Here is a 72,089-nt window from a genome sequence, read left to right on the forward strand (position 1 = left end):
ATCGCACAGAGTTGGATAGCGTGATTTCAGTCTGTTACGACTGAAGTACAGGGCGTCGCCAGCGCTGGCCGCTGCCCTCAGCACTGGCGCCACCCGCGTCCCGCCCCTCACACAGAGGAGCAGCGGCAGCCCTGAGGCAGCTGGCGCCGCGCAGTTGAGAACCAGTACAGGCCGCACAGTTGGCTGCGGCCGCCTTCAGAACCGAACCCCCGTGTGCAAAACAGCTTCAAACGTCCATTACTGTACAAATTAGTTGGTGTGTTAAATGTCTGACATTGAAAATGTAAGCGAGAAAAACTGTTGGAAATACCTGAAACTATACTTAAAGTTTCTTGGAAGTGATTAAGTGCTCTCATTATCTAACACTGCCGCAGTATAAGCTGGCTAACTCGCGCTCCCTATCGAAGAAGAGCCATGTTTTGACGCAACTCAATGTTTCTGTTTGTGAAGTCACATTTTGTGAATTATGTATCGTACAAAGATAAGATTTTGTATGTCCATTCAGTGGAACATGTCGATACTGTCTGGAAAATATGTTGCAAATGCAGGTAGCAGTAAAGAAGTAACGAATTAAAAACGTTCAAGTTTTACTGCATCAACAGTGAAAATCTAGAATGCAGTATCAGTTTTTGCTTTCATCATTTTATGGAAGGTGTCGAAGAGGAAAAACTTGGTAAAGCTTCTGAATTACATGTAAAGGTTGTTAGAAGCATCTAAGTGGTCACATTGTCAAATATTAGATGCACAATTGCGGTATTTCCATTGCTGCCTGATGACTTATACATAGTTTCTAACCCTAATAATTGCGTTGCTGTGCTAAACTTTTAACATACCATATTTCTTAAAGTGTAGATTATGACAGAACTAAATTTTTAAATATGGCCAATATTTACATGAAATATTGGTTCAAAAAGGTTCAAATGGCTCTGAGCACTATGGGACTTAACTGCTGAGGTCATCAGTCGCCTAGAACTTAGACCTACTTAAACCTAACTAACCTAAGGACACCACACACATCCATGCCTGAGGCAGGATTCGAACCTGCGACAGTAGCGGTCGCGCGGTTCCAGACTGGAGCGCCTAGAACCGTTCGACCACTCCGGCCGGCTGAAATACTGAAGATCAAATTTTGTTGCCCTCGGAAGACATAATATAGGCAGCTAGCAGCGGGTACCGTGCATAGTTGGCCGGTTAGCCGTACAGTGAAACACGTGAAAGGCGCCCGCAGAGACGCACAGCGTAAGAGGACATAACGTAACGCTGCTGCCCGGGTCCCAACCTGTCCATTGCCTCACTCCCGTCCAGCAGACGCACGCAAGTCCGTGATGCATGCCTCTCGTGATGCACCGCTCTGTTGCTTTACGGTAGTAAAAGCAAAATCGCCGACAGAAAAAAAGATAACACGCCGCTTCTCCCCCGCCTCCCCCCACCTGTTGGGGTTCCAGTGTGTGCGGCGTCGGCGTCGGCGTCGGCGTCAGAGCGAGTAGGCGGAAATTCCGACACTTGCCGCGACATGCCCATGGACTGGTGACTGATTGGTTGACTGACCGATTAAACACCGTGAAAGGGGCAGACTCGCAGCGCAGGCACCGCGCCTTTGTTAACCCACAGCAGGGAGCCAGTGCTCGGGGTGATCCGTAGTTGCCGACTAAAAACCACTCAAGCACAAACAGAAAGACTCATTACAACTTAGTGTCGGGAACGCTTAGATAGGAGCGAACACAGTCCTGAAAGTTACTCTATCCTTCGTACTGGCTGATTACATTTTACATTTCAGGATCTTCAGATCCTCCTCCACTATTACTCTCCCAGGCGTTGAAAAATTGGGGCGTTCCACAGATCTCAGTTGGAGTGCAGAAGTTCTCAGATGTAGCCAGAAGATCAAAAGTGACAGGATGTAAGACTGGGAGACAGTGCTGGCCGGACAAGAAGTCTGTGACGTCCGGTTCACCTCCCAGGGCGACGGTCACTCAACCAGCGACCCTGAAGAGGCCGACAGTGTGGAAGGGGCTCCGTCACCAACCAGCCACGTGGAACATCAAGTGGAGTGATTGTAACGACCTAAAGCAGCTGCAGCTGCTCACGGGTCAAGCGCTGATGGGAAGTGACGCTGGTGGTGGGCGTGTGGATCTTCGTTAGTCCCAAGGTGGTAACTGTGTAGACGGAAAATGTCGTCCATTATCAGTACCCTACAGAGGACTTGTTGATCCTTGGGCGACTCGGTTCAGCAGCCCTGCAGAGATTCCACATGCAGCTGTTTGTGTACCCTTCCCCACACACACTGCTGCGACAGATGGCGGCGTGCAGCTGGTCACGGAGTACTGGTGTTCCCTGAGTGTTACACAGTTTGGAGAACCTCCTCCTCTCCAACCGTCCACACAATAAATCCAGTCCAGTACAGAGTCTGAAGCTACAGAGAAATCACATCACATCGCCATGCGGTGACAATATGTTGAACCCATTGACGAGCTTCTTTCTAGCCGAAGCGCGGTGATTCGATTATTCCCCGTTTGTAAGATGAATCACGGCTGATGCCACGTGAAATTCTGTCGAGTGTTTCCCACTCGCCGCGAGACAGTTCCATTCATGGTTGCGCTGAAGTGGAGTCGATAGTGGGTAGAGCGTGACCTGATTTCATTGCCTCCCAACGTTCTCTCCACATGGCGTTAATTTCGAAACTGTCCGTTGATGGTAGTGATGTGTAGGGAGAGGGGGGGGGGGGGCGATCTTGACTTAAGCCTCTGCAGAGCATCTTCAGTCAGGACACTGCGCAGTGGAAGGTGCGGATTGGCTACAGATTTGTTGTACACCCTGACTGCGGACATAGGGAGGCGCGACATGTGGCTCAAAACAGTAGCTGAGGGAGGGGAGAGCTTCTCATTCAGCCACAAATCACTCTCTTCGTTTCATTCAGTTTGCTGTCAGTCTTCTTTACCTGGAGGCTGTTTGACCAGAATGGAGCGTAGCGTTTCGGACCCAAGTGCCTAAGAGTTAGTGCTGATGTCGTGATGGTAGTTTCGCCCCCCCCCCCCCTTTCGCTTGTTTTAACGCATAATTTGTCGATTACATTTTTCCTGCTACTGAGTTTTGTTTCAGTGTTTTCTAAATGACTTTTAAAAGACACTTTTCGACCCATTGGTATCTCCGAATATTTTGAGAAACAATTGTATCGAACTGTGTTCTCGTTAAAATATACTTGGAGCTATAGACGTACTTGTTTATCATGGACGTGAAAACACGACATATCAGTTTTGATCTTGTCTGGAAGCAGTCTCCAGTTGGCAAAGTATCTGCCTAGCTCTGTAAGGTCTTCCAGGGAGATATTGGTGCCTTCCTCTACGAACTTGCTGCGGGAGGCAAGAGCAAAGTCTTCAGCACATATAAATTTCGTAGATCTCGTATTTTGTGTATCCGAAATATATAGGTTAAACGGGACGGGGGCAGCCTTAAGGCAGCCCTTTATTTCGATGTCTGACTTTACTCTTTTACCTGTTGTTAATTGGAAAGGTGGGTCGCAGAGAATATATTATTTAATAAAGATCTTATTCGACCGCATGGTACCGCGTTGAGAATTTTGTAAATAAACCTTGCCTCCAAACCGTCTCGTGAGCAGAAGTCAATACACTGTACTCTTGTTTTGAACCGTTTCTGAGATCCGGCCTCAGTGTGTGTCGTTAGGCTGAGTACCTGATCAACACAACTGCGACGGGGTCTCAATCCATCCCTTTCAACCGGAAAGCTTTCTGCTACCAGTGGACCTATTCCCTCTACAACCGTCCTTTCTAGTAATTTGTCATATGAACTGAGCAGGCCACTGACTTTCACGTAGCTTCTTCGGTTTGTTCAGATTTACTACTGCGATGGCTTTAGATTTCTTGAGTTTCTTAGGGATATATCTTGTCTGCAGGACGTCATAGAAAAATTTGCTTAGCCACGTTTTGTATGTTTTCCAGAGTTTTTGAGGAATTCGGGATAGATTTCGAATCTCACAAACAAAGTGCTTCCGGCGATAAGTGGTAACGACACTTTTTAGTTTATTTTGTAGTGAAAATACACCAGTCAGGGACTGCGCGTCACCCATCGGACTGCGGGCTGCGCTCTCACACAGACGTGGACGCCGCACGCGACCAGTAGCCGCTTACAAGGCGATGACGTTGAAATGTCTTCATTAGCTTTCGCAGACTACCGAACAGTGAAATCTTAGCCAAGAAGCACATCAAGTCGTCGAAAGAGGAGCTCAAAAAGCACGAAAAAATAATAGTTCTTCTGCAGTAAAGTGAAAATCCAGAAATTAAACACCATGCATGGGCAAGTGAAGTAGAGGCAGAGACTTCATCGTGGAACTAACATAGCTACAAGAGGAAACACAGAGGGCTCAATTAAAAAGGCTTAAGAGAACGCACGATACCTACAACAAAAGGTGCCTGTGCGCACGTGCAAAGACTGGCCGGGCGCGAGGGGAATTCGCGCCCTGAGGGTTAGGTGTGCAGCCAGGCAGGGACTCGACAGTTTCCACTGTTCCTGCCTTTTATCGACACTGTAACTGGAAAGATATCGGTCTCAGGAATTCCAAGAGTATCAGGAATCTTTTAGTTTCAAGTTGACAGTCAGATAACGATAAAAAGAATGTTCGTGTGATGTAGCTGCCATTTAACAGTTTCCGGATTTTTTCCTGTACTTTCACTGTGAAACCTTGCTTCCTACGAAATTTCGTGATTCTAGCTGGAGAGGACGTGCACTAGAGGTGCTCGTGAGTGAGTTTGCAAGTACCCAAATATGTGACCTAAATAGGCGTGTCTTTTGACAGTATTGTCTTAGAAGCTTACATTTATCACGACGTCAGGGTAGCGCAGACATTAATATGTGACAAAAACCGTTCCCGAGAAAAAGGGTTGTTGGCAATCAGACACAAACAACAAAGTGATTCTATAAAGGCTTCGTTTATACCGACTAATTTACTGTGCCATAAAAAGACGCAGTCTTAAGCTTAGTTGCTTGAGTAGCAGTGAAAAACATGTTCATTAACGTTGTATTTACACCAATTTGCCTTTTAGGAACTCCTGTAAATGGCCATGCCATGTGGCCATACACTGAAACTATTCGTCTATACATATCCTGTAAACTGCCTTTCTCCACATCATTTCGATAAAAACTTGTTCAAATGATTGAGGGAATATGTAACTAACTAATACAATGGTGATCAAACATGGAGCTCTCTACACGACAGAAAGTTTAATTCTCAACAGGAAAGGCGTTTTGGAACACATCCCGAAGGAACGGTCACGAAGCGAATTGTTGCCCCAGAAAATGCGGAGTGCGGATACAGGCTGAAATCTCACATCTGGAGGCATACTTTAGTAAGGAACATTTAAATTTCACGGACCTTTCTCAAAGACTGCCAACATCGGTGCCTACGTACAATGTAATAACAAACATCCGAAAAGCACCGAACATTCTATGTAACCAAATATTTTAAAAGGACCTCGAGAAAGTCATGAGATAAGCAATGAAAATATCAGACAGAAATGTGTTCCGTCAAAAGGTAACTATCCAGAGAGTGAGGTTCAAAAGGGTAGGAAGAAGGTGGGCTGGAGAAAGTTCAATAGTCCACGGCGAGAGAGTGACAGGCATGTGGATTATCCCAAAATAGAGTATAAAAGCACTACGGAATTCAACGGAGTCCAGAGACATATGACACAGTGAAGTGATACGGGGTGAGTCGCACAAGACCGTAGCAACGTTTTTACGTCGAAAACGAAATTTGTGGCAAAGGATAGTAGGCTACGTAGGAAGCTTGCACAGATAATACTACCAAGCCAGACAAATGTCAGCTGAGGTATTGAACAAGTATTGTTTTTTAAACGCAACATTACACAGCGTCATTATAATTAAAGTAAAACTTTCAAAACGCCGTAGCCAACACCACTGATCAGAATGACGTCAAATTGCAACGGAATATTATCGCAGAAGGGGGAAAACGTATGGCAGAAGAAAAAAATAGTGTGAAAATTGATCAGTAGATGGTGCCGTATGTGTCAGAATACATAAATGAAAACACCTGTCATGGGCACGCCCCATTGAAATTGGCATAAACACGCCTTCCCTCCTTTCACGTCTGCGACGTTCGCCGTGCCTGTGTCAATGCACGATCGCATTGGACACTGAAGGATTTGAAAAGGCGTTGGTCCGATGACTGCCGTGGGTCTGGAGAAAATGATTCGGAAATTCGAAAAGACGGGTTCTTTTCGTGTGCAACCTGGTAGAGGGAGGAAACGAATCGATCCGACGTCAGTGGAAGCAGCGGCCACAGCAATGCAGGAGCAGATTAGTGGTGGCGGGCAGAGGTGCGGCGCACGGAGGACTGCACGAACGTTGGACGTACCTGTGAGCACGGTGCGAGAAATCCTACCAAACGTCCTTCTCTGCTATCCATTCAGAATTGCCCATGTGCACGAGTTGCTTCCTGTAGACCTGCCAGCAAGAGAGACGTTTGCTTTAGAATTTCTTGCTCGCATAAAAGTGGACAATGACTGGCCGTGGAAGATTTTGTGGACAGACCAAGTCCACTTCCATCTGACAGGATATGTCAATACACAGAACTGTCGAATATGGCCAACGAAACATCCACACGAACATCAACCAGTACCACTTCGTCCTGAAAAGGTTACTGTGTGGTGCAGGTTTACTGCATCATTTATCATAGGACCGTATTTTCTCGAAGAGACAGGTGCTTCCGGTACTGTTACCTATACCGTGCCTGGTAAGCGCTAAGAGTGTCGTTTGCGCAACCAAGTCATTCCAGCTCTCCAACAGCGTGTATATGTGGACAGGATCACTTTTATGCAAGATGGCTCTCCTCCGCACATTGCAAAATCAGTTAAGCAGCTGCTGAAGCGCCATTTCGGAAATGCTAATATTATCAGCCGGCCTTTCCCTACAGCCTGGCCGTCCCAATCACCTGATCTTAATTCGTGTAACTTCTGGCTGTGGGCCTATCTGAAAGATGTCGTGTTCAGTGTTCCGACTGCATTCTGAAAATGACCATGGAAACACTTCGATCAGCTGATCAGCTGTATAACGGCCGGCCGCTGTGGCGATGCGGTTCTAGGCGCTGTACGGGCATGGATGTGTGTGATGTCCTTAGGTTAGTTAGGTTTAAGTAGTTCTAAGTTATAGGGGACTGATGACCTCAGATGTTAAGTCCCATAGTGCTCAGAGCCATTTGAACCATTTTTAGTTGTGTAACGTGCTCTTTCTCGATTTGAACTTGTTACAGGAAACGATGGACAGCATATTGAATACGTTGTTCGCCAGTCACACGGAAATTAATAATCCGATTTGATTCTGATTGATGCTTTTTATGCGGTTTTTGGCCTCAAAACAATTAAAAACGGATTTTTACATCCGATGTCATACTGCCGTGGTGGGTGGAATACACAACTAACAGTATCACGCCTCTACATCCGCGCACACTGAGTAGTGCAGTTTGTTTGACGTCAAGCATGCACATTAGGCATTGTTGTATGATTCATTTGTCATTTTTAGTCGACCTTTATTAAATTATGATGCTTACTGCGCCATCTATTGCTACATTTTGTAACTATTTATTTTTCTTCTGCCATACGTTTCCCCCCTTCGTCGATAATATTCCCTTGCAATTTGACGTCATTCTGACTACAGGCGTTATTTCTACAGCTGCTTGAAAGTTTAACTTTCGCTATGATCACCCTGTACTGCAATCGGCTGTTGCAACGTAAGCACCGCCATGAGGATTGCTAATTAAAAATCAGGCGAGATCCCACGGACCGCATGCAAACCAGTCGACTCTCGACAGGTTCAGTGATGTTACCCATGGTGATGTCTGTCTTGAAGCCTTTCTTGGAAGTATGCGATAAATGAAATAAAGCTTACATTCGCAGCCGCTGTAATCGGCTGTTGCAACGTACCACCGCCATGAGGATCGCTAATTAAAAATCAGGTGTACTCCCACGGACCATCGTGTACGAAAAAACTCTTTTGATCATCTTCAACCATATACGAAATAAATAGTGATGTTACGCCTTATCATAATTAATTCTTCAGTAACAGTCGTGAATACAGGATGTAGGCGAAAACTGTTCACAACGCACCACAGTGGTGGAGGGGAAGTGGAGACCAAGAGTCTGCTACAGGACACCCGCTGTCTACAAATCCTGGAAGCAGCCGCTTAAGCTGCTGCTGTTATGGTCTTCAGTCCTGAAACTGGTTTGATTCAGCTCTCCATGCTACTCTATCTTGTACAAGCTGCTTCATCTCCCAGTACCTACTGCAACCTACATCCTTCTGAATCTGTTTCGTGTATTCATCTCTTCGTCTCCCTCTACGCTTTTTACCCTCCACGCTGCCCTCCAGTACCAAACTGGTGATCCCTCGATGCCTCAGAACATGTCCTACCAACCGATCAATTCTTCTACACAAGTTGTGCCACAAATTCCTCTTCTCCCCAATTCTATTCAGTACCTCCTTATTAGTTACGTAATCTGCCCCCATATAATCTTGCCATTGCCAATCTACATTTTATATCCTCTCCACTTCGACCATCATCAGTTATTTTGCTCCCCAAATAGCTAAACACACCTACTACTTAAAGTGTCCCATTTCCTAATCTAATTCCCTCAGCATCACCTGATTTAATTCGAGTACATTCCATTATCCTCGTTTTACCTTTGTTGATGTTGACCTTATATCCTCCTTTCAAGACACTGTCCATTCCGTTCAACTGCTCTTCCAGTTCCATTGCTGTCTCTGACAGATTTACAATCTCATCGTCAAACCTCAAAGTTTTTATTTCTTCTCCATGGATTTTAATTCCTACTCCAAACTTTTCTTTTGTTTCCTTTACGGCTTGCTCAATATACACATTGAATAACATCGGGGAGAGGTTACAACCCTATCTCATTCCCTTCCTAACCACTGCTTCCCTTTCATGTCCCTCGACTCTTATAACTGCGAACTGGTTTCTGCACAAATTGTAAATAGCCTTTCGCTCCCTGTATTTTACCCCTGTCACCATCAGAATAAGAAAGAGTGTATTCCAGCCAACATTGTCAAAAGCTTTCTCTAAGTCTACAAATGCTATAAACGTAGGTTTAAATTTCCTTAATCTATCTTCTAAGATAAGTCGTAAGGTCAGTATTGCCTCACGTGTTCCAACATTTCTACGGAATCCAAAGTGATCTTCACCGAGGTCGGCGTCTACCAGTTTTCTCATTCGTCTGTAAAGAATTCGCGTTAGTATTTTGCAGCTGTGACTTATTAAACTGATAGTTCGGTAATTTTCACATCTGTCAACACCTGCTTTCTTTGGGATGGAATTATTATGTTCTTCTTGAAGTCTGAGGGTATTTCGCCTGTTTCATACATCTTGTTCACCAGATGGTAGAGTTTTGTCAGGACTGGCTCTCCCAACGCCGTCAGTAGTTCTAATGGAATGTTATCTACTCCCGGGGCATTGTTTCCACTCAGGTCTTACAGTGATCTGTCAGACTCTTCACGCAGTATCATATCTCTCATTTCATCTTCATCTACATCCTCTCTTCGATTTCCATAATATTGTCCACAAGTACCTCGCCCTTGTATAGACACTTCATATTCTCCTTCCACCTTTCTGCTTTCCCGTCTAGAACTGGGTTTCCATCTGAGCTCTTGATATTCATACAAGTCGTTCTCTTTTCTCCAAAGGTTTCTTTAATTTTCCTATACGCAGTATCTATTTTACCCCTAGTGAGATAAGCCTCTTCATCCTTACATTTGTCCTCTAGCCGCCCCTGCTTAGTCATTTTGCACTTACTGTTGATCTCATTTTTGAGACGTTTGTATTCCTTTTTGCCTGATTCATTTACTGCATTTTATATTTTCTAATTCCATCAATTAAATTCAATATCTCTTCTGTTGCCCAAGGATTTCTACTAGCCCTCGTCTTTTTACCTAGTTGATCCTCTGCTGCCTTCACTATTTCATCTCTCAAAGCTACCCATTCCACTTCTACTGTATTTCTTTCGCCCGCTCTTGTCAATCGTTCCCTAAAACTTTCTCTGAAACTTACGATAACCTGTGGTTCTTTCAGTTCATTCAGGTCTCATCCCCTTAAATTCCTTCCTCTATGCAGGTTATTCAGTTTTAGTCTACAGTTTACAGCCAATAAATTGGGGCCAGAGTCCACATCTGCTCCTGGAAATGTCCTACAATTTAAAACCTGGTTCCCAAATCTCTGTCTTACCATTATATAATCGATCTGAAGCTTTCCAGTGTCTCCAGCACTCTTCCACGTCTACAGCCTTCTTTCGTGATTCTTAAGCGAAGTGCAACGCTAGATTTCCGGTATCCACTTGCGCACCGTCTTAATTGCAAATTATGAAACTGTGTAGATTGTCGCTTATTGTTTGCTGTAGTCTAACAGCGCTAAATTAACAAATAGAACACTTTGAATACTTGTCGGGCATTCGGCGGGGTGCGGTATTTCGGCAGCCAGACTTGTCGCCTTGTGCGGCTGTCTGCTTCTGGGCGCCCTCTTGTAGCCTCTGGGCGGCCGCAACTGGCGCAGGGGTCGTCTGGCCATCAGCTGCCACGACGCGAGAGAGCTGCCGTGCTCGAGGCCGGCGCTCAGCGGGAAGCCGCCGTTTTCACGAATTAGTGCGTCGTGCAGTAGGGTGCCTAGAGCCTCCTTCTCACTGCAATCCCGGAAGGTGTTGGATTGGCGCAGCCGTAACTGATGCACGACTGTGCGAGATGCAACGCTGTGCCAAAGCGGGCTTCGTCGAACGTAGGTCAGCTCTGTGACGTTCATGTTCGGTGCACCTCTCTGGTACCGCACAGGCAGTCCGGCCTTCGCACGTTTTCCCTGCACTGGCAGGGGACTGCATTCTAAAAGAGCCCGAGACTGTCATCCTTACAGCAGAAGAATGCAATTCTACACTCCTGCTGCCACGTAGAGTGTACAGACAAACGCGTACAGCCTGTTACTGGATGACACCTGCAGAGAACAGCAGAGTGAAGAGGGCGGCCGCGTCGCTCAGACAGCACGGACGAACTCGTGCCCGCGAGGCAGGCGCGTCCCACTGCTAGCGACGCACAAATTCAACGACGAGCAGAGATCAGCAGGCGACGCCGGCTGCAGCCTCGGTGGCGGTAGGCGGGTGTGGCGGGCCCGGCCTCACACCTCCGCACTGCACCTGGGCTCCAGATCCGGAGTGCAACATCGGCTCTGCTGCCTGCTTCTCGTTCCGGGCTTAAAACTGCACTGCCCATGCTTCGGCACTGGCTGGGGAAAAGTTCAGAAATATTTACATCCACCCCCGTACGTCTTTCTGTGGTGCAACCCTACTATCGATCTCTGAAAGGTGAAACTCTTTTGAAACAGTCTGTTTTAGAACTTCGATTCATTTGTTGTTTGATATTTTTAATTACATGATCACAAATTTTCAGATGGCGATTTTTTAAAAATAATCGCATTTCTTTCGGATTATGTCTTCCATATTCTGTATTCTATAACTCCTTATTTCTCACACAGTTTTAGATTCTGTGCTTTACTACAGCATTCCCCATATGAGAAACGGAATAAAAAGCAGCTGCCGTGGACATAATGATGGTCAACAAACAAGTGAATTACGCCAAGTGAACAAGTGTGAGGAGCGTAAGTAAAGTTATGTATAAAGCGTGTGGTCGCTGTCGAACAACTCTGTGACAGTAAAATTCTCTATTGTCGTGCCTCGCTTCCTGTGTGTTACATGTGCTGTGTAGTAGCCATGACGTGCACACGACTGCTTTCACTAACGCTTGTTTTTCTCTGTTTCAGAATCTGAAGAACCAGATAATGACGACGAACCTCTTGGTGGAGCAGGTAAGTCTTTTCCGCCGCCTCAGTGCATTTTTTACATCAACAGCTCACTGCTCACCTTTCCTCTTCCTAGTTATTGTCTTCAGTAGACACTTAGAGCACACAAGCAGAAGAACAGCATCTGCAAAGTATACCAACATCTGTACACCACTGTACAGCGCATGGCGGAGGGTATTTTCTAGCAGCGTTATGCATTTTGTGTCCTCTTCCATATGTGGTGTTGGCACGGAGTGTGTGTCCGTTAATTTATTTAGTTCGTTCGTACACTACACACACACACACACACACACACACACACACACATACACATTGTGTTCAGTAAATTCGATTTTGCCATTTTGAAGGAGAGACTTTAGGGATGGAGAAACAGCTACGTTTCAGCCACTGACAGGTACTTCTGTAAAGTATAGCGACAACAAAGTAGGACGGGCGCTAGTCTACTCAAATCGATAATTACGGGAATAACCCCTATATTACCATGTACGTCTATTTTCGGAAAAAGAAAACAGCTATACTGGAAAGAACGACTGCCCCTCCCCTTACCCTGCTCGTTCTTCAAACACAGTGTTTACGTAATACACAAAACTATCAGCACTCTGTATGCATTAAAGTCAAGATCTGCATAGAGCCCCTAGGAATTACATTTGAACAAGCACCTATCAGTGGACTGTAGACGTCATATCGTTGCCAGCATTGGCGAGCTCCCGTCCCAATGGCGAGAAAGCACCGTCGTTCCAGTAGTGAAACCGTAAGCAGCCGCTAGAGATGGACAGTAATCCCCTAATTAGTCTCAATGTAGTTCACTGTAAGTTTCTTGAACACTCAGGCACCCGGTAGCTGCGTTGGCTCTTGAGCTTGGGGACCTCTAGCTTTGTCCCATGGTGGTTTTTGCCTAGACCATTCCACTAGTGATAACCTGGTTTACCTAGAGTCTGCCATCTGAACAGCTCGTGCTCGAAGTCAACACCTTACAGCCATCTTCCTCGACCTGCAAAAGACTTATGACAACACATGGCGACAGCACATCCTTGCTACCTTACACAAGTGGGGCCCCTGGGGTCTGCTCCCTGTTTTAATCCACAACTTCCTGTCGCAGTATACATTCCACGTACAAGTTTGTGCTTCCCACAGTACCCCCATATCCAAGAATGAGATGCCACAGGGCTCTGTACTGTGTGTCTCACTCTTTCTGGTAGCCATTAAATGTCTAGCAGCAGCTGTGGGGTCTTCAGTATGACCCTCCTTCTATGTTAACGAATTTTGCCTCTACTGTAGCTCCCCTAGTACGTGTATCGCTGAATGCCGACTGCAAGGCGCCATACAAAAAGCACAAGCATGAATCCTCATCCATGGCTTTCCATTTTCAGCCGCCAATACGCACGTCATGCACTTCTGTCAACGTTGTACCATTTGCCCACAACCAGAACGTTACCTCGACAGCTAGATACTCACTGTGGTGGAGACTTGCCGGTCTTTAGGACTGGTCTTTGATTCTCCGTTGATGTGGAGACCCCAGGTTAAGCGAAAGTACTGACTGCACCTTAATACACCTTACTGCCTGAGTAACACCAGCTGGGATGCGTATCACACTATCCTTCTATAGCTTTACAAAGCCCTGACACAATTCAGTTTTGATTGTGGGAGTCTGGCACACGATTCAGCAGCGCACTGGATCCAATGCACCACTGTGGGGTTAGACTTGCGACAGGAACCTATCGGACTAGTCCTGTGAATATTTTACTCATGGAGGCCTGGTTTCCTACATTGACAGGCGCTTGTCAGTTATGTTGCCCACACTTGCAGCTTTCCTAAGCAACTGAACTACCATCACCTCTTTCCAAACACATAAATCCATCTCCTGCAACGGTGTCCAAATGCAGTGATTACAATCACAATCCGTGTATGGTCCCTCCTTTCTGAACCCTCATTGTTTACTCTCCCTCCACCACAGCTTCATCTTCACCTATAACATAATTCAAAATTGTCTGTTCCTCCTGAGGCCTCCTGCCACCAATTTTTCACCATCCTTGGCACATCCAGGAATTCAGAAGTAGTGCACACTGATGGCTCTATGGTTGCTGGATACGTGAGCTTTGCTTATATCCACATGGGACATTCTGAACTGCTCTCCTTTCCAGAAGACTGTGGCGTTTTCACTGTGGAGTTGGTAGCTATCTCTCGTACTCTTGAGCATATCTGTTCCTGTACCTGTGGGATCCTTCCTCATCTGTAGTGACTCAAGCAGTTTTGAAGCTCTCGACTAATGTTACTTTGGATCATTGCCATTCAGGATTCCCTGTGTGCCCTAGAGCAATGTGGATACTCTGTGACCTTCATCTGGACTCTGGGCCATGCTGGGATCCTGGGGAATGAACACTCATTGATAGCTTGGCCAAACTGGCTAACTATAAACCAGCTCTGGATATTGGTTTTCCAGAAACAGACCTCTGATCTGTATGATACTACCAAGTTTTGAAATCTGCAATATGGAATTTCTCAATCTGACTTCACTAAACAAACTACTGGTGGTAAAGGAGACTACAAATCTGTGGATGTCCTCCTTGCAGGCTTCTCACAAGGATTCTACTGCCTTTTGGAGGCTCCGCATCGGCCATACTTGGCTGTCTCGTGGTCATCTCCTCCACAACGAGGACATGCCCCATTGTCAGTGTGGATCCTGTTTTATGGTGGTCCACATTTTGCTGGACTGTCCCAACCTAGCAGCCCTGCAGGGGACTCATCATCCTGACTCACAACCGCTGGTGTAAGAGATAGTGCCCCAGCGGCTGATGTAGTTTACATTTTATTGGTGAAGGGGGCTTTTATCACTCTCTTTAATGGAGGGCCACTTAATCTCAACGGCCCATTGAGGGGTCGGTAGCATACTCTGATGCCTCCTCTGCATAGAATCGTCTAAAGCTGTCTGGTCTTGGTGGAACAACCCAGTGCTCACCCCCCCCCCCCTCCTGGTCTTTTTCTCTCCCCCATCCCTTTTCGCATCGTCTGTTGGACTTGTTTGTGGTTTGTCTCTCTGCTTTTCTCTTGCGCTGTGTGTGTCACTACTCTCCAAGGCAGAGTAGAGTACCTCTTGTAAGTGGTGGGGGCTGGGGGATGTATGTCCCTCATTGCACTCTGCTTTCAGGGGCTTCTGGCTGCTCCCTACATTGGGTACCTTGCTTGCCTTTCTTCCTCTGTCTCTCTTTTCTCTTTTTGTCCCTTACTTCAACTTCACTGACAGACCTTGGGGTTTTCGTTCCCGGGGTTTGGCACGTTAGGCTATATCTGATCTACAGCCACGTAGAGCTGTCTGCTCGAGGAAAAAGGGACTGATGACCTTGTAGTTTAGCCCCTTTAATCATCCAACCAACCGACCGATCCACACACTGCGGGTAAAACGCCTCACTGAGCCGTCTGCGCAATCGTCACCGCGTATCTTTGACTCGTCGGATTCCACTATAGTCGCCAGTCAGCCGTGTACAGCTTGTGGGTGTTCCTCCCATTCGAGACGCGGAGCCTCACGTGGCGCTGTGACATACGTGGCTCCCTTCGCACGCAGCTGCAGTTCTCGTGGGGTTTGAAACCAGCTGTCGTCGTCGAGGCGTCACCCTCTTCCCTGGTCCCTGTCCGTTTGTATCTTTCCGCGACGACTGCGTTACAGGGCGGCGCGTGCTGCACCATTCCTCGAAGACACGCTGGGCTGCCCTCGTCTGTACACCTGTGTATGGGGCGGGTTCCTCCAGGTTCTGTTGACGGACACGTCCAGAACAGGACAGCTCCGCGTCTCGCCTTCTCACTCCACTACCCGTCATCAGCAGTGGAGAGGTAGGTAACCACGTACCTGGAGCAGATTTTCGGCAGCCTATAGCTCTAAAAAACTAAGTAGTCTGCTCTGTTAATGGGGGAGGCTAAACAGCAGTTTGGAAGGTGAGCTTTTTTGCATCAAGTCAACACCAAACTCACGCAGCCGCGGTGGCATTTATCCATAACAATCTTCCTGTCTCAGCACAGGTACAGTGGCGGCAAAAAATAGCAACACCAAAACATAATTAATGTAGAGTAATGACATTTCGGAAATACATTGATCTAGGCAACATATGTAACTTATTAACATTCCAACATCACAGTGTGAGGCGGCGGGTTCATAATAAAAATAAATCATAAGTAATAGGAAATAATAGAATATTGTTCGCCGTCTTTTACAAGAGCCTGGAAACCATTTTTGTGGTCTGCCAGAAAGCGATGGAGAACATACTGACCATAGTTTCCAGTCTGCAAGTCAACATTCTTTTCCAGCCCACTGAAAGAAATGTTTCTACTCTGTATTTACTCGGCGGGCTCAGGAACTATGTTTATAAACGAAGATGTTGAGTTCTAATTGATAGATATATCTGATAAATTTTCACACGCACAACATTATTTTAATACTAATAATAAATCTCTCTAATCTAAACAGCACTATGAGCCGTTCAAAGGCGACCTTTACCTTAAGTTCCCAATAAATCATCATGCGCCCTGACTCCTGATAATCAAAATAATTGCTCGTCACAAAAGTGGAAAATAATTGTCACCACTTGCCACGCGGATTTGTTAACATTACGCGCGGCACGCTAACAGTTACTTCCGCGAAATCTAACCAATCCCGGACAGGGTACAGTCCTCGCGATTTCACTTCCTATTTCTACGGAACACGTGATTTTAATTGCGGTCTTGCTGTGACGTCATCGGAGGCATCGCGTACTCCGGCGTTTGACTGCTGTGGGCCGTAGGGTAGCTAGGTGCAAACTGAAGTCTTGCGTGTCGGGCCGTATACAGGCTGTTACAAAAAGGTACGGCCGAACTTTCAGGAAACATTCCTCACACACAAACAAAGAAAAGATGTTATGTGGACATGTGTCCGGAAACGCTTAATTTCCATGTTAGAGCTCATTTTAGTTTCGTCAGTATATACTATACTTCCTCGATTCATCGCCAGTTGGCCCAATTGAGGGGAGGTAATGTTGACTTCGGTGCTTGTGTTGACGTGCGACTCATTGCTCTACAGTACTAGCATCAGGCACATCAGTACGTAGCATCAACAGGTTAGTGTTCATTACGAACGTGGTTTTGCAGTCAGTGCAATGTTTACAAATGCGCAGTTGGCAGATGCCCATTTGATGTACGGATTAGCACGGGGCAATAGCCGTGGAGCGGTACGTTTGTATCGAGACAGATTTCCAGAACGAAGGTGTCCCGACACGAAGACGTTCGAAGCAATCGATCGGCGTCTTACGGAGCACGGAACATTCCAGCCTATGACTGGCGACTGGGAAGACCTAGAACGACGAGGAGACCTACAACGGACGAGGCAGTTCTTCGTGCAGTTGACGATAACCCTAATGTCAGCGTCAGAGAAGTTGCTGCTGTACAAGGTGACGTTGACCACGTCGCTGTATGGAGAGTGCTACGGGAGAACCAGTTGTTTCCGTACCATTTACAGCGTGTGCAGGCACTATCAGCAGCTGATTGGTCTCCACGGGTACACTTTGACCAATGGTTCATCCAACAATGTGTCAATCCTCATTTCAGTGCAAATGTTCTCTTTACGGATGAGGCTTCATTCCAACGTGATCAAATTGTAAATTTTCACAATCAACGTGTGAGGGCTGACGATAGGAGGAATGTTTCCTGAAAGTCTGGCCGTACCTTTTTGTAACACTCTATATAATACAGGCGCAGCGGACAGCTGCTGTTACCCGTTCTATGCCCGCAGCAGCAGCCTTTAAACGGCCACTTTCTCGGGCACGCAATATTTTATAACAGTGTCAAGAATCAATTTCGAATCTTCGTAATTTATGTATGAATATAGTTAAGTTGGATATAATCACAGAAAAAGACTTTGCTCGCCTACATATAAAATTTGCCGTCTTTAAGAGATCTTCGATTTGTTATTATTTACCTCAAGGCACTTAATCTTGTTATAGCTCTATTATTTGATAGGTTTCATCAAATGCTGTAATCAGTACTTTCTAGCATTGATATAACAGATACTTAATCTACTACGTATAAGGACATCTTCGTTCCAAATTTAGTTTTCAGTAAATTACTCGAAAACTATTAGAGGTAGCTTAATGGGATCACGTAGTTTTTATGTTGAACTGAAGCTTCACACAAATTTTTGGCTTTCTAGCTTTATTATTTAGTGCGACTTATTCTTCGTAAAAATGTGGGTTCTGACTAAAATTTTGTTCAGAGCAAGTTCAAACTTGTACCAGGTAATTTTGACATACATTTGCACCTTATGACCAGTTTTTGGCTTCCTAGCGTTATTATTTAGCGCCACTTATTTTTTTTCTTAAAACGATGTATTTAGGGTAGCAGGTGGGATGACCAGACTGACGTGCAGAAATGTAGTCAAGATGAGATAACCACGCGACTGATCTCGCTGCCACACGAAATCGCGCCCCAGGAGTGGGTGCAGTGCGACCACACGGGTCTTTCGACGAGCCCCCTTCTAACCAACACAGCCGTACGTGCACCAGAAAACACGGCAGGCCTGCACTCTGTCCTCTAGCGAGCGCTCATTTGACGTGGCGTGTTTTGGGGTCTGTGTAGTGCACGCCACAGGACTCTCTCGGAGGTGCCAGTCCGTTGACTTAGTGTGGTGCCAGCTGCTGCTGCAGGTGCGCCAGAGTCGTACGCCGAACACGATGGCCGTCCGGAGTCCGGTCATCGCTGCCAGCAGTAATGTACAGTGGCTGCTCTCCTGCCAAGTCTTTTTACAGTGTCGCAGAAGGAAGATCCAGATTCTCCTAGCGCTATTATACGACCTCGTTCAACTCAGAGATGTGTTGATAATGGCGTCTTTGTCGTCTTGAACGTCGACTCACCACGTTCAATGTCAAAGGTAATTAGCGCTCGAGATCGTTACAGCGTGTACTCGAGGCAAACCTGATGTGCATCCTCATAATGGTTCTGCCAGCACCACTCTCCTGTGACTGGCTTGAAATTTCAGTGGATATCGTCTTTCAGACAAACTGTCGTTTGTCACACAGCTCTATCTTGATGTTGCAATTTTTTTCTGTCAGTGTATTTTTAACTGCATATTTTATCCTCGTTCGTTTCGACTACTTCCGAAACACTGCTGTTAGTGTGGTTTACGTACGTAATTGTTCCTGACTCTTTACTGTTTCTGTGGTTGTGGAGTCATTTGAAGGTAGGAAGTGGCCGGAGGGTAAGTTTTTCAATAAAGAAAATTTGTGGACAAGAGAGGGCACACACGATAAATAACAATTGTCCCCTGCCTCATTTGGGTGTGCAACAGCAAAGGGAGGCTTGCTTACAGGGTGTTGCATATAGATACTCACATCTGCACCCCATCAAAATTATACCAGTTTTAATGACAGAATATGATCAACACCGGTTGGTGCCTTTCCTGGGTACAAAAGGCATAATTATAACATCAGCATATTGCAGCGATGGAGGTAGCAGTGCTATGTGTAAGGTTGAAACACTTAGCCTAGGTGCAGACATGAGTTAGCCCACTGTTTATTAGGATACCTGACAGGACGGTTTTCTATTCCATTTAAACTTTAATACGCGAGGCAGATAACTGTACAGTCTCCTCACTGCAGTCCAGAGTCACAGAAAAGCCCAAGACCAGATAAGACAACACAAGGCCTCTGCTAATCACGCATTTGCACTTTCTCAACAGTCAATTCATAATCTCTAAAAGTCTCAACATTCAGTTATATTAACTTGTAGTAATTTTCGAATAATCTATCTATCTACATCCATACTCCGCAAGCCACCTGACGGTGCGTGGCGGAGGGTACCCTGAGTACCTCTATCGGTTCTCCCTTCTATTCCAGTCTCGTATTGTACGTGGAAAGAAGGATTGTCGGTATGCTTCTGTGTGGGCTCTAATCTCTCTGATTTTATCCTCATGGTCTCTTCGCGAGATATACGTAGGAGGGAGCAATATACTGCTTGACTCTTCGATGAAGGTATGTTCTCGAAACTTTAACAAAAGCCTGTACCGAGCTACTGAGCGTCTCTCCTGCAGAGTCTTCCACTGGAGTTTATCTATCATCTCCGTAACGCTTTCGCAATTACTAAATGATCCTGTAACGAAGCGCGCTGCTCTCCGTTGGATCTTCTCTATCTCTTCTATCAACCCTACCTGGTACTATAATATATAGTTTTACATTTCCTTTCGTCGGTTGTCCAAGGATAAAAGCCATCTACACTCTGAAAATTCTGTTGTTAATCCAAATTTCAAATTTATACTTCCGTTTTTATCATTAATTTCGTATTTACTGATATAGGACAAATTTTTAGCTTCCACACTCACCTACATGAAATACATGATTTAAAATGTAACTACGTTCGAAGCAAATTCCATTTTTTATAAAAGCCCCCAACTTAATCTGAGATACGTGGAGTTACACTGCGCGAACAATGAAGTACGCCACACATGTGTATTTTCCTGAGACATAATAACTTTCGGTAATTACGAAGCCTAATTAAAAAGTAGCGAATATCTCTAATTTGCAATTTAAAGTATCAGTTATCGACTGAGAATGATATGACACTGCATATGACACATTTTGTACGCCGTCCGAGACCAACTGATTTCTCCACCCGAGAGGTCACGGTCAATGTTTTAAGGTATTTGCACCAATTGGAAAAAAAGAAGGATCTGACACTCCACGGAAAGTAAATCATCCTGGCCTCTCGAGGGACCATTCTCTCCACAATGAGCTGCGAGAGTGGAGCTCCAGGCTGGCCAACCCTCGGGCGCCAAAATTATTACCCGTTTTGCGAAAGAAAAAGGGAGACGTTTGAGGAAGCCGAGGACGGTGAGCCGCGAAGCAGACCGGGTGAGCAGCCAGGTCAGCAAACGCAGCGACAGACACACAGTAGCGGTGAGTGGCGGAGGGTGAAGTCACCCGTGGTTCTGCTGCGTCTGAGTCGGCAGCAAAGTCGACGTCGGCGTACATTATTAATATTTATCTGCGGTGCTAAGTTTCCGGGAAGCGTCAATAATAGAAGCGGTTCATGCACCGAAGCCAACTTGAAAACTAAGCTTTTTCACATCGCGCGACGCTAACTGCTCGGGAGGTTTCCTCTTTTGTTTTAGACTTTTCCCCTTCTTCCGAGACGGTAGGGCCGTGAGTTAGTGCACGCTGCGACGTAGCGCGGCCAGTGCTGCGCACGACTCACCCTCCGCCTGCGTTTCGTTTTCTTTTGTCTCGGGTTCTGGTCCGTAACGCACGGAATAATGGGTTGCAGTAGTAAGAGCGCGACACCGGTACTGGAGTGCGTCTGAAGGAACAACGACGTTATTCAAGTCGTACATCTGTTCCATAACAGTGACGGGTTGGTGTCGTCAGTCCGAAGATCGGTTTGATGCTGCTCTCCCCGTACAACCCCCCTCATATGAACCTGCTTACTGTATTTTAAGCCTCGCTCTCCCTCTACACTTTTGACCTGCCACACGTCCCACTATTCCTTTACACCTCGGAATATATCTTATCAACCGATCCCTTCGTCTAGTCTAGTTGTGCCACAATTTTTTCCTCCTCATTACTTACTCGGTCTTCCCATCTGTCCTTTAGCATTCTTCTGTGTTACATATTTCCGAAACTTGTGTGCTCTTCCTCTCTGACCTACCTATCAACTACGTTTCACTTATGTACAAAGCTACACTCCAAATACTTTCAGAAAATACCCTTAAATTTATAGTCGATCATAACAAATTTCTCTTTCAAAGGAAAGCTCTTCTTGTTATTGCATGCCATCATTTTATATGCTCTTTACTTCGGTCGCCCAAATGCCAAAACTCAATTTCTACTTCCAGTTTCTTATGTCCTAACCTGATTTAATTCGTCTAGATTCCGTAATCCTCCTTTTACTTTTATTGATGTTCAAGTCATAACTTTTTTCGAAGCTCTATCGAACTGTTCATCTTGTGTCCCAAGTGCTATGCCGTCTGTGATAGAATTAGAGTCCCATTAGCAAACCTCAGAGTCTTTTTTTCTTCATCCCGAGTTGCATTTCCCTGTACAAAGATCTCCTCGGTTTGGATAAGGAGTGACATGATCACTAGGAAGATGACGGTTATGAAATTATGTAAGAACCACAACAGTCTCTAATAGCGAATATTCGTTTATTCAATTAGCACTTTCAGTCACAATGATCATCTTCACATTGATGTGCCTTCAGGAAGACCGCTGACTGAATGAAGACATATTCGCGGTCAGCGACTACTGTGGTTGCGGTTCTTCCACCCAGCTTGCGCAGCGTACGGCCTGAAGTACATGGAGCGTTACTCGTTCCCTTCTCAAATACCTCTCCCCTTTCATGACCTTCGACTCTCATAACTGCAGCCTCACTGTTTTATGAATTGCGAATAACGTTTCGCTCCCTGTATTTTATCACTACTTTCAGAATTTGAAAGAGAATACTCCGTTCAATTTTGTGACAAGCGCTCTTTAAAGCTACAGACGCTATAAACGTTGGTATCCCTTCCTTCAGTCGCTAATCTGAGATACGTCGTAGGTTGAAAATCGCCTCTGAAAGCCAAACTGGTCGCCCACGAGGTTGGCTTCTACTAGCTTTCCCATTATTCTATAAGTAATCCGTATCAGTATTATCTGCGTCAGCATGTGCCTTTTGTGGATTTGGAATTACTGCGTTGTTCATTATTCTTGAATTCTTCGGATACTTCGCTTGCTTCATCTATCTTCTATACTAACTTTAATAGTTTTTTCTCACTTAGTTTTGGCAAGAATTTCTATAACTCTCAGAATTCTCATCTACTCCAGCGGCCTTGTTTCGATTTAGGTCCTTCAGTGCTACGTCAAATCGTTCTCGAACTATCATATCTCGCATCTCATTTTCGTCTACGTTCTCTTCTCCTTCCAAAATATTATCATCAAGTTCGTTTACTTTCTGCAGGAGTGGAAGCTGTACTCCAATAGCTTCCTACGAAGTTAAAAATTAACAAATAAAACAGATGTAGTAAGGATCTGGAAAAACGAAATGACTGAAGCTATGGAAGAGGATAAATTTATGTGAAAGCTATTTACAGACCCGTGAAGAGGCATGTAATAATATATGCAATGGATCAGTGTTTTAATCAGTGAATATTTATTAGAGCATTCTCTTTTGGATGAAATAAATTAGCTGTATCCTGGTAGTTCGATCTTGCACTTTGACTCTGTTACTTCAGTTGCTTCGAAATGCTTTTCATAGAAAGTGCAGACTGATTAGTGCTGTCGTATCAGGCTATTAGTTGATGGAAGCTATTCCCAGAAAACCTGTTATGCCAGCTGCAGATAACAGCTGCCCTCGCTTTCTGGACAAGTGGATGGCGCTAGAGAGTAATTTCTGAGGGAGAAACCAGGCACGCGCTAGCGTAAACAGCTCAGTCCTATTGTTTGCTTCGTCACCCTCAAGACGGAGACGTTCTCAGTTTCTCTGTGGGCCCTCTACGACCTGTGCGTGCCGACAATAGGACTGGTCTTCTCCTGGATGGAGGTTGTAACTAACCTGTTGCTACGGGTTGTTACGTTATTATTGGGAGTGGAAATACTTATTGCTTATGTAAGATTAGGCTCGCCACCGACTCTAACCATACAACTAATCAAAGATTTGGTCGAGTCGGAAAATAAATTAATTTGATCACAGACCAAAAACTCACAAAAATGCATACGTTGTGATGTCGCTCATAGGGGATTCGATGTAATTAATAGTGTTCCCCGTGCACTGTTCATGACAATCAAACTTTTAAAATAAAATAGCACGTGCAAGAACACCGTGCAGAAGATCAGCTCCCAGCAACACACCTGAAAATAAGACTTAATCTAAAGCATTTGTTATAAAATACAAGGGGAGACTAACCACTGGACCTGTGCATAAAGAAACGCATTGGATGTGCTAACGGGAAAGCTACGAGATGAGTGGCTTAGGTACAAAAACGTAATCTCGGAACACAAGAGAAAATTGTAGATAAAATCATTTATTCCGAAGATAAGGATGTGAGGCATGTACACGGTTCCTGATAACACGTGGTTTGTGGAGACACAATTTCTAGGTATAGTGCCCAAATTCCAACAATATCACATCACACAATCATGTTAACATTATCTAAAACAAACATGCGATCGGACAGTTAGCCCAACAACTATAATGTTCTACCACGTGGTTGGCTCCCCACGGACGAAAGACACATAAGGCAAGGAAAATTTACTAGAAGGCAAAGCTCTAAATATTTAGAAAGGTGAAAGCTTATGCAGGCACAGCTGAAGGCAAACAGACATTCATACAAGAGCGAGTGCTCACTTCTTATCGACACCTTTGTGTGGAGCTCTTCCGGCGGATCCAAGTCTGCTACAGAAAAATCTGCCAAAATTTTGCATTCCTTGCTGCGACAAGGCAAAGCAATCTTTCAGAGTTGAAAAGCGCGAGACCAAAAGCTAACAGCGCTCCCCTCGCCAAGTAACAGTGCGCCACGCGGTCAGTCTAACTCACCCTTCTTCGACTGGAGCACGGCTGTGGACGCTTTCCGTACCGGCGGCAGACTGCCTCCCGTTTCTCCAGCCTCTTCCACGCTCCGCGTGGCCCGGAAAACCCAAAGATGCCATTTCCGCCACCAACCTAACGCAGGTGGATTTCTCACAAGTAGCGAAAACCTCTTTGCCGACTTGATCTTTACTCGAGTTGGATATTCTGTACAAATGCTGGTGAATCTGTACGACTATCGCAGACTTTCTGCAGCTGACTACTCCACACACAACCACATTCATTCAATCACGCCACAATGAGAGTAAAGGGAAAAGAGAAACAAGGAAAAGAAAGAGAAATGGTAATGAAAATGGGCTACCGGACTAATGAAAGGTGGCTACAGGACCCTTTCAAGGTTTCTTACTGTTCGCCTATGTTTCGTAATGTGTGAAAAGGAAATGTGGTTCTCCCTCGAGGAGATAGAGTTTTTCTTGTTTTCATATATTTTCTGCTAAATCTGTATAAACAAAATTGCAAATGTTGGTTCGTTCAGAATCATTAGTCTCCGAAATTTATTGGCCAGTTCCTTTGAAATTTGGAAGCAGCGTCCCACTCATATACGCGCTCGTTTTTATTCCCCTATTTCTTTAAATATATGTAATACAAAATATACAACAGCGAAATGTTGGTAGGAAAGCTGTATTTATGGCTTACTGGCTCATGATAGAATGATAGAATACTACTACAGAATCTGAATTTTCAGTAAAAATGAACAAGGCTAAAGGTCAGAGGGAGGGGGAAATGGTGATTGGCAGAGAAGGAGAAGGAAGTGGACAAACAAAGGCGACGGCTGAGGTGGAGAGAGGCGCCGGCCATTGTGGCCGAGCGGTTCTAGGCGCTCATTCCGGAACTGCGCTGCTGCTAAGGTCGCAGGTTCGAATCCTGCCTCGGGCATCTACATCTACATCTACATCTACATGACTACTCTGCAATTCACATTTAAGTGCTTGGCAGAGGGTTCATCGAACCACAATCATACTATCTCTCTACTATTCCACTCCCGAACAGCGAGCGGGAAAAACGAACACCTAAACCTTTCTGTTCGAGCTCTGATTTCTCTTATTTTATTTTGATCATCATTCCTACCTATGTAGGTTGGGCTCAACAAAATATTTTCGCATTCGGAAGAGAAAGTTGGTGACTGAAATTTCGTAAAAAGGTCTCGCCGCGACGAAAAACGTCTATGCTGTAATGACTTCCATCCCAACTCGTGTATCATATCTGCCACATTCTCTCCCCTATAACGCGATAATACAAAACGAGCTGCCCTTTTTTGCACCCTTTCGATGTCCTCCGTCAATCCCACCTGGTAAGGATCCCACACCGCGCAGCAATATTCTAACAGAGGACGAACGAGTGTAGTGTAAGCTGTCTCTTTAGTGGACTTGTTGCATCTTCTAAGTGTCCTGCCAATGAAACGCAACCTTTGGCTCGCCTTCCCGACAATATTATCTATGTGGTCCTTCCAACTGAAGTTCTTCGTAATTTTAACACCCAGGTACTTAGTTGAATTGACAGCCTTGAGAATTGTACTATTTATCGAGTAATCTAATTCCAACGGATTTCTTTTGGAACTCATGTGGATCATCTCACACTTTTCGTTATTTAGCGTCAACTGCCACCTGACACACCATACAACAATCTTTTCTAAATCGCTTTGCAGCTGATACTGGTCTTTGGATGACCTTACTAGACGGTAAATTACAGCATCATCTGCGAACAGTCTAAGAGAACTGCTCAGATTGTCACCCAGGTCATTTATGTAGATCAGGAACAGTAGAGGTCCCAGGACGCTTCCCTGGGGAACACCTGATATCACTTCAGTTTTACTCGATGATTTGCCGTCTATTACTACGAACTGCGACCTTCCTGACAGGAAATCACGAATCCAGTCGCACAACTGAGACGATACCCCATAGTTCCGCAGCTTGATTAGAAGTCGCTTGTGAGGAACGGTGTCAAAAGCTTTCCGGAAATCTAGAAATACGGAATCAACATGAGATCCCCTGTCGATAGCTGCCATTACTTCGTGCGAATAAAGAGCTAGCTGCGTTGCACAAGAGCGATGTTTTCTGAAGCCATGCTGATTACGTGTCAATAGATCGTTCCCTTCGAGGTGATTCATAATGTTTGAATACAGTATATGCTCCAAAACCCTACTGCAAACCGACGTCAATGATATAGGTCTGTAGTTAAATGGATTACTCCTTCTTGAACACTGGTGCGACCTGCGCAATTTTCCAATCTGTAGGTACAGATCTATCGGTGAGCGAGCGGTTGTATATGAGTGCTAAGTAGGGAGCTATAGTATCAGTGTAATCTGAAAGGAACCTAATCGGTATACAATCTGTACCTGAAGACTTGCCCGTATCAAGCGATTTGAGTTGCTTCGCAACCCCTGAGGTATCTACTTCTAAGAAACTCATGCTAGCAGATGTTCGTGTTTCAAATTCTGGAATATTCCATTCGTCTTCCCTGGTGAAGGAATTTCGGAAAACTGCGTTCAATAACTCCTCTTTAGCGGCACAGTCGTCGATAACAGTACCATCGGCACTGCGCAGCGAAGGTATTGACTGCGTCTTGCCGCTTGTGTACTTTACATACGACCAGAATTTCTTCGGATTTTCTACCAAATTTCGAGACAATGTTTCGTTGTGGAACCTATTAAAGGCATCTCGCATCGAAGTACGTGCCAAATTTCGCGCGTCTGTAAATTTTAGCCCATCTTCGGGATTTCGCGTTCTTCTGAACTTCGCATGCTTTTTCCGTTGCCTCTGCAACAGCGTTCGGACCTTTTGTGTGTACCACGGGGGATTCGTTCCATCTCTTACCAATTTATGAGGTATGAATATCTCAATTGCTGTTGCTACTATATCTTTGAATTTGAGCCACATCTCGTCTACATTCGCATAGTCAGTTCGAAAGGAATGGAAATTGTCTTTTAGGAAGGCTTCTAGTGGCACTTTATCCGCTTTTTTAAATAAAATTATTTTGCGTTTGTTTCTGATGGATTTGGAAGAAATGGTATTGAGCCTAGCTACAATGACCTTGTGATCACTAATCCCTGTATCAGTCATGATGCTCTCTATCAGCTCTGGATTGTTTGTGGCCAAGAGGTCACGTGTGTTTTCGCAACCATTTACAATTCGTGTGGGTTCGTGGACTAACTGCTCGAAATAATTTTCGGAGAAAGCATTTAGGCCAATCTCGGAAGACGTTCTCTGCCTACCACCGGTTTTGAACAAGTATTTTTGCCAACATACCGAGGGTAGGTTGAAGTCCCCTCCAACTATAACCGTATGAGTGGGGTATTTATTTGTTACGAGACTCAGACTTTCTCTGAACTGTTCCGCAACTGTATCATCGGAGTCTGGGGGTCGGTAGAAGGAGCCAATTACTAACTTAATTCGGCTGTTAAGTATAACCTCCACCCACACCAATTCGCACCGAGTGTCTACTTCGACTTCACTACAAGATTAACCACTACTGACAGACACAAACACTCCACCACCAATTCTGCCTAATCTATCTTTCCTGAACACCGTCTGAGACTTCGTAAAAATTTCTGCAGAACTTATTTCAGGCTTTAGCCAGCTTTCTGTACATATAACGATATCAGCTTCTGTGCTTTCTATTAGCGCTTGAAGCTCAGGGACTTTTCCAGCGCAACTACAACAATTTACAACTAAAATTCCGACTGTTCCTTGATCCAAGCACGTCCTGTGATTGCCAAGCACCCTTTGACATTGCAGCCCATCCCGCACTTTCCCGAGGACTTCTAACCTAAAAAACCGCCCAGTCGACGCCACACAGCCTCCGCTACCCGTGTAGCCGCCAGCTGAGTGTAGTGAACTCCTGACCTATTCAGCGGAACCCGAAACCCCACCACCCTATGGCGCAAGTCAAGGAATCTGCAGCCAATACGGTCGCAAAACCGTCTGAGCCTCTGATTCAGACCCTCCACCCGGCTCTGCACCAAAGGTCCGCAGTCGTTTCTGTCAACGATGCTGCAGATGGTGAGCTCTGCCTTCATCTCGTAAGCAAGAGCGGCAGCCTTCACCAAATCAGATAGCCGCTGGAATCCAGAGAGAATTTCCTCAGATCCAAAGCGACACACGTCATTAGTGCCGACATGTGCCACCACCTGCAGCTGGCTGCACCCTGTGCTCTTCATGGCATCCGGAAGGACCCTTTCCACATCAGGAATGACTCCTCCCGGAATGCACACGGAGTGCACACTGGATTTCTTCCCCTCCTTAGCCGCCGTATCCCTAAGGGGCCCCATTACGCGCATAACATTGGAGCTCCCAACTACCAGTAAGCCCACCCTCTGCGATTGCCCGGACCTTGAAGGCTGAGAATGATCCTCTGAAACAGGGCAGGCAGCTGCATCTGGCTCAGCCAGAGACAGTGCCTGAAACCGGTTTGTCAGACGCACCGGGGAGGCTTTCTGATCAGCCTCCGGGGACGCCTTTCGCTGCCTGCCACGCCTTGGAACGACCTCCAATCAACCACAGGCGAGGGCTCAGGCCCACTGCGGGCAGCAACCGGGGCAACCACAGCGGCAGACCGATCTGGGGACAGACGGGACGAGGTTGACATCCCCGTGATACCCGAGTCCGGCTCCCCACAGTGGTGCCCATTGGCAACAGCCTCAAGCTGCGCGACCGAAGTCAGCGCCGATTGCAGCTGTGAGCGAAGGGATGCCAAGTCAGCCCTCATCCGAACACAGCAATCGCAGTCCCTGTCCATTCTAATCGATGTTTAACAACAGTTACCGAAACACGAGTCTGTGCCTAGATAACGCAAGCGGAACACGCAAAGAATGTATCAACTAACCTGTACAAATGCCTAACGACTGCGCTACAATCTGCTGAATTTACGATTACAGTAACTAAAACTCGAAATTGCACCTCCTATACGAAACTCACACGCAATTTAAACAAGAATCTACGAAGTAAACACTAAAGCGCGATGCTACAACTGTCAAATACTATAATACGCCCGAAATATATGAATTAAACAATGCAAGTGCCCAAAAACACGCAAAGAAATTAATTAAACTATCTAACAAATAAGTAAGCTAGGGTTAAACGACTTGCTGCTGCAGCTGCTTATCCAACGGCGGCAGGGAGTGTGTGATGTCCTTAGGTTAGTTAGGTTTAAGTAGTTCTAAGTTGTAGGGGACTGATGACCTCCGATGTTTAGTCCCATAGTGCTCAGAGCTATTTGAACCATTTGCACATAGGCAGGCGAGAGCAGGACGTCAGGATTCGTATTTCCATACGTGTCACAGACGTGTGCTTCCTCTGCTCCTCCTTTTCCATTTAAGCAGGCTGAGCCGCAGCTAAGTGTGGCCAGGTACAGCTGCTAATACACAAAGAATTTGTACATTATGATACATAACAATTTTCTACGTTGTAGCATTTACATTAAAGTCCTGAGACAAATAAAATAAATAGCGGTTGAAAACGGACACAAAACAAACATGATACACAAACTAACAGAAAAGCTAACCGGAAAAGTAAAAAGGGCACCTAACACATAGCAGCAAACACAGCAAACAGAACATAAACACACACACACACACACACACACAATATATCTAAAAAAGAAACATCACCACGTATAGCAACAAAGCATTTTACAGGATATATTCATAAATTCTAGGCTCTAAAAGTACTATCAGAGGTTCAAAACGCACGCACAAACACAGCCACACCCGCGCACACACACGCACACACACACAGGGAGAGAGGGAGCGAGAGAGAGAGAGAGAGAGAGAGAGAGAGAGAGAGAGAGAGATACTCCCACCGAGAAGAGACAGAATGAGATGGTGGAAAAGTGAACATCAGACAACAGTGATGGTCTCCATACAAACTCCCTGTAGAAGCATGAAAACTTGACATCTGGACCCACTTTTACAAATAGAACAAGAAAAATTGTGTTTGCTCAAGGCTGAAAGATATTTTCTTATTACAAAGAGCGTTCAAATGTAAAGGTGGGTAACTTCTTGAGAGATCGGTTGAAGTTTGCTTATGCCACTTTGGAATAACGTTGAGAGACATCTAGCCAATGAAAGCAGGCGTCTTCACCGGCCCCCTAAAGATTTCAAAGCTGAGCTGTCAGCAGTCAAGGCGATGCTCACAGTGTTTCTCGTCGTTCGATGTCCGTCACTCATCGAATTCCTCGGTCGTGTGAAACCCCGTCAACTTCTCGGTGTACGTGAGTCCGTGGAGGGCGAACGGCCCGGGCTCCGCGCGTCCACACCAAGTGTAGCGGGAGGGTCCGCCCTCTTCAACTCGGACGACGAACTGAAGGACACATTGAAGAGTCGGGCCCTGTCACAGCCACACGAATTCTGGGAGCAGGCAATCCTTTGGCTCGCGAAACAGTTGGCTAGTCATGCTCAGCCCTGTGGTGCTTACTTTTGAATAAAGGCTTACTTGTACCCACGATGCTGTTTTGTATCTTTTCTTTCGAACACCCCTCGTACGCAGTACGGATGGACCTGCAAACAGAGCGGACCGTGTCGAATGCGCCTCAGGCCAGAAGCTGCGTGTGGAGGCACACAGCAGCAGGTAAACACGTGCGCTGAGCGTGTCTTCCAGTTTCTACTAAAACTGAGGCTTACAATGTGGATCAGCTACGTCTTGAGTCTACTATAACGCGAGTACAAAAACGCATCTCTCGTGACGAGGCAATATGTGATCCTAGGGGTGGGAGAAGAAAGTTTCCAAGTTGTTCAGAGCACTTTTCCTGTAGTAAACGTGAAACGCTACACAAAACTTGTTACAGAGCAGGAAATATTTCAAGAAAGCCTGTTCCAGTATGTTTAACAGTCGAGGCCAAAGAAGACAAGAGTGCATTTCTCTGCGTGAGAAGCAGGCCTACACGTTTTCGGTGTGGAGGGCCTCTTAATGGTGCCATGTGACTGTGACAGAAATACTGCGTTTACTGTGCAGCTGACACAGAGCAAGCGGCAGGCCTGCTGGGCAGAGGGGTCCGTAACGGCGACCAAAGATTCAGCCACAGCTCACAGCACCGCCACCAAACGGCGCACCCAATCCAGTTTGCCGCTCTTCCTTCCGCTCCTGTCTTGTGCCTTCTGCGCATCGTTCATAGCAGGCTCACCCATTGTTTCCTCTTGCGCAACGAACCGCCCCCACAATATGGCTGTGGAGCCAGACTGACCACGTCCCGTATATTGGTGAAATGTCCTTTTGGCCCTTAGTGCTAAGTTCCAGCACACGGTTCGAGGGTGGTTGAACTGATCCTCAGTTTCCTACGTGATAGTGGTTTTTATTTTCTCCCGGAGCAAGGGCAGTGTGGTTGTAGTTTGTACCTCTCTTCTTGTTTTCTAGTCTCAGACCGAGGACCACTCCGCCGGCCGGGGTGGCCGAGAGGTTCTAGGCGCTACAGTCTGGAACCGAGCGACCGCTACGGTCGCAGGTTCGAATCCTGCCTCGGGCATGGACGTGTGTGATGTCCTTAGGTTAGTTGTGTTTAAGTAGTTCTAAGTTCTAGGCGACTGATGACCTCAGAAGTCGCATAGTGCTCAGAGACATTTGAACCAGCCATGACCACTCCCTCGTGCAAAGACCTATCTTTTATCCCTCTGTTTCTCCAATCTTCAGATTTGGTGTGCCCGTTTATGCCTTCTACTGTGCGTGTTTGTCAATCTGACTGGATCCGTCCACTTTTACGGGACCCTCTCTCTTATGTAAGTAACTTTGGAGTCGCGGGACCGATGACTTCGTTGTTTAGCCTCGTAACCCCACTCAATCAATCAATGACTCAGTCAATCAGTTAGTCAATATAATTGCTCGCAAGTAACACCACTGTAAGTCTGATGAATAGTATATCGCGTACTGTTCTGGAATAAACGTCAAGCATATTGCATGTAAAGTAACAACGTGACTGCCCTTATCTATAGCGTCCTAGCTATAGTATTAATGCCTGCTGACAAATAATAAATAGCTCTTTCGCCACACAATATGAAGTGCTGTATAAACAGATTTAAAAATACCTTCCTTGCATTTATGCAGTAGCGTGCAGCTGTGTACGCAGTCAGAGAGACACGGTTAGCTTTACTGACTGACAGTCACAATGTGCGTGGTGTCGGCAAATACGCTTCAGTTTAATAAAAGACTGACTAAACAGTGGGCTACCAGCTGCCTCCTTTTACTTTCCTCAGCACCTTTCAAAAATTTTGGCGTGCAAACATATTCGCATTCTTGCGAACATGCAACTCACGTCAAACTCCCGCCAGCTCACTCACACCCACTGGTCCATCGCTCTAACTAACTCATACCTGCCCATCCCCAGTTGCCCTTTCTCACCCCCTCACTCACCCAGCCCAGCTCAACGCCATTATCTCTTGGTGCCTCTTTGTCGCGCCCACAGGCCCCTTCGTTCTGTCCTCCTCCTCCTCCTCCTACCACTACTACTACTCTCTTCTCACTGTCCTTGTCTCCCTCTTGCTATCACTCTGTCTTAACTCATTCCTGCCTTCCTATTGCTGTTGTCTCTTCACATTGCCACTATCTCTCTCTTCCTCTTTATGTCTGTCTTAGACCCACTCACTCATTATGACTGGCTCTCACCCACACTTTCTCTTTATCCCGCTCCGAGTCACTGGCACTGTTTGTTCACTCTTGTCCATGTGCTACTCTGTCCCTCTCTTTCTCTCACACTGCCACTGTCTCCCACACTGTTTCTATACCGCAACTACTGTCTGCCATCTACCAGTATATATTGCTTTTCCATTTCTTTGCCACTGCCACTGTATTCTTCTCTCTCAGCGCGAATGTGTTGGCATGCCAAAATGTTTGGAAAAATTTATAAAGGTGCTGAGGAAGGAGTATGTGGCAACTGGTAACCCTCTTTCCAGGCAGTCTTTTAAATATACAGTGATATATTCACCTCTTTTTGTGCTCTGGTAGGAGCATTTTTCCGCTGGTTCCCTTCTTTCCTTTGCTGCAGCAGGGCATGGGACTCATATGAAAAGAAATGTATTGGTCAGTAAAATGCAGATAGTTTGCTTATGTGAAATTGAAATAACGCAGAACTAATGTTGCACTTGAGACGCAGTTTTACGTGCGTGTCCGTGTGCTTCAGTACTACAACGTCGGGTTCCCTGAACCTTTCTGATGACAACGGAGGCACTTAACAGCATATTTCTCCGTGCTTCGTCACTTTTTAAACTACATTTCCGCCTCACCGGATTTCACTTGCATGTTTTGCGTGTACAAGTAGGGCAGCTTTGAACCTCTGCATCTCTGAAACGCTTAAAGATACCAAGAAAAGATTCAACGAACTGTGGATGAAGCCCGACTAACAGGCATTACATGCATTGATCAAAAATCATAGTGCATTGAGAATGGATAGTTTCTAGCTGAAATCTAGATCTGCCGATAAAATTTCGAAAGGACGACTAATAGCTGAAATCTATTATTTACAAGTCAATATAACAGTCGCTGCTTGCAACGGCCTCTGAATGGAGGGTAACGTGAAAAAGTTTCGAGGTTGTTTGACATCGGGATCGTATTGATACATCGCAATAATTACAGCCATTTGCTGTGCATAGTTGTCTTGGAATCCTCGGCTGGCTTTGGTACCCAAAAACAATGTTTTGTAGGTTTTCTCGGCAACGTATAAAGATATTTCAAACCGGGAAGGTTTCAGTTCTACGTAAATGCCTAGAAAATTGTTAAATTTTCTACGTTTAGTTATTTAGAAATCCACTGCTGGATTTCTCAGGAAACGCCAGTGACGTAAATGGTTCCTCTACAAGCTGTTTCAGACACAACGTAGGCAACATCAAATTAAAAAAGACTCAATCGATTTTCTGCATTCTCCTAAGCTGGAGGAAGTGTATAATATTCAAAAATTGATGCTGTACTGTAGGATAGTTACAGTAAGACGATTCTTCTGCTGGGTATATAAGTGGTCCCTAGACGAGTAGAACCCGAAATATAAGCCCCAGAAAAAAAAACCGTTTTTGTGCGCGTCGTTTTAGAACGTAGTGGTACCATCTGTGTACCTTCCGCAGTTGCAGTAGTAACACACCTTTAATAGTGAGGGATTTCAGGGCCCATAGCCTGCACGGGGCCCAGGTGGAGGTGAGAGAATTGGTAGACTGGCGAAAGCAGCTGAGCGGCATTCATTGACAACGATCAGGGCTGGAAAGCAGCGCCGACGACCTTCCGGCATGTGTTCCGCGACTCCAGCTGTGGCTGCACTTTCCAAAAGCTCGTAACGCTGTTGCAGGATAGATTGTGATGAGAAATGGTTCTTAGCAAAAAGGTCGATACGTTGCACCGTCTCCGACTTATTCAGCACTGAAGTTAGCCAGTCAGGGCGTCGCCCAGCGTCATCCTCATTTGTCTACAAACGTAACTTCTGCTCGCCTAACGTACATTTATCGCTTCCTAAAAAGGCGAATTTCACTGACAACGAGCGATTCAGCATGTGGTGAATCACAAACCCGCAGACGCTCGAAGCCCGACCTGATTCGCTAACTGCAAGGCTACGGCAAGTAAATCGTAAACGGGACAACTTAGCGAATTTTTTTTCTTAAGAATTATTTCTTAGCACAACCTCCCATGCGACACAAGCTTTTCAGGCTGTTTCTGACAACCCCGTATATAACGGGCATTTTGGAGGTAGGAAGAATGTGGAAAACGTGGTGAAGGAACACAAGAACGCAATGAAATCAAACAAACGCCGTTAGCCAATAGAAAAGTACATTAACGTTAACAGAGTGGGCCAAAGTGGAAAATTTCTTTAGGCATAAGAAGCTGGAAGGTGCTTCGTGGGAATTTAAATGCGGGGACACTCATTTTGATTGTGAGGTAAAAAGTTGACATTACCAGAAGGGTTCGGATACGGTGATTCGGCACCGCGGCTTCCCCAGCCACTGTGACGAAACGCCTCACAGCAGAATCTGCGGACTGCGCTGTTAATGAAACCGGACGAATCCGTGACGGTGAGCGAACTCAACGGCTGCCGCCGCCTCGTGCACTCCCCTTCCCTGGCGCACCGCATAGCGCGACATGCCGGGGGCAACGCACCTTGCCCACACTCAAGACTGCGCGAGCTGTTCCAGTTTCAGAGCCTAGGCAACTCTCGTCTTCTAGACCTGTGGCACTGCAGTCGCTGTTAAAAAGAATTGGACAGACGGGCCGGCCGGAGTGGCCGAGCGGTTCTAGGCGCTACAGTCTGGAACCGCGCTGCTGTTACGGTCGCAGGTTCGAATCCTGCCTCGGGCATGGATGTGTGTGATGTCCTTAGGTTAGTTAGCTGTAAGTAGTTGTACGTTCTAGGGGACTGATGACCTCACAAGTTCAATCATATTGTCCTCAGAGCCATTTTTGGACAGACGGGTTTCCGAGAAGGAAGCCCAACTTATTACTACGAATTACTTGCTTTGACTCAGAAACGAGATTCTGATGGCGGTTTGTACGCATATTGAGAGCGCGTGTGACGCAGCTCAGATTTCGTTGCTGAGCAAGAAGATGTCACAGCTAGCTTCATTGATAGACAACTGCACGACGGTTGACAACAGCAGAGCGGGGCGGAGGAGCGCTAGTTGAGGGGGCCTCAGGAGGCCGAGTTTCCCGCCGGCGCCGCAGCACCACTCGGCCACGGCTGCGGCGTTACCTGAAACTCGCGGTGACGTCACAACGAGCAACGCATCGCGCTGCCCTTGCTTGCAGCTCAGCTATGCATACGTTGTAGTGCAAGCGGTACACCGTCTCCACTGACGCATTCGGTGAAAGTAGATTATTGATCCAGTTTTGCCAAACAAAGCACTTTCGCTACGGACAGTGCATCACTGCTAGTGAAGGTATACCTTCACAGCCACGAGGGAAGGGCTATGAACCGGGGTTGCGACAGCAAAACATAATCAATTTCGAAAGTTGCGCTTTATTAGCTGCAGTTTCAAGACATAGTCATATTATACAAATTTATTGCGTCAAGGACATGTACCGCGGCACTTTGAGTTTCGTAACACATTTCACTTTTTACAAAGACATCTGAGTGCGACGCCTGTGCTGGCAGTTGCAGCTCGAAAATTCCTGGCAGCTTCCATCCGCCGCTGTTTCCTCTGCTGTAACTTCCACCTCCGAGTTTGTTCTAAGAGGGCGAGCAGTGAACTGGTACCTGAAACAAAACGTCGCCGCTGTCGTAGTCGCGTGTCGTATCGTTCCTTCCCGAAATGTTTAGAAAGAACCAGTTTATTACCTCGCGTAGGCCTGGCTCACCACACTGTCTCACACCTCCTCTTCCCCGAGCCGAGTCTAAAACTGGAATTGTGGCCGAACGTCCACTGCTGGCAGACCACGGCCTGACGGCTGGTGCATTCCTCGTGCTCGTTCTTCTAAGTGCCTGTACGCCTGAATTCCCTGCCTTCGTAACATTCCACGTCTAATTGTCCTAATATACCAGCCAGGCAGCGTTCGTTGTTTTTTGGAACACATCCTCTCTATCTGTTATCAAAGTTGTTCCTCTTACACTGGAGGTTTGCTACGGTCATTATCCGGCAACGCTCCAGTCCCTTTCTCGCTGTTGACACTCACTCGATGAATTATATTCTCGAGATCGCCCTCAGAGTGAACGTTTGCCAATGCTCCTGGTGGTAAATTTTGTGCACAAGAATAGGGTCTGAGGTGTTAGTTTTGTGTTATTTTAGTTTCACATAAGTTAATTATGAATACGTTACTGATCCATAAAGTTATTTTCATCCGAGTGGAACTCACTGTGGCAGGGAAAACAAGGAAACCAGGGTAAAAATGTTCCTTTTGGAGCACTAAAATGGTGGATGTGCTCTTGTTTAATAAAAGACTCTGACGGAAAATTACAGTAGCAGCTGCACTACTTTCGAGTTTTTTTTTGTGACGAGAGAGTAGGAGACAGTGGCGGTGGGACAGGGATAAGCAACGGGGAGACAGCGACAGTGACAGAAAGGACAGCAGCAGTGTGAAGGAATGAATAAGACAGCAGCAGTGTGAAGGAATGAATAAGACAGCAGCAGTAAGAGAGTGAGAGGGAGAGGAGAGTGTCGTAGTAGGACAGAACGAAGGATGCTGTGAGACGGTGGCAGTCGGGGAGGCACGAGGAGGTAACGACAGTGAGTCGACTGAATCAGTGAGTGACGTTGGATCCGTGAGGGTGGGCGGGCACGAGTGACTCACAGTGACGCACTGGTGGTTGTGACCTGACTGAATCAGTGAGTGACGTTGGATCCGTGACGGTGGGTGGGCACGAGTAACTCACAGTGACGCACTGGTGGTTGTGACCCGACTGAATCAGTGAGTGACGCTGGATCCGTGAGGGTGGACGGGTACGAGTGACTCACAGTGGCGCACTGGTGGTTGTGACCCGACTGAATCAGTGAGTGACGTTGGATCCGTGACGGTGGGCGGGCACGAGTGACTCACAGTGACGCACTGGTGGTTGTGACCCGACTGAATCAGTGAGTGACGCTGGATCCGTGAGGGTGGACGGGCACGAGTGACTCACAGTGGCGCACTGGTGGTTGTGACCCGACTGAATCAGTGAGTGACGTTGGATCCGTGACGGTGGGCGGGCACGAGTGACTCACAGTGACGCACTGGTGGTTGTGACCCGACTGAATCAGTGAGTGACGCTGGATCCGTGAGGGTGGACGGGCACGAGTGACTCACAGTGGCGCACTGGTGGTTGTGACCCGACTGAATCAGTGAGTGACGCTGGATCCGTGAGGGTGGGCGGGCACGAGTGACTCACAGTGACGCACTGGTGGTTGTGACCCGACTGAATCAGTGAGTGACGCTGGATCCGTGAGGGTGGACAGGCACGAGTGACTCATAGTGGCGCACTGGTGGTTGTGACCCGACTGAATCAGTGAGTGACGCTTGATCCGTGAGGGTGGACGGGCACGAGTGACTCACAGTGATGCACTGGTGGTTGTGACCCGACTGAATCAGTGAGTGACGCTGGATCCGTGAGGGTGGACAGGCACGAGTGACTCATAGTGGCGCACTGGTGGTTGTGACCCGACTGAATCAGTGAGTGACGCTGGATCCGTGAGGGTGGACGGGCACGAGTGACTCACAGTGGCGCACTGGTGGTTGTGTCCCGACTGAATCAGTGAGTGACGCTGGATCCGTGAGGGTGGGCGGGCACAAGTGACTCACAGTGGCGCACTGGTGGTTGTGACCCGACTGAATCAGTGAGTGACGCTGGATCCGTGAGGATGGGCGGGCACGAGTGACTCACAGTGACGCACTGGTGGTTGTGACCCGACTGAATCAGTGAGTGACGCTGGATCCGTGAGGGTGGGCGGGCACAAGTGACTCACAGTGGCGCACTGGTGGTTGTGACCCGACTGAATCAGTGAGTGACGCTGGATCCGTGAGGGTGGACGGGCACGAGTGACTCACAGTGGCGCACTGGTGGTTGTGACCCGACTGAATCAGTGAGTGACGCTGGATCCGTGAGGGTGGACGGGCACGAGTGACTCACAGTGACGCACTGGTGGTTGTGACCCGACTGAATCAGTGAGTGACGCTGGATCCGTGAGGGTGGACGGGCACGAGTGACTCACAGTGACACACTGGTGGTTGTGACCCGACTGAATCAGTGAGTGACGCTGGATCCGTGAGGGTGGGCGGGCACGAGTGACTGACAGTGGCGCCATGGTGGTTGTGGCCCGACTGAATCAGTGAGTGACGCTGGATCCGTGAGGGTGGACGGGCACGAGTGACTCACAGTGGCGCACTGGTGGTTGTGACCAGACTGAATCAGTGAGTGACGCTGGATCCGTGAGGGTGGGCGGGAACGAGTGACTCACAGTGGCGCACTGGTGGTTGTGACCCGACTGAATCAGTAAGTGACGCTGGATCCGTGAGGGTGGACGGGCACGAGTGACTCACAGTGACGCACTGGTGGTTGTGACCCGGCTGCGGTTTGGGGACGCGGCGTGGGTCGCGCATTCGGTTGCTGAGGCAGCTCACACTCTGCACTACAGTGCGAGTCTTTCAACCATTTTCACCGCTGTCGGAGAAATTTTCCTAGGGACTGGCTCGAATGACAGAGTACCTATACACTCGGAGTACTGTGTGAAGGAACGTGAAGGTTGAAGTGATATTTTGTCGTATGCGATCGCAACGCCCTCGTATATAAGGAGGGAGGGGGGGACGATCCTTTATTTCACAGAAAAGACAGAAGTATGTAATCTGATCCATCATCTCTCACTGTAGTTCAGTACAAAAGCACATTGTTCCCATCGTAAACAGAGCTTCTCTACGCTCATAGATCGCACGCTGGAGATGAGCTGTTCAGATCCGCCCACGCTCATTGTCCCTCAGCTGTCCGTCCCTGTATATTCATATGTCTGGGTGACCAACAGGAAATACCGATGTACGACAGTTGGATACACAAATATTTTAGGAAACATACATAATACCCTGAAAAGCCAAACGAACTGGCACACTTGTCTAATATCGTGTAGGGGCCCCGCGAGCACGCAGAAGTGCCACAGCACAACACGGCATGGACTCGACTCATGTCTGAAGTAGTGCTGGAGGGAAATGACACCGTGAATCCTGCAGAACTGTCCACAAATCCGAATAAATAAAAGTACGAGGGGGTGGAGATCTCTCCTGAGCCGCACATTGCTAGCCATCACAGATGTGCTCAATAACATTCATGTCTGCGGAGTCTGGTAGACAGGGATAGTGTTCAGACTCAGAAGAGCGTTCCTGGAGCCACTCTGCACAAACTCCAGACCTGTGGGGTGTCACATTGTCCTGCTGAAATTGTCCAAGTCTGTCGGAATACAGAACGGGCGCGAATGGACGCAGGTGACAGATAGGATGGTTACGTACGTGTCACGAGCCAGACTCGTATCCAGACCTATCAGTGGTCCAACTGCACACGCCCCACACCCTTACACAGCCGCAACTACCTTGAACAATCCCCTGCTAACATGCAGGGTCGACGGATTCGTGAGCTTTGGTCAATACTTGTACGCATCCATCCGCTCGATACAATTTGAAACGAGTCTCGTCCGAGCGGGCAGCACGTTTCCACTCCTGTGTTGACGGCTACACCTTTGTGGTGTACAGTCATCGAGGGTACAAGAGTGGATCTTGGGCTCCGAAAGCCCCTGTCGATGATGTTTCACTGAATGGTTCTAACGCTGACACTTGTTGATGGCTCAGCATTGAAATCTGCAGCAATTCGTGGAAGCGTTGCATTTCGGTCACGTTTAGCGATTCTCTTCGGCCGTCGTCGGTCTCGTTCTTGCACGATATTTTTCCGGCCGCAGCGATGATATTTTACCGTGTCACATCGCTCGTGCGCCGACTATAAGACCACGTTAAAACTCACTTAAATCTTCATAACCTGCCATTGCAGCAGCAGTAGCCGATCTAACAGCTGCGCCAGGCGTTGCCGACTACAGTGCCGTATTCTGCCTGTTTACATATCTCTGTCTTTGGATACGCATAGCTATACCAGTTTCTTTGGCGCTTCAGTGTTTTTAATAAAGACAAAGAAAGATAATATACCGGGTGAGCAAAAAGTTTGTATAAATTTGAAAACTGAATAAATTACGGAATAATATAGATAGAGAGGTACAAATTAACACATGCTTGGAATGACATGGGGTTTAAGAACCAAAAAAATACAAACGTTCAAAAATGTTCGACAGATGGAGCTTCACCTGATCAGGATAGCAATCATTAGCATAAGAAAGTAAGACAAAGCAAAGATGATGTTCTTCACAGAAAATGCTCAATATGTCCACGATTATTCCTCAACAATAGCTGGAGTCGAGGAATAATGTTGTGAACAGCAACTGTAAAGCATGTCCGGAGTTATGGTGAGGCGTTGGCGTCGGATGTTGTCTTTCAGCATCCCTAGAGATGTCGGTCGATCACGACACACTTGCGACTTCAGGTAACCCCAAAGCCAATAATCGCACGGACTGAGGTCTGGGGACCTGGGAGGCCGAGCATGACGAAAGTGGCGGCTGAGCACACGATCATCACCAAACGACGCGCGCAAGAGATCTTTCACGCGTGTAGCAATACTTTGCTCTTTTTTTGTTCTAATAAAACCCCATGTCATTCCAAGCATGTGTGTCAATTTTTACCTCTGTATCTACATTATTCGGTGGTTTATTTTCAAATTTATACTGACTTTTTGATCACTCGGTATATAAATAAATACGTGAGGAAAATTCGGTGACGGACAGTTGCGGGCCTGGACTAGCAGCAGTGCTGGGAGGAATGAATGACACGGGGTGGAATGCCGGCAGTGCCGTGTCGTGCGAGCGCGCCGCTGTCTACACCGCCGGCGTCCGCGGGACTCTGGGAGCAGAGTGCGGCTGTGCTGGAGCTCTCACCGCCACGTGACGGCTCTGGACAGCAGCCAACGCGGCCTGCCAGGTGGCGGCCGGCGTCTTCAACGAAGTCGTGGAACCTCACAGTCCACGCCGCCTGCAGCTGACACTTCTGCCTGATACTCAAACCGTTATAGGCACTGAAAGCGGGCTACAGCCGGAGCTAAGATCAGCCGAAATTTTTGCGAAGAACCTAACGGTGCTCCGAAAGGATAGGCTACACACAGTTGGCGGTGGCGTGTTCGTTGCTGTTACAAGTAGCTTATCTTGTCGCGAAATTGGAGTAGGTACTTCCTGTCAGTATGGGTAACCGGAATAAAATAATAACTCGATTCTTTTACCGCCCTCCCAATTCAGATCGTACAATTGCTGAATGGTTCAAAGAAAACTGCAGTTAATTTTAAACACTTACAACACTTACCCGACTCACACAATTATAGTTGCTGGTGACTTTAATGTATCCTCGATATTTTGACGAAAATACTGTTGAATTCGGGAAGTACGCATAAAACATCATCCGAAATTGTGCTAAACACGTTCTTTGGAAATAATTTCGAGCCCACGCGAATAGCAAACTGTCGTGAAAACACACTCGACCTCTTAGCAAATAATGAGCCCGAGCTAATAACGAGCGTCAAAACGGATACAGGGATTAGTGAACACAGGCTTCTCGTAGCCAGACTGAACGCCGTAACTCCCAAATCCTCCAAAAATAAACGAAAAACACAAAAGCAGATAAAAATCCATTGGACTCCTTCCTTCCAAATTAACAATGTAAGTGTAGACTATATGTGGCTTTAATTCAAAGAAATGGTATCGGCAGCGATTGAGAGACTTATACCAAATAAATTGACAAAAGACGGAGCTGATCCCCCGTGGAAAAAAAAGGGGTCAACACAATGTTGCAGAAACAACGAAAAAAACATGCCAAATGTAAACCGACGCAAGCTCCATGATTGACAATCTCTTACAGAAGCTCGAAATTTAGCTCGGCCTTCGATACGAGATGCTAACAATAGTTTCCACAGCGAAACTTTGTCTCGAAACGTGGCATCAAATGCAAAGAAATTCTACTCGTACGATAAGTATGCTAGCGGCAAGACACAATCAATGCCTTCTCTTCGCGATAGCAAAGAAGATACTATCAAAGACAGTGCTCCCAAGGCAGAGTGACTAAACACAGCCTTCCGAAATGCCTTCACAAAAGAAGAAGAGGCAAGTCTTCCGGTCCAGAGTGTATACGAATTAGGTACCTTTCAGAGTATGCTGGTACAAAACTCCATACTTAACAATCATATACAACCGTTCGATCGACGAAAGATACGTACCCAAAGACTGTAAAGTTGCACAGGTCACAACAATATTCAAAAAAGGTAGTAGGAGTAATCTACTAAATTAGAAGCCCATCCTATTAACGTCGATATGCAGCAGGATTTTTTAACATATATTGTGTTCCAACATTATGAATTACCTCGAAGAAAACGGTCCATTGAAACACTGTCGACAAGGATATAGAAAAAAATGATCCTTGTGAAACACAACTAGCTCTTTAGTCGTACGAAGTGTTCAATGCTACTGACAAGGCATTTCAAATGGATTGTTTGTTTCTTGATTTGCAGAGGGTTTTTGGCACTGTGTCACACAAGCGGCTTGCAGTAAATTGCGTGCTTGTGGAATATCGTCTTAGTTATGTGACTGCATTCGTGATTTCCTGTCAGAGAGGTCACAGTTCATACTAACTGACCGAAAGTCATTGAGCAAAACAGAAGTCTTAAGGTTTTATGTGGATGACGCTATCGTTTATCGACTGGTGAAGTCATCCGAAGATCGAAACAAATTACAAAACGATTTGGGAAAGATATATGTGTGGTACGAAAATTGGCAGTTGGCCCTAAATAATGAAATGTGTGAGGTCATCCACATGACTGCCAGAAGGAATCCGTTAAACTTCGATTAGATGATAAATGAGTCAAATCTAAAGGCCGTAAAATCAGCTAAATACCTAGGAATTGTAATTACGAATTACTTAAATTGGAAGGAACACATGGAAAATATTGTGGGGAAGGCTAACGAAAGACTGCATTTTATTGGCTGGATACTTAGAAAATGTAACAGATCTACTAAGAAGACCGCCTACACTACTCTTGTCCGTCGTCTTTTAGAATTCAGCTGTGCTTTGTGGGATCCTTACCAGGTAGGATTGGCGGAGTACGTCGAAAAAGTTCAAAGAAGGACAGCACATCGCGAAATAGGGGAGAGAGTGTCACTGAAACGACACGGGGTTTGGGGTGGGCACCGTTAAAAGAAAGGCGTTTTTCGTTGCAGCGGAATCTTCTCACGAAATTCCAATCCCCAAGTTTCTCCTCCGAATGAGGAAATATTCTTTTGACGCCGACTTTCATAGGGAGAAAGTATTACCACGATAAAATAAGGGAAATCAGAGCTCGTACGGAGAGATAGAGGTGTTCGTTCTTTCCGCGCTGTACGCGACTGGAATAATAGAGAATTGTGAAGGTGGTTCGATGAACTCTCTGCCAGGGACTCAAATGTGATTTGGCGAGTACCCATAAATAATGTTTGCATAAGGCGAATTTCGGAACAACCCAAATTTTAAATCGTACACACGGAAAACCGTGAAGAGGAGCTTCGAACTTGATTGAGATGCTTCACCATTTTCTGTGGTATAAGAGTGTGAAAAAGTGTAAAATTTCGAGGAGGAAAAGAACGTTGTGTCCAGGATTGGGTCGTTGCAGATAATATTTAGGTATCAAATTAAACATCTATCAATTTTTGAGATACAAAAAGTTTCGCGTATTTCTTGTCAAGTTTAGTCCTCAAGGCAGACTCTCAGAACTTGTGCGGTCGCCCGCGTCTGCCCCCCCGTACAGGCACGGGTCGTCTGAGGAACCAAAGAACTCAGGCGGCACGCCGGACCTCACCTCCCGTGCTGCGGTAACCACACTGTCCATCTGAAAGATGTACATGTAGGTGTAGATGTGGTCCACGGCAGTCGCGAGCTGGCGTCCAAGACGAAAATGATGATCCGAAAAACGACGCGCCGATTGTAGTGAAAATGCGTTATGACAATCCATAAATGTTTTACCGAAATACCGTCAAACTTGAAAAATCTTTCAGGTGGACAGTGTATCTGTTCATGCTTGATATCTTCCCTGAAGGCGATATCATCCTCCAGCAATATAATTGTATGTGTCTCGGAGCCAGAACCGTGCTGCAGCGGTTTCGAGAGCACTATAACGAACTCACCTTTGATCTCTGGGCCACGTAATTCGCCTGATGTAAACCAAGCCGTCCGGGTCGCGTACGGCAATCAGCGGCCCGCTATTTACGCGGACTCCGTGACCTGCGCGTTGAGGTGTAATACAGCAGAGCCCCTTAAACCAACCGACAAACTGTCCTGTCCCTGATACACAGAATCAGACAAGGTACTAAGCAGGTGACCATAATGTTTTGGCTGATCACTGTATGTCAGCATACTTAAATTTTCCGTCCTGTCGCAACAGCGAATATCTCTTTCTACTGCTACTGAGTACACTTTTCACACTGTTATGTATAAAATTTAGCTCGCAAGTTTACTTCATAGGTATTTTGCACGGAACGTGGCAAAACGTGACTTGAGCGCACTCTTGTATCTCCATACTCACGAAGAGGTGCGGTGTCGTTGTCGCTGCTCATTTGTTCATCCTTTGCCTTATGTTTCATGTGGCGCTCATTTGGAATGTTTCATGAGAACTACTGTGGTGTGTCTGCTTGCAGAGAGGGAATGACTGTGATGCTCTCTCTCTCTCTCTCTCTCTCTCTCTCTCTCTCTCTCTCTCTCTCTGTGTGTGTGTGTGTGTGTGTGTGTGTGTGTGTGTGTGTGTGTTTGTGTTTGTAAATTGCGAGAGAGAGAGAGAGAGAGATAGAGAGAGAGAGAGAGAGAGAGAGAGAGAGAGAGAGAGAGAGAGAGAGAGCTGGAAAGAGGAGAGAAGGGGAGGGGACTAAGAAAACAAATGTTTTAGGTATTTGGGAAGCAGAAAATGGTATTTTCTTTCTCCAGTGGATGTGTTATGATGGAATATAGATGTATACACGTACATTATATCATGGACGTGTTCTTCCAACTGTGCTACAATAGCTCTGTCGTATAAACGTAAATGCAGAATCTGCGAGCCGTTATGAGTTTTCTTTTTGCACACACAAGAGGTAAACCACGGTTGTGCATCTGCCACGTTTATTTCGTGCAGGGAATCGACGGCGGAATCCGTGACGGACCGGATCCTCCCTGCTCGGCGAGGGTCAACCGGGAAGCGACAGAGCGCAGGTCGAAGCCGCTGATTCGTTCAGCACGAGTGCCTCTCGACAGCGGACCAGCACCGAAACTGTAGCCGTACCGAGGAATCTGTGCGCTTTTCCGTGGCCGGAGCGACCGCCGAAACTGCAGTATTTGTCGTTACGGTCGCCAAAGTGCAATCTCCAGACGACGTCTGCTCTAAATTCGAGAACGTTTTGCAATACGAGTGAAAACCCGCCGCCGCCCGCTTCCCTGCCTCTGAGACAGGCTAGACGCTCTGGGACAGCACAGGACAGCAGAGGACACGCGCGGTCTGCCGAGACAGCAGGAGACAGCCTCGCCCAGGATTGGTCTACGAGGGCCGCCGAAGCTGAAGAGCGGTCGCGGCGCGCCGTGTTTTGGTGTATGCTGTCGGGCTCTTACGCCACCGGCTTAGCCGTGCACTTAGGAACTGAAAAGTTGGCATTTATACAAATTTTAGTTAATAATTTTGCGAATTTTAACAGCGTAAAATTAACAATAAAATCGCGTTCTTCCTGTGGCGTGACTACTGCGCTTGTAAATGATAAGTTTAGATCGAGTCCTAAGAGTAATCAGTTTTGTACCAGCACCGGGGTTCGATCCCGGTTCCCCTCCGTACCTGGGAGACGCGCTGATTGGAATCTGTATCTGGGGGCGACATGGACTATTGTGATCGGTTTTTGTATAACTTCCGAAGAAGTTTTTCTTTTCATTACGCTAACGGGAAAGGTTAATTTAATAACGTGAACAACGGAATAAGCCGGTGTGGGATGTGGGGAACCTCCTGCTACGCCTCCCCCTGCACCGTCTGCACAAACAACGGGCCACCAGTCCCTTACTGCGACTACGCGGCAGTCTTTTAACAGTACCATTGACCGAGTAGAGTTAACTAAATGGTTACAAGTTCACAGAAATACGTATAATTGCTAGTTACCTTCGTCGCAAAAGGCTAACTCTCGCACGAGGGGAATCACGAAGCCCCTGAGGCAAAGTGTGTAGGCTTCAGCGACGCTATTCCGCTCATTTCGTCTGTAGGCCGTGTGAAATGCGCCATGAATCTGTTTTAAAAAAAACCTGCCAATTTAATACAATTATGGTATCTCAAGTGTGATACATAACAGTATATAAAAGGTCGAAATTGCTTTACATCTGAGGAAGGCAGAAACCACAATATATAAAAATGGTGGGGCTATTCCACTCAATGAGGAGGGCATTCCATTCAGTGAATGTCAGTGCCAAAATCACAAGAATTTACCACAAGTAAACGTTTTTGGTGCATTTGCGTCCACGCACGCTTCGTCAAACCACTTAACGTATTACTGGCACTTTATCCAGAGGAACTGCCCGTAACACTTGCACTGCTTTCTTCGTATGTTCCTCGAACGGTGAAGCATTTGGCTTTTTTCTGTTCTATGAACGGACCATCTGAAAAGAAAGCAACAAAACGTGTTCTCTAGAATTTCGCAGTTTAACGTCAGTTCTGCCTCTACATTGATACTCTGCAAGTTTCACGTAAGTGCCTGGCACAAACTAATAATTTGACTGAACGGAAGTAGCCCCACGTGCGCGGGACAAAATAGTCACACGTGCGGACCTGTGTGGCAAAAGTCAGCCATATTTGTTGGTACGTACACTGCACAACCTGTTGTTCTACAAGTAACGTTGAGCATTTCAGGTTTTATCGTACCTGTGCACGGTACACCTTAATTTGTTATGGCAGTAATCCACCACACTGAGCTTACCTCCAGAGGTTGTTCTTCTGTCCTGCCGACAGCGTGGCAGAAAGCGCCCTCACTACAACCACACGGGACGCCGCACTGCCGCACTGTTGCCGCATCTCTTATTTCAGGCAGATTACGGAATGTCTCAACTTCAAAAATAGCGTGACGCAAGACACGTTCTCACTGCGAACTGGGATCCCCCCGTCCCTCTCCCAGCTGGACTGGTGTGGATATAAAGGCCTGCCTTTCCTACCTGGGACGCCCTTCCATCCTTTTTCTTCCCCACCTCACCTCTCTCTGCCCGCTTCTCTCCCCCGAGTCCTTTTGCATTTCCCTCCTCTGCCTTTTCTCATTCCCTCTCGCGTCTGCCCTGCCGCTCTGCCCCCTTATGAGTCCTCTCCCTCCTCTGTTTCTCCCCCTTTTCGCTCTTTCCTCTCCTCCCTCCTCGGTTTTCCCCCTACTCCAGGTCCCCCCCCCCCCCCCCCCCACAATCTGCCCTTGGCTCGGGAGTCTCATCCTTGTGCCGCCATTTTCGTGTAGTGTTTTACAGTGAGTGTTCCATGTTGTGTGTCTTTTGGGAAGTGTTATGAGCGGCCATCATACTGTCGCTGGGTGCGATTTTTTATCTCTTGTGAACAGAAACCAGACTGTCGCCATATTTTTTAAATTGTGTGTCTACTATATTACTTGTCTGATTCCTGTGTATTTTATTAACATTGCCAATCCCTTTGCTTTCTGTTTTAACTTTCCGCGTTTTTCCGCCATTTTACACTTTAAGTCACCGTTTTATCGCCTGTTTCTTGTTTCTTTTCTTATTCCGTTTTTAAAAAACTCTTTAGGCTGTAGAGCAGCGTATTAAGCTGCTGCCAGCCCGCCCCCTTCGGGGGGAATTGAAAATCAATAAAGAAAAAAAAAACTTTCCGGCAGGGAAAGATAACAACAAGGAACAGTCGTCTCTCTCTCTCTCTCTCTCTCTCTCTCTCTCTCTCTCTCTCTCTCCCCAGACACACACTGCAGTCTTCACTACTCTTAATTACCAAAACTAAAGTCAAATAATATTCTCTTTAAATAACACATCTCGAATTGACTGACCATGGCTGGAAAAGGTATGCCAGTTTGAAGAGCACAGTAATTCCGAAGGACATAATACACAGATATGTAGCCATATCTGAAGGACTTCATCGTCGATATTTCTACACTGCTTGCTTCAGCTGCATTCTCTTCCCCTCACGGCTGTGGCACCAGTAGTCAAAACGCAGGCAGGAACCACCTGTTCATTTTGCCAATTCTCTATTACAAACAGAAGAAAAGGACGAACCGTGTTTGTATTGAAAAAATTTCTTTTCCATGTATTCGTGAAAACACCTTCGAAATTATAAACAGTCGCACAAAGACATATGCGTAATGTACAAATGTATAAGTAAATGTGCTTCGCGTGTCTAGAACGCCATTTTGTAAATGTGTCCATCGCGAAGCCTCTTCAAAGCTCTGTACATAGCCTACAGCCGCCTGCACTTCTCAGCTTGAAGCTATCGAGAGCGCTGCCACCTGCCAGGCATTTCCTTACTTCGATCCGACTGTAGGAGTGTCTCCGGAGCAAAGAATAAGTCCACTGAAACTTCGCACCATGCGGCACTTTTTTCCTCGCATCTAAGTGTTCACTTCATATCTCTTGGCTGGTTCCCATACCCCCACCCACTGTTGCCTGTCAGTAGGGATATTTTTTATCAAGTTTGGTTAAAATCGGTCCAGTGGCTTAAAATTTGATTAATAAGCAACATCGGCGGTCGAATATTTCCAGCATAAGAAATTACCCTCGTTCTGCCAACGGCCTTGTCAAACAGAGCGAAGGAGCTGACAGAGGTTCAGGACACTCTCTTGTCCTCAGGTTGGGAAATTGCCCCTAAAGGCGGAACAACGGCATGAGATTGCAGAAGGCAATGTAAACCACTGCATAAAAGACACACAACTTGTATCCACAGGACAAGTGTCTCATGATGACCTCTCCATTGGCTAAAGATTCCGGTATAGTTCCCCACTCGGTTCTTCGTGAGGCGACTGCCAAGGGGGAGGTGTTCATGAGAGAAAACTGAATAACCAAAGAAAGAATGACGTTCTACGAGTCGGGGCGTGGAATGTCAGAAGCTTGAACGTGGTAGGGAAGTTATAAAATCTGAAAAGGAAAATGCAAGGCTCAGTCTAGATATAGTAGGGGTCAGTGAAGTGACATGGAAAGAAGGCAAGGGTTTTTGGTCATATGAGTATAAGGTAACATCAACAGCAGCTGAATATGGTATAGTGGGAGTATGGTTCATTATGAATAGGAAGGTAGGGCAGAGGGTGTGTTTATGCAAACAGTTCAGTGACAGGATCGTTCTTATCAGAATCGACAGCAAACCAACACCGACAACGATACTTCAGATATACATGGCGACGTCGCAAACTGAAGATGAAGAAAGAGAGAAAGTATATGAAGATATTGAAAGGGTAATACGCTACATAAAGGGAGATGAATACCTAACAGTGATGGGGGACTGGAATGCAGTTGTAGGGGAAGGAATACAAGAAAAAGTTATAGGAGAATGTGGGCTTGGGACAAGGAATAAGAGAGGACAAAGACTAATAGAGTTCTGTTATAAATTTAACTAGTAATAGTGAATACTCTGTTCAAGATTCACAAGAGGAGGAGGTATACTTGTAAAAGGCTGGGTGATACGGGAAGATTTCAGTTAGATTACGTCATGGTCAGACAGAGATTCCGAAATCAGATACTGGACTGTAAGTCATACCCTGGATCAGATATAGACTCAGATCACAAAGCAGTAGTGGTGAAGAGAAGGCTGAAGTTTAAGATATTGGCCAGGGAGAATACGCAAAAAAGTGGGATATGGAAATACTAAGGAATGACGAGATACGCTTGAAATTCTCTAAGGCTGTAGATACAGCAGTAAGGAATAGCGCAGTAGGCAGTACAGTTGAAGAGATATGTACATATCTAAAAGGAGCAATCACAGAAGCTGGTAAGAAAAACATAGGCACTAAGAAGATAATTGCGAAGAAACTATGGCTAACAGAATGGAGGAAGTACAAAAATGTTCAGGAAAATTCAGGAATACAGAAGTACAAGCCACAGAGGAATGAAATAAATAGGAAATGCAGGAAAGCTAAGACGAAATGGCCGCATGAAAAATGGGAAGAAATCGAAATAGAAATGGTTGTCTTAAGGACTGACTCAGCATATAGGAAAGTCAAATCAACGTTCGATGAAGTTAAAAGCGAGGGTGGTAGTAAAGTGAAGGGCTCTGTTAAGGGGAAGATTTGTCTGATGTGATAGTAGAAGAAACAGGAGTCGATTTAGAAGAGATAGGGGACCCAGTGTCAGAATCAGAATTTAAAAGTGCTTTGAAGGACTGGAGATCAAGTAAGGCAGAAGGGATGGATAACATTCCATCAGAATGCCTAAACTCACTGGGGTAAATGGCAACACAATTACTATTCGGGTTGGTGTGGAGAATGAATGATTCTGGCGACAAACGATCTGACTTTCGGAAAAATACCATCCAAACAATTCCGAAGGCTAATAGAGTTGACAAGTGCGATAATTATCGCACAATCAGCTTAACAACTCAATTATCCAAGTTGCTCACAAGAATAATATACAGAAGAATGGAAAAGGAAATTGGAGAGGTATTAGATGACGATAGTTTAGCTTTAGGAAAGGTAAAGGCATCAGTGAAGGAACTCTGTCGCCTGATTGATAATGGAAGCAAGACTAAAGAAAAATCAAGACACGTTCATAGGATTTGTAGACCTCGAAATAGCAGTCGACAATGTGCAAGATGTTCGAAATTCTGAGTAAAATAGGGGTAAGCTATAGAGAGAGATGGATAATATACACTCCCGGGAATGGAAAAAAGAACACATTGACACCGGTGTGTCAGACCCACCATACGTGCTCCGGACACTGCGAGAGGGCTGTACAAGCAATGATCACACGCACGGCACAGCGGACACACCAGGAACCGCGGTGTTGGCCGTCGAATGGCGCTAGCTGCGCAGCATTTGTGCACCGCCGCCGTCAGTGTCAGACAGTTTGCCGTGGCATACGGAGCTCCTTCGCAGTCTTTAACACTGGTAGCATGCCGCGACAGCGTGGACGTGAACCGTATGTGCAGTTGACGGACTTTGAGCGAGGGCGTATAGTGGGCGTGCGGGAGGCCGGGTGGACGTACCGCCGAATTGCTCAACACGTGGGGCGTGAGGTCTCCACAGTACATCGATGTTGTCGCCAGTGGTCGGCGGAAGGTGCACGTGCCCGTCGACCTGGGACCGGACCGCAGCGACGCACGGATGCACGCCAAGACCGTAGGATCCTACGCAGTGCCGTAAGGGACCGCACCGCCACTTCCCAGCAAATTAGGGACACTGTTGCTCCTGGGGTATCGGCGAGGACCATTCGCAACCGTCTCCATGAAGCTGGGCTACGGTCCCGCACACCGTTAGGCCGTCTTCCGCTCACGCCCCAACATCGTGCAGCCCGCCTCCAGTGGTGTCGTGACAGGCGTGAATGGAGGGACGAATGGAGACGTGTCGTCTTCAGCGATGAGAGTCGCTTCTGCTTTGGTGCCAATGATGGTCGTATGCGTGTTTGGCGCCGTGCAGGTGAGCGCCACAATCAGGACTGCATACGACCGAGGCACACAGGGTCAACACCCGGCATCATGGTGTGGGGAGCGATCTCCTACACTGGCCGTACACCTCTGGTGATGGTCGAGGGGACACTGAATAGTGCACTGTACATCCAAACCGTCATCGAACCCATCGTTCTACCATTCCTAGACCGGCAAGGGAACTTGCTGTTCCAACAGGACAATGCACGTCCGCATGTATACCGTGCCACCCAACGTGCTCTAGAAGGTGTAAGTCAACTACCCTGGCCAGCAAGATCTCCGGATCTGTCCCCCATTGAGCATGTTTGGGACTGGATGAAGCGTCGTCTCACGCGGTCTGTACGTCCAGCACGAACGCTGGTCCAACTGAGGCGCCAGGTGGAAATGGCATGGCAAGCCGTTCCACAGGACTACATCCAGCATCTCTACGATCGTCTGCATGGGAGAATAGCAGCCTGCATTGCTGCTAAAGGTGGATATACACTGTACTAGTGCCGACATTGTGCATGCTCTGTTGCTTGTGTCTATGTGCCTGTGGTTCTGTCAGTGTGATCATGTGATGTATCTGACCCCAGGAATGTGTCAATAAAGTTTCCCCTTCCTGGGTCAATGAATTCACGGTGTTCTTATTTCAATTTCCAGGAGTGTATATTAATGACTCGCAGACAACAATAACAGCAACTTAACAGAGATCTATCTATAGCGTAGTACTGTCTGAAAAAATCTGCACAAATATTGAGTCGAATCTTCGTAATATTTCAAAGTGGTGCAGAGATTGTCAGCTAGCGTTAAATGTTGAGAAATGTAAAAGTCCATTCTTCAGAAAATGAAAGAACGGAATATGGTCTTACTATAACATCAAAGGGTAGAAATTGGAACTGGTCAACTCTTAAAACTATTTATAGGGATTTGAGTCGGTTGACAGGATACTGGTATAATGCAGAGAATCTACAAACGAGACTGGTTGCGAAACGGTCGTGCGACCCACTCTACAATATTGCTCGCGTGTGTGGGACTCGTAGCAGATAGGACAAACAGACAGAGAAGGGCAGCACAGGTTTGTTTGAGCAGTGGGAGAACCGCACGGAGCTGCTGAAGAAACTTACCTGGCTGATCATTGGAGACAGACTGAAACCATCCCGCAGAAGCCAACGTGCACAACTGCGAAAAGCGGTATTCATTGAGGAGCCTCGGAATGCGACGCGACCGCCTGCGTTCGCCTCACACAGGGGCCGCCGAGCCGACGGGCGGCCAATCAAAACGGCCGCAGCCCTCCTTCCCGCCTTCCGTACAGGAGTGGAAACGGGAGAAACCCTGACTACTAGTACAGGGGAAAACACCCCTGGCTATGCACTTCACAGTGGATTACAGTGTCTGGATGTATATGAGCATGGATACGTATAATTGTTTTCCACAAATGACAAGAAAAATAACGCTGACCTTCCGTTGCAAAACTAAAAGGTGTAAGATGCCATTTTGCCTTAATCACGCTTGAAATACTTTACACAGCCGGGAGTGTCAGCTCTGCTCTCTCTTGGACTGAGATCGAACAGACGAATCAAACTGCTGATATATTTGGCATATTTACACTCACGAGGACAACACGGCAAGAGCCATAACCTGATTTCCCAGAAACTTCGCTCAGTGGAAGACGAGCCAAAATAAGCGAACTCGTGTCTCGCCTCATCCAGATATACTGAGAAGACGGCTGTCAAAGTTCATTTTCAAGTGACGGATGCGTTTCGGCATTTTTATATCAGTTCTTAATTCTTGTATGTTATTCTTACGTACGTCGTTCAGGAAGCTTTGGTACATTCCCTTGCGCGATAGCGATCCTAGAGACATTCGAAACATAGGAACATAGAAATTCCGAACACTACCAGCATTGCTCGAAGTCAGTTTTACCGCAGTGACTTTTCTCCGTATGAAGCTCACGCGGAAAAGAAGCGACGTCAACATTGCCGAAGATATCGCCGGTTGGCAATAATTTGGCGGCAAACCACGCATTACGGATCATTTTTTCGAAATTTGGAGCTTGTAATGGATTATGAATCAAGATACACTACAGCAATTTCAAGGAAAACAATTTCATATGAGTTTCTTATTCCTTTATTGTCGTTTGTTTAATTCATCCACCAGATACACAACTAATAGACGAATAAGCACAAAATTATTTTAACATTAACTCGAGAACATTCGTGTCTTCACCTTCCGCGGACATGAGTAGATCAAGGAGAAACAGAATAAAACTAAGAACAGTAACTGGATCTGTGAACTCGCTGAAAACTTGGACCGACGTTCTCTCAGGAAAGGCGAATATCAGCGGACAAGCCGAGACACGTGTGCGCTTCTTTTGATCGCTCTTCCACTGAGCGATGTTCCTGGGAAAATCGATTGTGCTACTTGACGTGTTCTTATCGGCAGTTATATTTTATGGAACAATTTTCTGGTGCAACTCACCATGTACAAAGAAATAACTGATTCCACAGAAGCGAGCGGTAGAAGTCATCTTCTGCCGCAGACGTCATGAAATTAGCTGTTCCAAGAGTTACGCTTTTCAACTGGACCGTCACAATACGTATGTTTCCTATAATGAAATGCGTCGTAATAATCCATCATAATTTGAGAAGAACAGAGATATACGTACGTGTAGCGCCACAGAAAAAAATGACCTTCATTTCTCATCGGTGTGACGTATGTGCGAAACCCTGGTGCGACGTAACGGGTAGCCAGACGGTTAAATAAATTAACCGCCAGTGGCTCAGAAATGAGTTCAATTTGCAACAACAAACATATTTGATCCTTCGCCCAATCACATAAAATGTCTGGTAGGTAGCGGAGGAAATTTTAAATCTAAATTACAGTAATTTCTCCTGGATAGTTCTTTCTATACCAAGGACGAATTTCTACAAAAAAACTCATAGCCTGTAAAACAAACTTGTTATAGTTGCATGAGTGAGACTAAAAAACATGTTCATTTATGTCAACACAGATCATGTACACTTATCTTGCAGACTGACTCATTGCACATCTTGCCGATGACAGAATTGTTAATGCTGTATGGAACGTGTAACTTAGCCAGCTATGGTCTGATTGACTCCCTATTCAGGTTTCAGCGCTTCCCCGTCTCGTGGCGGAGCATCGCATAAAGAAAAAATGGTACGCTTCTCTCAGGGTAAGATCAGCTTGCAGAGAATGTGAATTACTATGTACTTGAGATATAACTTCATAATAACTTAAGCAATAGTCCTTTTGCAGTGTACAAGGCGGTTAAAAGTTAATATTGTGGATACAAACGGCTGTGACCTTCAATTGCATAGCGGTACAACGATGAATATCGCATAGAAAAAAATACTTGATCGCTGCGGCAGTGCAGCTAGTCGGAAGTACAAACATTGTACATTCGGTTTTTTCCTCGTTGAGCCAACTACTTCAAGGGATATGCTCGAGCAATGGCTGACGCCACCGCTGTGACACGCATTACGTCTCCCAACGAGAGGGAACCAAAATTCGTTGTGGGAACGTCCCCGGGGCTCTGGATGTCGGCGTCCCCGCAGTATCCTTTCTTCCAGGAGTGCTACAGGTTGCCCCGCGAGTTTCGTAGCAGAACTTGGGCGACGTTTGGGAGGCGGGAGACGAGGTACCGGATTCGTGTTCCACACCGCTGCTTCAACTCTTCGCCATCCCCGGCCGCGACGAACACAGATTCCTGACCCTGTGTGTGGGCGTTCTTGTCGAGATCGCATGTGTGGTATGAAATATGTTACCACTTACAGTGTTGCCCGTGTGATCGAGGAGACTCATACAGAAATACTATAAAAAATCGTTACAAGTATTTTGTGTTATTTTGCAATCACTGAATTGTTATCATAGTATTGTCACGCATTAAATAGTCGTAGCTAGGGTCTGGGAAAAAATAGTTTTATTTTATGGTCAAATTCGGAGCCAATTTCTTTATTATTTTTGAAAATTTCGGAGTCACATTTTTTTCCACTCTCGGTGTCACATTTTTCTGCCATTCTAGACATTACTTCTTCTTCGTATTCGGCGTTATTTCTTTTCCGTATTCGACGTTACTTCTTTTTCGTATTCGGCGTTACTATCAACCAGATTCAGTGTAAGTTTTTCCCTAATTTTGGTGTTTTTTGCCAATTTTTGTGGTTTTTCGCCGACTTTGGTTGTTTTTTCTAATTTTGGTGTATTTTTTAAATTTTTGTATTTTTTTTGTCAAATTCTGTTTTTTTTTGCCAATTTCGGTGTTATTTTTGACGTTACATCATAGTCTATCGCTCAGAAAATGAACTTTGATTTTAAGATTACACACAAAACTCAGTATAGTGGAAAAAATGAGTCAAATGCAATTTCAGTATTGAATAACTATCGCTTATCAATACATATAAAATGCCGACTTAAGATTTATAACATTTTGATATGGGAAAAATAATAAATATGCCGATATTTCGTGATAGTATTTCGTAAAAATTCAAAAAAATTTGTTAACACAGAGTCTCGTTAGCAAGGAAACACAGTGTCTAAACGACCACTATTGTAAACGGACCACAGCGGTGTAGGGGCAGTCGCGCTGCGGCCTGCTGACCGCGGAACAGCCAGAAAAAGGCGCCCAATCTACCGCGAGACTTCTTGCAATGTCCTCTCATTCTGGCTTTGTCGGCTATTTCGTGAACATGGTTACTTGAAAGTTTCCCTCGCGGTTAACGAAAGACAAGAGAATTTCGCAAACGTTATGCAGAAAATAATTACGGTTACAATTAGACCTAAAATGTTTCAAATGGCTCCGAGAACTATGCGACTTAACATCTGTTGTCATCAGTCCCTTAGAACTTGGAACTACTTAAACCTAACTAACCTAAGGACATCACACACATCCATGCCCGAGGCAGGATTCGAACCTGCGACCGTAGCAGTCGCTCGGTTCCGTACTCAGCGCCTAGAACCGCTCGGGCACCGCGGCTGGGAATTCGACATAAACGTAACACTTATGAACTTAGTAGTTTCGTAGTAAGAAGGCCAGACAAATAAAAATATGTAATTGTTAATTATATTGTTACAGAGCATTAAGTGGGAAGGAGGGGGATGAGGAGGTAGGCGTAATAAACCACTGCGAAGCATCATTTTTCTGTAATGACCATCCAAAGTTTTAAAAAGAACACAAAATAATGGATTTGAAACAATATGTCAAAAAAAAAACTTTACAATGAAGCTTTAATGCCTAAGCTTGACCAAGAAAAACTTTACAACCTTCATCCTGTCAAAATTACTGCAGTTCCTCATTCGTCTGTCCTTGCTCAATGCAAACTGTTAAAACAGAAAACAAGTACCAGTATTTGTCTGTGGACGGGACTCGAAAATAACAGTCTAAACACAGTACATATGAATAGCATGACGAGTTTCCGGTAAGTCCAACTCCCGCAGGGTTCTCTGAGCCACACGAAAGAAGCACGGTATTCAGACCGCTGAGCGTCGAGCGTTCCCTTCACCACAGCTGAGTGTAACTCAGAAGGTTAACGCTGGCTACTATGCGAGCACGCGGCGTCGCAGCAGGTGGCGCAGTCTGGCGGCCGTCCTCACGGAGCGACGCCTGAGTGGCGCGGGAAGGTTGCGAGCGGCTTTCGACGGCGTCGGACGCGTGGCGATGATGCCGTCGGCACAATATGCTGCTGAGATTCTCAATTTACTCAAACGTTACTTTCATATTTTCTAAGTGCAAGAACAGAGGGTTGTTCCAGGACCACTTGGCCAAAATCTTCCCCGGTGCACGTGGGCTGCAGCTGAGGTGCCTTTTTCGGGTCAGTTTGTAGCTGTACCCGGTTCGATGGACCGCAAGTGCCCTGTATCAATATGTTCATCTCGACTTGCCCCACACCACTGGGGTAATTACCGCTTACAGCACGCACGTCGTTACGTCAGTAGCTTTGTCGACACGGCTGGGTCCTCAGCACGCCTTTCGCCTCGCCTTGTGCCTTGCTCCCCTTGCCTCGCCTTGCCCTGCCTTGTTGCGAGGCGCCTCGCACCTGACGCTCCGTTATGTTGGCAGTCCTGGTACGACTACAAGCTGCAGTGGGACCCACGCGAGTACGGCGGCGTCGAGATGCTGCACGTGCCTTCCGACCACATCTGGCGGCCCGACATCGTCCTCTACAACAAGTGAGTATACCACCTGTATACTGTGAGCCTTGGGATGGCAGAGCCAGGTGCAACTTAACTGTACGTTTGTTGGTACTATTGACAATTGCGCTTGCGTGCGTCACACTTCGAATATTAATACCGAAGCTCAGTGTTCAGTACAAATAAATAATCTAGGAGGTAACTGAACGTACAGCACAATAAATTTGTTCCTCATAAACAATGTCATGTAGTGAATGCGAATACATATTCGAACAAAAGCCACAAGATAATACTGTCTGGCTACAGGGGTCCAAATTTACTCCACGATCCGTATATTTGTGAACACATCAGAAGTACCAACTGAAATATAACTACATGATCACCTGTATGATATGAGTTGCCTGTAGAGCATAACCACATGCAATCTTCTGAGGTGACATGACAGCTGATGCAGTGAAGTTTTGCTCAGCAGTCACTAATGTTACTGCATGACAACTGAATGTGCTTTGATACTGCTTCACGTGACTGCAGACTGATAACGCTGCACGAACATGTGTGTCGAACAGTAATGCTGTTGTACGCTTCCGCACACGAGAGACACGGCAGTTGGCGTGAGACAAGGTGGCTGGCTACAGCTGGTTCAGCAGTTGCCCTTACCTGCATTCGGTCACCAGCAGTAAAAGGGTTAGCAAATGGAGCGTTCCTCTCTGTGTGATTACACTTAAGGCACTAGCATTTAACGCGCTTATTCTCTGCATATTATTACAAATGTGTCACCAATGAACTCAGATACCATAGCATCCCCTGTATGTGGCCACATTCTCGGAGGACTGTGACGGAATTCCGCGTTTGGAAGGATTGCTTGTAATGTTCACCGCATAAATAAAAAAGTTATTCGATAGAGGTTTCGAAGAGCATGCACGTGGTGAGAGCTTAGACACTGGAATATTGGCGAACTTTACCCTTAGCGAAAAGAAGGACTTTCAAAATTAGTACGGCCTGACACTTAATTGATAAGCTCTGTTTACGAAAGCTACCATTGCAAGCCGGGATGAACTCATCGCATGCAGTGCCGCACCCGCATAACCTACTTAAATGAAACCACAAATGGAACACAACAATCACATGCAAAATCTCAGTAAACACAGAACACGTACCTGACTCGAACGAGGAGAAATACACCTTTCTTCATGCTGAGGCATGGATGTACCTCGCCAGACTCTTCGAGCTGTCTCGCCACGACCTGGTCTGCTGACCGGCCGGCAGCGTTGCCCTGTATGGCGGTGGACTGACCTCTGACCTCTGGTGACGTCACAGCCGGTACTGCGGCAACTATCCCTCCCCCCACGCTGTACCATCCGACGATAGACTGAGATGGCTAAAACTATTAACTGATCATTGCTGTGGATTCCAGGCTTCCACAATCCTCTACACCAGCGACTGCCACACATTTTCTCAGCCGAAACAGTCTCAGAATGCTGGTAGTCTGATGGTTACGTCCATGATTTTGGAGGTTAATAAAATTTTAGAAGGTGAGAACAACTCAGTGATTACTTCAACTAATTACATAGAAATCGTAATACAATTTTAAAAAATAATTAGTATCGTCAAAATGTCGGAAAAACGCCGCGTTATCAACAGCTCATCGCACCTCACTTATTTATTCACTTGCTGTGCGACACCAGTGTCCCGCGGAACACAGCCTGGGAAACCCTGCTCCAGAGCTACTTTGCTCGGATGTGTGAAACCCTAGAACTCAACCATTCCTTACTCACTGCCACAACTATGTGCTTCTGCCTTCCCCTCAGTATCGCACCTGTCCCTCCTACGCATATCCTCTCAAATTTGAGAAAACTCCCCGCACTCCTTAAATTCCTCGAATGTCTTGACAAATCCTATACATCTACAGTAAATCTGGAGTGTCGTAAGAGTAATGTTTTAGCAGTGTTGGACTGCAACCACGCCTCCCTCCCTCCCTCCGCATCCCATCGCGAAGCAACTTGAGCAGGCTGGCGCCCTCTTCGTGACGTCAGCAGCGGCGCCTCTGCCAGCCTCACTGCTTCCGGTTCCCCTCCCCCCCCCCCCCCGGACTCCCAGAAATAATGATCGGTTTATCTGTTTTTTTCCCTGATCCCCCCAGCCTTCTTCCCCTGCCACCAAAGTTCTGAGAGTGACTGGCAGGTTGTATCGTCGCCACGGCCACCAGCCATTATTGTAATGTTTTAGCTGCAAAAAAAACACAGTCTATATTCTAGTGCCAGCGGGCCGAAGACCGGCACCGAGGCTGCCGCCAGCCATTTTGGCCCGCGCAGCAAAGAAAAGGAAGCCGTGGCGAGTGCGACCGCCAGAAGGGGGCACGTGGATGAGGCGCAGAGCGCCGCCTGACCTGCTGTCACGTCGACTGCCGCGCCCTGGGCCTACGTCAGCCGTGTTTCATCTCTAATGTACGTAGTGGAGGCGCAGCGCCTGCTTCTTCCCGCGCCGTTTCGCCTCTGATCGCCCTGTTTGCTCCCGTCGCCTGGCCCGCGTGGCCACTGAGCAGCTCGCTACGTCGCGCCCTGGCAAACCCCTCCTCCCGCAACGATACTCTTCGCTTTAACAGAGGCGCACACGGTGTAAATGTTGGCCGACGGCCACGTCGATATGCCTCGTTCCCAGCAGGTCCTTCCCTGACGTCCAGGAATACGGTATAAACTCTCCGTTGCCACCTACCTGACTCCCCAGTCTTTACGACGCGTTTCTGTCTTGTTTATTCCACATTTTCGTAGTTGCCTTGTCACCCCCCCCCCCCCCCCCCCCCCCATCTCGAACCAATCCGCTGTGGCCTGATACCTGACGGTAGAGTCCCACACGGCCAGTGCTGTTGCTTCAGACGTAGGCCTCCCAGGTCAGCAAAGCTACCCTCTGTAACCGCGAAGGGAGCCTTCAGATCTGGGAAGATGCGTGGCTGACAGTTAGGGCGAAGTGTGAGACAGCGAGACATCGACTGCACCGTGCTGGAGAACACCGACAGGGAATGCTGTTCGAGCAATGACCAAGTCTGAAAATCACTTAATGTAGGTCTAAGTAATCTACAGTGAATGAATGGGAAAGAAAATGGCAGAAATTAACGTGGGCTCCGAGAATTAATTTTTGTTTGCAGTTCATTTCACGACAGGTCTAAATTGGCAGCAAAAGAGATGAAAAACGGCTAAATAGTGTTTTACAAACAAAACTTCATTTGTGTTTTTAAAGGTAAGTTTGTTCAGTGTGTGTTGCCAGTTTTGACTTATAAAAGAGTAGCACAGACTTATTAATTGACCAAGTCGTCTACAAACAGAGGTCTGGCAATTTCTATGATACACAAACACAAAGAAACGGGCCAGGGAACAACCTGGCAAGGAAAGTTTAATTCCGGCAGTGGCCGAGATGGCGTCGAGGGTGTGCGAACCGTGGGCGCCCTGTGGGGCTGACGGGGAACCGACAGCAGCCAGGTGCATGAGAGAGAGGCAGTGACGATCGTTCTCATGAGGGTAAGGAGATGGTACTGACAATGAGAGTGTGTCCTGGTCCGCTGATTGACACTTCCTTTACTGACAGTGCTGTCCTACACTGCGTGGTCTTGTGAGGAGGACGGACGGGCAGTAAAGTGTGTGAGTCAGTGCCCTCAGGTACTGCCCAGTTGTAGCCGCGTCGACTTCTTGTACGTCCACGAGTTTTCAGCTGGGTGCTCCCCGACTATTCGTTTCTCTGTGTGCTTCCGATGTGGACTTGTAATCTGCAAACGTAGCCGAGCTCATCGAGAGCAGAACACCCAATGAAAGCCTGTACCGAGAGCGAGGGAGTCAAGGTACAGTCCTGGGTCGGAATAAGCAGAACAGGATTCTGAAAGCCTCAGAGGAAGAGGCGAAACTGACCCTAGCAGCAATACGGACGTTGACGATAAATTTCCTCACCGGATCAGCGAGTACACAAGCCGTGACAGGTTACTGTAGCTAGAGTCGGGTAAAACCTGGCAGACAGTGTAGAGACAACGAGAAACCCAAGTCGCAGCAGAGCTCAACCCCTTTTCGAGGTATCACTATGACCCTCCCCCGTTCGAACTTCGTGGTGGGAATATACAACGTATCTCCAGTCTTTCCTACCATCTTTCAACTTCCTTCAATTTCAAAAAAATGCTAACACTCTGATTTAATGTAACCCATTTTCGTTAATTTAATTTCCCTTTGTTACCCATTATTGTTACCTTGAATTTTGTGTGATTTACAACAGCATTTGCTTGGAGTAAGCTACCGCACCGAACGGCGTCATACGGTACAGGAAGACACGGCAATCGGCCGATACCTCTCGATCCGCTGGACCCCTGATGACGGAGTCAGGCTTTTATTCCTAAGGCCTCTCGTGACGTTACCCCGACTCTGCTTTCACCGTCCGGTTAAGCAGAATCGACGTGTGCCTCCACAGCCACTCAGCTTCCGTCCACCCGACACAGATTCGGGAGTGCTCTGCAGACTTTGATCCTCGCAGTAGCAGAGTTTTCTCTCTGGCTGCTCTTAGCCGGAACGAAAGGGGGACGCGGGACAAACAGCAGTTGACGCGGCAGTGAGCCGAGCAGGAAAACTGGTGAGTCCAGCGTGCAGTCGCTAGGGGTGGAGGGTGGCTGTGGGGCTGGGGGTGGCTGCCGTCGCGGAACTTACGAGGCGGCTGCTGTCGCTGTCTCAGTTCATCCTCTCCCCACTTTTCTTCTTAGCGCAGTGGCGTAAACAGAGCTGCGTCACAGCCACGAGAAGCAGTGACACGAACGTTTGGGTGGAATCGATTTCCCGCGGCGCGTACGATACGAACAGTGGGCGCCTTTTTAACAAAATATTACCTTTGTTTGTGCTGCAGGTGCTCTTCTTCGCCGTCGTATGAAGCCGAGAAGAAACGACGAGGCGCTGCGGACGTGAGTGTACGCAGTGGCGGCCAAACGTCAGGCGCTCGCTTACCTACGAGCACAACCAGCGAAACGACTACAGTTCTGTTTACAAAGCACACGTCTATCCGACAACGCACACGTATTCAGCTCGGAGAGAGCACTGCACAGTATCCCCAGCGTGTGGCGGTGCCTCAGGCGCCTTAGGGCGGGAGTTAGTGGGCGGCACGGCCACTGCCTGGGAGCAGCCCGTTCTCTTCAGACGTGTTCCAACGCAATCTGCATGTAATGGACTGCTCCAAAAACTGTAGTAATTGTTGCATTATCATCATTTCAATAGACTTAATGAGGCTATGGTTCCAGTTGTCTAACCACAACTTTATTGCTAAATAACCACTCGTGGATTCTCATAACATATTCTCCAAAGATTAAGCAGAATTCATAATCATTTAATGTGAGAGATTTATTCACTTCAATCATTTTACGAACACATTCATTACTCTGTTTCCATAACAATACTTCCACACCTTGTAAGACCCTCTCTGTAACGACAGACACTCTTGAGGAACTTACCGACAATGCAGGTTAAGAAAATTGGCTATCGGATACTGTGGGAAACAAACCTAAATCGTAAACACGTCGTGTTTCACACGTAAGCATCCACAAGTTGACAGTACTGTGGTGAAATAAAAAACCAATAAATATGTTAGTTAATCTGAGTGTGTGCAGGTTGTAGGAGCAGTGGGGCAACACAGAAGCCGGTCCAGCGGCGGTCTGCAGGACGGAAGGTCCGGTCAGCGCCGGCCCTCTGCCGTCGCTCTCGCTGACGTCTGCTCGCTGGAGGAGGCGACCGGAGAGACAAATCGCTGGCCTCAGCTCACCCAGAAGAGGGGGGGGGGGGGGGGTGACTGACTATATCGTCGTGCCAAACATCGTGGTCTGCCGTGTATAATTATGATACGAGGGATCAAGTGTCAACTAATTCCAGTAAAACACGATGAGACGTCCCCTACGGACGTGTCTCGAGACGAACTGTGGCGACAGCAGCTGCAGCCACTACTGGAACTGGTGCTGGAACTGTCGCAGCCAGTAAAGCCACAGAGTGCTGTTTATATCCTGCTGCACAGCGGTACTAACGTCCGCGGCGTTTGTCGCACGTGTTCCGCGACCTTTGCAGCGGGCCGCTGGAATCTGCAGGCGCGGTCGCCCGTTCTCCGTTGCTGCAGGGATGCCTAAGCGCCGGGAGTCGCGACTGAGGGTGATGAGTCTGCATTTCGTACATCCACATAGAGCCGATCAGAGGCCGCGACTAACAAGCAGTGGGGCTTCCCCAGCTTCGTCCAGTACGGCGTTAGGCACAAGCGACCAGCGTCAACCCGGCCGCAGCTGGAGGATTGCTGGGGAATGGAGCGCTCAGCTGTCAGCGAAATCGCTCCGGTCAGCAGTGGCTCGGACTCCAGTAGCCGGGCAGCAGGCTCGCACGGGGCAGACCGCTGTGGAAGCCGCACTGAACCTGCTGGGGACCGCGGCAACGTCTACACCACCACTATCTGGACACGTTTTAGGGGATACTAATGTGGGCTGTGTGTGTGGTCAGCCTTAGGCTTCGTGACACCTCGAACTATGTTGGCAACAACTGCAATGACCTGTACGAACGTCTTTAAAGGAGTCGCAGTGCATTCCTCCTCGTGAACTGAAACCAAAGTATATAGTGATGTTGGGCTCCAGGACATGGAACAAAATCGACGTTCTGATGCGTTCCATTGGGTTGAGGTTGCGACTCAGGGCGTGCCAGACCATTTTGTCGACCGACTATTCCGTCACAGATGTTGCCTTACCGTCACATCGACACAAATGACCACTCTGTCGAAGCTGTCGCTGTACTGCACGTGGTACACAATGCCGCACAAAGTCCTTCTGCATTTAGCGTTTTCCTAAGCACAATAAGGTGATCACACCCTAAACACGAAAGACGCCTGCGTACTGCAGTACCAGCCTCTCTGCACGTCAATGGTGGCACTACAGGTGATGGCAGGCAGCGTTCTTCAGCCGTTCGCTGGACCCAAACTCTTTAATCAGATTGCCATGGGGTTCGGAGTGATATCACTTGGAATCACTGGCTTCGAGTCATGCACTGTCGTGTAGCATCGTACAGCACTCCCTACAGAAATGTGTGGCTGCTCGTCTGTTGCACCCCACTGTTTAGCACAGTCACTGTGTTAGCTGGGCTGCTGCTAGCACCTTGGAACTCACAAGTGATTCCTTCTAGCGATTTCTTCCGATTTTTTTCGTAGCCACCTTTCACAATGCTCGACGGTCCCTGTCAGTCGTTGCATGGGGTTTGCCTGGTCTCGATTTAGTCGGTTTTGTTCTTAGCATTTTCAGTTTCCAGTCGTGACTGCGATAGTCGAATCGGGCAAATGAACAAGTGTTTTAATGACCCTTTTGGATCTGCTACTCGAGTGACATCCAGCGACGAATCCGCGTTGGAAGCGACTGAGCTCTCCCGACGGACGCGTTCTGGTGTTATAAATTGCTTCTCTGCTCACATCGCGACACTCCGCACCTCCCCTGGTGCGCCTCTCGCAACTCCTGTCGCTCAGTACCGAATTACACAGGAGTGTCCACAACTTCCGATCGTACAATGTATGAAGCTACCGCAAAACACTTACTTCTCGAGTGGAAGTGACCAAATGTTGACGCCTGCTTGCGGAAAAAATTCTCATACTGGAAGGAGAACGAAGCTGTGGAAGACAGTGACGAAAAGTTGTCTCCTGATCAAAGCGCAGCGCGGCCGCCAGTGACGTGGAATGATCTCCACTTGGCGCGACCAGCACTAAGCGCTGCCTGGGACTGCTCGGCAGCTCGCTAAACACTTGCCAGTACTGATGCACTCTGTGTACTTTCACAGTCGTGCTTCCGGAGACAGAATTCGCTGTGTTTTCGTAAAATACTGGCGCATTCGCCACCGAAGTACAGAAGAGGATAGTCAGTGATACAACAGAATGGTACAGCTTGTGGCACAAGTCCGGTCGAAGTAATCGCCTATATGGCCGCTCCAGCGCGTACGAAGAGGAAGCAGTGGGGAATGTCGCCTCACGGCGCTCGGCACACATGTCTGAACAGTGTTGCCCTCAGCTGGGCCTCAGTAACTGTATTCACACTTCACATTTCACTTCTGTGGCGGGTGGGGGAGGAATGTACAACTTTGTGCAAATGCTACATGCACCAACGTTAAAAGTTTAAAGCAGATCTCCATCGCAACGTCCGCCGCTCATCCCGGTGCGCTGTTACGTCGCTCGCTCAGCTGCTGTTGTCCCGAGCGTCTGTCCGCAGCGGTGTGTCGGGCAGCACCAGTGGCGGCGTGCGGAGCGCGAGGCCGACAAAGTGCAGATTCAGTCCGAGGCTTTCATTGGCCAACCCAGATTAATTCGTCGGAATAACACCAGCACGCAATATGTCTGAATAAGTAATGGTCGCCACTCTCGCTTTGACCCAAGAGACGGGATTAAAACTCTCACAACTCCAAAAGCAATAACAAAAAGCCAATAAAAAGCCCTTTAGTTCTCTATCTACCATCGGGAACATTCCGAGATCCTCTGGCCCGTACCAACTTCTGCCTCAAATCTGTCTAAATGGCAGCAAAAGAAAAGAAGATACACGGAAAAAGTAAGTAGACTTTATTGTTTCAAAGTAGTTGGCTCAGTTACTGATGCGTAGGTGGTCAGTGCTTTCGTGTGGCTGCGATTGTTCTCAGGCTTGTACCTCTCCGTCCGAACCAAATGGACGGCCGAAAAGATCTTTCTTTGGGGGCTCCAAAAATATGGCAGATATCGAGGCTTTACAGAGGATGTGTGAGCGGGCCGACATGTTGCAGCGGTTGTTTGGAAAACGCTACAGAACGTTCGCTGGAAAGCTCTCACACATTTTGTACGTAGTTCTGTTCTATCCCCACGCGATTTCCATAATTTTGGAGTCCCAAGGTAAGAAATTCGTAGCCGTCGATGTGCGTCGGACGAAGACGAGCGAGTGTAGGTAAAGTCGTGGCTTCGTAGGCAGCCGCAGTCACTTTCCCGTGGAGACCCTGACTGTCTTGCCCCACAGTGGGACAAATGTGATTACTTTCCAAATAACAGTCTATTTACTTTTTAAGGTTCCGTGCCTCAGTCTGTAAAAACATGAATCTTGTAGAATCAGTTTACTGTCCACCTGTCCGTCTGTCTGCCTCTCTCTGTCTGTGGAACGGTTTGGGGTATCAGATTCAGATTCATGTCGCGTACTTAAGTCTATCGTCCCTTGGTGGTGTAAAACATTTCAGCTTCTAAGTCTATGCGGTACAAAAGATCTGGTCGTTTGTGTTACTTATTTTGATACTGGCAGACTCATTCGTCAACATAGAGAGTACTCCCCCTATCCTCGATTGACGAAATTGCTCAAGGAGCGAGGCCTGACAGTATAAGTAAAGCAAAAAATGTGATACGTGTTAAATTATATCAGACAATATCTTTTCCCATCTGACCTTACGTTGAATTCGTGAGCCGTCAGATGCAAGACAGACGAACATTAGTACACGCAGACTTAAAATGTAAGTTGTAGTCATGTTTTATTAACTAAATATATTTTTTTTAAATCGTCTCTCTCTACATGCTTCAACTAAAGTCCCCTGCTCGCTTGTTTTCCTATGTCCGCGCTAGTCCGAGGAACTGCTGTGGAGATTTTAATATGGTGCTAGAATTATCCGGACCTATATTTTGCCAGTATAGATATCGATAACAGGTAAAAATGGTCCAGAATCTCGAGTCCTAGCACGGACGAACTATATATTCATACATAATCCAGTTTGTACGGAATGCTGAGTGCGTGACTCAAACTCGCACTTGGGCAACTTTTCACCACGTGTCTCCTTTTATTTGACACGCTTCTTGTACCGACCAAGCACGCGCTCTCTAATCCGCAATCCTCACCTAGGAAAGCAGCGGAATGTCTACAGAAAGTTCCAGGCACACACGAATGCACTGAACAATGCTTCGAACGATTTGTACTGGAAAAGTCAGGTCGTTGATTGCGCGGCGTCAGCAATTCTAGACTTCCAATCCGATGACCATTTTGAAACACAAACTCCGCTCTAGAGCGCCCGCGAGTTGCTTTCTCAGCCCCCCTCAGCTCCAAGCTGATTCCCATTTCACGAACTTGTCGAATTTTCAGGCGTTCCCACGAGTCAGAATCAACATCTACACGCAGGTAGTTCCACTGGCCATTTCCCAGTCGCCTTACTGACACCCCACTACTGACCCTGTCAGGGTTTTCAGAAGTGTGTTTACTAACAGCAGGCGCTGGCGACATCCTCCCTGCTGCCATCCTGGGGAGGGAAATCACTCGCTGCTGAGCTGACCTCTGACCTCTTCCACAACCGATTTAGGATTAGGGAAAGACAGGCCTCTGACCCCCAAGATGGAAGAGGCTACCTCCCAAGGAAGCCAGTCCATGTGTGGACAGTAACTACAGGAGCAGCACATACGCTACGTGATCAAATTATCCGGACACCCCCAAAAATATACGTTTTTCGTATTAAGTGCATTGTGCTGCCACCTACTGCCAAGCACTCAATATCAGCGACCTCCGTACTCATTAGACATCACGAGAGAGCAGAATGGGGCACTGAGCATAGCTCACAGACTTCGAACGTGGTTAGGTGATCATACGGCTGTACGCGAGATTTCCACACTCCTAAACGTCCCTAGTTCCACTATTTCCGATGTGATAGTGACGTAGAAACGTGAAAGGACACGTACAGAGCAAAAGGGTATAGGTCGACCTCGTCTGTTGACTGAAAGAGACCGCCGCCGACAGCTGAAGAGGGTCGTAATGTGTAATAGGCAGACATCTATCCAGACTATCACACAGGAATTCCAAATTGCATGAGGATCCACTGCATGTTCTATGACAGTTAGGCGGAAGGAGAGAGCACTTGGATTTTATCGCCGTGCGGCTGCTCATAAGTCACACATCACGCCAGTAAATGCCAAACGACGCCTCGCTTGGTGCAAGGAGCGTAAACATTGGACCACTGAACAGTGGAAAAACGTTGTGTGGAGTGAAGAATCATGGTACACAATGTGGCGATCCGATGGCAAGGTGTGGGTATGGCGAATGGCCTGTCAACGTCATCTGCGACCAACGGTGTCACTGATCGGATGTTGCCGCTCGTAATTCTAACTTTTATGGCGCTGTGACATCACCTAAAGTTTAGGATTCATACACGCATGTGCAGGAAATGGGCAAAGACGCAACACGCTCCCTACCACCCGGCAGGTCTTGACTGAGTGGGGGAAAGGGACAGAGAGCGTCCCCTGTTCACCTGAGAGCCACGGCTTCTGGTCGTATTTGTTGGAAGATGCCCCGTCCCAAGTGCTCCTCTCCATGGACCTCCGCCTCTGTTACTCCACCCCCGAATTTCTACGGCTTCTGTTGTTGTTGAACCCCGGTAGGCGAGTGCGTGGCATTTCCTCATCGTCGGTCGACCTCGTGCCCGCGCTGCAGGAGGCGGGTCCTCGCAAGTCCGGGCTGCCGTTCACTGTGCAGGTCGGAACACCGGTCTAACGCCACATTCACGTAATACGGGACAAGTCTTTTATTGAGGTCGATCTCCACAATGTAAGGAATGCCGTGGGGCTTTCTTCTGACGTTGGACCTGCGCCTACGCTTATCAGCGAATAGCGCTCTAATTTGGCGCAGTTTGAATCCGGGTTACCTGAACGAGTTCTTCAGCTGTTTCAAATCGAAAGAAGATTGCAGTCTAACATCCCATCGGCAGCAAGGCCGTCAGAGACTGCTGAGGTACTTCACTTCAGATGGCACGTGATCGTGAACTGCCTGCGCCCCGTTTAACGGAGAGAATGCTCTCGAGGTGGATGGCGGTAACCACTGCTGTGCTGGCGCCGCGAGACCACTCGTTCCACCCAGACCAAACATCTGAGGAAGTTCCTGCCACGATCACATTCCGAACTCTGAATCTTCGGTTGACGTACAGAAACGAGAACTGGCAGAGGTCTTTATTTAAGTGAGCACAGTTTCCAGCATTCAGCTGAGCAGCACTCGAATACTTTAATAAACAGAGTGCAGACAATTTCAGGCTATTTTCGCCTGGCATCTGCATTAAAACCCCTTAAAAATTTGGTGGGCAAAAATAAATGCAGAACACGTCGTATTAGTCGTGAATTCGCTGGTAAACGTAGGCGCAAACCCACCGAGCGAACGCAAGAAGAAGGAAAGCCGCAGGATTCCTGCGGAGAGACCTCGAGCACAACCGTGGCAAGAATTACGTAGGGCAGAAAATCCCCACCGTGGCCGAGCAGTCACCCAAAGTACGGAAATATGCGATAGCGGAACACGGCCTTATGGAAGGAGACGAGGTCGACTGAGGAAACGGAGATCCTCTCCCACAATTCGACCTACTGGGATTCCGTAAGAAAAGAAGCCGCAGGAATTCGCATGTACAATAACGCTTTTAACAGAGACTGAGTTTGTAATCTGTGTAGCGCCTGGAGACGATCCCTCGTGACATAACTCACGAGGGGACAGACGATGCTCGTGGAGGGGTCCTTTTCTCTTTCGTCGCTCAGTCGTTGGCCGGTGGGGGAACGGGAGGGGGGGGGGGCGGTTGACACGACGCCTCTGCATTGCTTGTTTCCTCAATTTGCCTCTGTGAATCCCACCCTGCAGGTAACGTCACACCGCCATTATAGAATTCCAAGTGACGTCCCCCTACCAATGCCGAGCTCGAACGCCGCTGTAAAGGAAGTCAGACTTGGCTTCCGGCACACAGTCACCCCCTGATGAAGAACGCAGTGATAACCTTGGAAAGCTCGTGTTTTGCCTCGGACCTCTCGCGGTCTGAACACTGACGGGATTTGATGTGTGAGTGTGTGTGTGACGGCTGCCCGCCTGCCCGCAGCGCCGACGGCAACTTCGAGGTGACGCTGGCCACCAAGGCGACGCTGAACTACACGGGCCGCGTCGAGTGGAAGCCGCCCGCCATCTACAAGTCGTCGTGCGAGATCGACGTCGAGTACTTCCCGTTCGACGAGCAGACGTGCGTCATGAAGTTCGGCTCCTGGACTTACGACGGCTTCCAGGTCAGTGCGCATGCAGTGCTTCTCCAATTGCAAACAGCATTTCACTGAGCACCACACTAAAGTACGATGCTGTACGGGTGTATAGGCAGGCCTGGCTGCCAGAAGACATCCTGAGGCACGGAGGATCAGTCAGTGGAGTAGTCGAGGGAAGTGTGATGGTGGTGCAGGCAGGTGGAGGGCTCAGTGCAGGATGTGCGTGTGGGGTGTAGAGACGAAGAGGGACGCTCGGGGTAGATCAGCGTGCAGAGCGGGACAGAAGACCACAAGGGAACTACAGACGGAGGCCTACATCCAGTGGTATCGCCACTGCTGCCAAGTGACGGAACTCGATTGTAGGCAGCACGTACAGCGGATGGGTAAAAGTATGGAAACACCGCGAGGAACGTAAGCCGAAATACCAGCCAAGCCGGCAGGC

Source organism: Schistocerca gregaria, unplaced genomic scaffold, assembly GCF_023897955.1.
Source record: "Schistocerca gregaria isolate iqSchGreg1 unplaced genomic scaffold, iqSchGreg1.2 ptg000246l, whole genome shotgun sequence".
In the NCBI taxonomy this organism is placed as follows: domain Eukaryota; kingdom Metazoa; phylum Arthropoda; class Insecta; order Orthoptera; family Acrididae; genus Schistocerca; species Schistocerca gregaria.